The sequence below is a fragment of the Papaver somniferum genome, chromosome 9 (assembly GCF_003573695.1).
Source record: "Papaver somniferum cultivar HN1 chromosome 9, ASM357369v1, whole genome shotgun sequence".
In the NCBI taxonomy this organism is placed as follows: Eukaryota; Viridiplantae; Streptophyta; class Magnoliopsida; order Ranunculales; family Papaveraceae; genus Papaver; species Papaver somniferum.
Genome location: NC_039366.1, coordinates 127302297 through 127374385, shown reverse-complemented (window position 1 = coordinate 127374385; position 72089 = coordinate 127302297). Strand labels below are relative to the sequence as shown.

The window sequence follows — 72089 nt, the reverse complement described above, 5'->3', positions numbered from 1 at the left end:
GCACTTGAGCTGTGATGCAGGGATTAATTAACTTGAGTTAGAAGAAGCTGTTGCAGGTTAAGGACTGAAGTTGTGTGTGAAGTGTTTCAGTTGAGGTTGTAGCTGCTATTGCTGTGACTGAGAAATTGCAGGTGAAGTGCAGTTGGAGGTAGTTGTAATGGTCTTGAGCCAGAGTTGGTTGTGCTGTGAAGGAAGTGAAGTTCTATTTCTGAAGGTTATGAGGCAGTCATGAACTTGACATAGAGTTACAAGGTGATGGTGGTTGTGCTGAAGCATTGTCTTGTTTTAGAGGATGATGGAGATGGCTGGAGTTGAAGCAATGGCTTGTTATGGTATGAATTTGCAGAATGGAGGAAGTTGTGTTGTTCGTGTTGCTTGCAGTTTGAATACAAGACTGAGCCAGAGAATGGGTTGATGCTGCTGAGATGATTGCCTGAGATGAAATGAATTAGCTTTTGGAAACTGAAATGAATGCAGTGAGTGGTCTGATATATTGCAGGTATTGGAGGTTGATGGTACATGAGTTACAAAGAGGGAGTTTGAAGCTGCAATATAATTGTTTGGTTGCAGCTGAGTTGAAGGCATATAACAGGATAATGGTGCTGAGATAATGCAGCTGAGATGAGCGAAGAATTGGCGATGGTTGTGACAATTTGGTGGATGTTTTACAGCTGAAGATAATGCTTGTGTTGATGCAGAAGATTGAACTGAACTTGAAGAGATGTAATGATGCTGTTGCTGTGCCAAGGCCAAGAGGATGCAGTGTAATTGCAGGAAAGATGAGATTATTGCAGCTGAGATTAAGGCGGTGCTGTATGATTGAGCATTGCAGTTGTACAAGCTACAGATGGATGCAGTTGGGCCTGGTATTGAACTTGATTCGCAGGTTGTGGTGATGCTGTATATGAACTTCAGGTGGTGGTCTTGATTGTGACAGGAAATTGGTGGTGCTGTGTTGTTGGTTTAGCCTGGGTGGTTGCAATGGAGTTTTTGAAGTATATCTGAGCTGAGTATGGCAGGTGCAAGCTGGTATGGAATCTGGATGGTGTTGCATCTAGGGGTATTGCAGGGTGGAGAGTTGGCTAGCTGTGTGTTGCAGTGGTGTAAGTGGAATGGAAGCTGTAATAGGCCATCTTGGCGCTACATTGAGTTAGACTGTGCACTGGCTTGTGTCAAGAGTCAAGACCACTCCGTCCAATCAGCTGAGTTAGCTTCTGACTCAGGTCTGACTAAACCTAGATGACATCACTGAGTTAACTCGATGACTCATCCTGACTCGGCTGAGCCTTGCCGAGTTGACTAAGTATGACCGGTGACCGGGTGGAGTTTGCCGGTCAACTGAGATATTTTCCCGGCTTGTCTCCGGCCAACTTCCGGCGGTGAACTCAGTTTTCTGGCGATACTTTTTGGCAAGAATTTTATTGGGTTATTTCTACACATTGTTTTATGGGCTTGGTGGACTTTTTGGTAATGGCCTTTTGGAGGATTGACCTAGTTTTGGAAAGAGGAAAGGCTACAAAAAAAAGAAAGTTTTTACTTCTTGGATCACGTATTTTTCTACTTGGAGTATTGGAGAGCGGCGATTCTACTAGGGTTTGCTTTCGTATATTTTTCATTTCTTTATTTTATGAAAATGATTATGATGAACTCAATTAATATGAGTAGCTAAACACATAATATTTGTCATGGGATAAAGTTGATTTCTCAAATATGTTATTAGCATCTATGATTTAGTTGTCTCAATAATTTATTGTTTATGATTCACAATTAATAGTGTTATATGATTTGATTGTTTGTTTGGTTGAGTCCGGAATCAATCCGATTTGCATTCATTTCTAAAGCTATATTAGGGTTTTCAATACGAAAAAGTTGTTTATCCCTGATTCTAAGTAGCATAATTGTGGGTAGTGCTTGTAGTGATATATCCTACTAGTCACAAGTGAATTATAACCTTGGTTAAATCGAATTAGTGCTTTTACACGTTTGGTTGTCTTAATTAGTCTTATTCCATAAAACTTAAAGCTTTTAGAGCAACCACAGCCATGAGACGGACCAAATACCAAAAGTAAGACTAAAAACCAAAAAAATTTGGTATTCTGGGTGTTCAAGCGCAGTGGTAGAACACCAAATTTGGTGAAGCGTAACTTATACACACGCCCGATGTCAGACGGAAATTATATTCACGTTTGTTGATTAGGCGGCTTTATATTATGCGTTTGAGTGAAACGTAGGTATAATGCGCGTTTGATTGAGGCGTAGGTATAATTAACGCCGGATATGGGACGGGATGGAAAGTGCGTCTACAGGGACGGGGATTAAAAGTGCGTCCCATTCATACGGAGATATAAAGTGCGTATGTTTCGGGCGTTAATGGCTTATGCGTCTGGGTGAGACGTTTATACAAGATGCGTTTGATTGGGGCGTTTATAGAAGGAGCGTCTGAATGGGGCGTGCATTGAAGAAGCGTCTGTGTGGGGCGTGCATGGAAGAGGCGTCTGGTTGGGACGTTTTTAATAAGTGCGTCTGGTTAGGACGTTGTTAATAAGTGCGTCTAGTTGGGACGTTGTTAATAAGTGCGTTTCGATGGGGCGTGCACAGAAATAGCGTTTGTGTGGGGCGCTTTTAGAAAGAGCGTCTGAATATATACTTCTTTTATCCTCTTCTCCTCCTCTTTTTACATAACCTACGTTTTTACAGAAGAAAAAAAAACGACGAAACCTAAGTAAAAATCTAGGGCAATACCTAAATCTCATGTGACGGCCATTTGATTGGGTGCGGAGAAACGAGTTCTTGTGAAAGAAACGACTAATCTTATTCGTTAATCGGGTGCGGGCAAATTTGATTGAAGATTAAAGGTATGGTTTGTTTTGGGGTAATCTGTTTTTGGTTGGATAATTTGATTAAAGATTAAAGTTACGATTAATTAGGCTGTGTTTGGGTGGAATCGGTGGATTGCATGTTGATTTCATTAAGCATACCGTGAGGTTACTGTTTGTTTGATTATGTACTGTTTATTTGATTACTGTTTGTTTGATTACTGTTTGTTTGATTAGTTTGTTTGTTTGATTAGTTATATACTTCCGCATCATCATCTAATAGCGAAATAACACACTGTAACATGATTGATAGAATACAATAATTCTAATTTATCACCTGTAGTAGTTCACTCAAATCCATTAAACATGTATTGTTGTTGCTCACACAAGGGGAGATACAAAATTTTAAACAGTTATGTGATATAGACGGTGTATGTAGTGAGATTCAAACTCGTTTAATGTAATTTTCGTATTTATTTACTTTAAAAAATTTTGATCTTCTATACTGTAAGTAAATAAAAAATAATCTTTACTGTAAATTTTTTTGATCTTCTATAATATAGAATAGAACTTCTTATGGATGCTGTAAACTCAGAAAAAACAATTACTAACTTGTATTTATATCGTGCTCAGATGTTGAGCAGAATAACGTCGAGATTTGCACAAGGAAAAAAGATGAATAATAAGAAACGCAAAGGTAAAGGTCCAATGGAGCCTGAAATAGACCCTAATGTTGGAGATTTGGAAGTTCCAGATACCGGGTTCGATGAAGATAGCGAAGATGAAACAACACCGTCCGTGGTATCCCTAGATAACTACAATTGCCTGGAAGATAGTGACAAACACGCTTCTACAGATATTACATATTCAAGCGATCCAAAATTCAGGTACCAACATCGTGGTTCACTCTTTTCGGTCATTGTTTATTATAAGGAGATAACAAAACATAGTCCAAAAATTAAATACATTATCGACAAGGCAGGATGGGGACGTTTATTAGCCATGGAAATAGGAGAAGCATCACACCCAGTGATTGATTATCTTGTTGAACGTTGGTGGGATACAACGCATACTTTTCACTTCCCTTTTGGTGAAATGGGATTCACGCCGCTTGATTGGGTAGTGTTGACAGGATTGAGATGCAATCACAATTAAATTTTTGACTACGTATTTCAAAGAAGATATCTTGGTTGCAGCTAATTTGGATGACAAACTTGCAGAAAAAGTGGCGAGGGCCTTTTTTATGTATGTTTTGGGAAATTTTTTCTTTTCCAATGCAAAGAACTACATTGATGCGGCTTGGTTAGCTGCTTTTGAGGATCTAAATGCAGTTGATATGTATGACTGGGGTGGTCCTGCTTTTGCAAAATTGTATGTGGCACTCAACGCATCTGGTAGGGGACAGAAGTCATTAACTGGGCCGTTCCAAATATTATAGGTAAATTATTATTTATTTTTATTTCATTTAAATGTATATTTTTTGGCAGTTGATTTATTTGGTTGGTTATGATGGAGTAGTTTTGGGGATATGAATATCTGGGCATATGTAGACCGTGCGACCCAACTAGTGAAGAAAAATGGCCAAGAACTTCCCGGTGGAAAGCGAAGAAAAAGACTATCGATATTGTTCACTGTAGGAATGCGCTTAATCAGTTGACTGCAGACATCGTGACATGGAGACCGTGGGAATCCGCCATTGGTGTTCTTGACTCTGATGTTGGTCGCAGGGCTGTGGAGCTTTCAAACAAAAGGGTTATATTTACTTGGATTGGCAAGGTCAGTTATTACTTTGTTTTTATATGAACATTATTACTTCAAAGTTATCATTTTATCCTAAGTTGAAGAACTTATTTTCTCTGATTACTGGTAATTTGACAGAATATGTGGTACCTAGGAGAACGATCTTGGAGGCAAAATCATCCTACTTTTGGAATTCCTAGAAATCCACCATTTAAAATTGGCGAGGTCAGTCATGAGAAAGCAAAACTTGTGAAAGAAGCTGGATGGGTAGATGCAAATATCTTTTAGAATTTCGTAGCACTCTTCGTGCTTAAATTTTTTGTTACCATTACTTTCTTTGAATCGCTTTCTTATCTCTTCAACCTGTTATTATTTTCAATACTCATCAGTTCCAATTACATGTATATAATTATTAAGGGTGCAAAAATTGACGATTACTTACCCTCAAGACTTCATTCCATCCGCTATGATATTCACCATCAACTTCCAACACTTTTGCAGAATAAAGTGAAACCTGTCTACTTATTCCCTGAAATCGACTCTGGATAGAAGTCCAAGTACGTTTTGGTTTACAAGGCAAGGCTTCTTCCAACTTATCTTTGATCCGACTCCATAATACTCTTTCTGGTTGATCGGTTCCGGTAGCAGAATCTTGAGATATGGCTAAATGGATTCTACATATCATTGTATCTTCTTCTGTTGTAAAATTGGGACCGCGTGGTGCCATATTTCTATATTTCTTGAAATAGAAATTATAAATGATAAGATTATGCAGAAATAAATTTGTCAAATGCTATATATAGATATACGAAAGAACCGTTGCAATCTATCAAACGGTCGGAAAATCAGAAAATCAATTGCAAAATCAGAATTCCAAAATATAACCGTTATCAATTGCAAAATCAGAATTCCAAAATATAACCGTTGGCGCACGTCTGGTTCTACGCCTGGTAAGAGACGCCCGTAATACATGCGCTGCGAACAAACGCTCATAATACGTGCGTCCATCCCAGACGCTCATAAAACATGCGTCTCATACAGACGATCATTCTACGTGCGCCCAATACAGACGGTCGTCATACATGCGCCTAGATCATACGCTCGTAAAACATGCGTCTCTGTGAGACGTTCATAATACATGCGTCTTCGACAGACGGTCATAATACATCCGCCCAGACCGGGCGTTTTTAATAACTGCGCCCAACCCAGGCGTGTTTAATAACTGCGCCTGCTATGGGGCGTAGGTTTTATCTACGTATAGCCCGACGGTGTTTATAATAACGCTTAACTAATACGCCCACTATACTTCCGTCCCAATATCATACGTTATTTATACGTACGCCCCATGTGAAGCGCTCATTATACTTCCGTCTGAAATCATACGCCCACTATACTTCCGTCCCACTATTGATGTTTTTAGTCTGGGTTGGCGACCACATTTGGTCGCAAACCCTAATAAACCAGACTAAATATGGTTTTAGTCCGTTACATTACGGATGAATTAGGGACCAAATTTGGGTATAGTCCCCAAATTTGGTCACCACTGTGGTTGCTCTTAGGGAGTTAAACTTAATTGTGCTTTTACACTTTAGGTTGTTTTCCAGGAAGAATTCACATTTGCATCTTTTAATGTGGTTGCGATGAAATTAGGGAATTAGCGGGATATACTTGCGATCAAGGTATCCTAGGACTTTTAGTAAATGAGAGATTAAAATACCAATTCTAGTCATTGATGAAAATACATGTTCGTGAATGATACTATCCCGTAACCAATATCTTCCTCTTATTGATTATTTTCATATTTTATTGCTTTCAATTATTTTTATTGTTTTGCTAAAACAAAAATCTTCCCCCCTGGTTACTAAGAAACTGAATTTTGTAACAACAAAAACCTCTCTGTGGGAACGAACTCTTTCTTACCACGTACTTCATTTATATTTAGTAGAGTGAGAAAGTGAAATTATTTTTGACGCATACGACAGCGATCAAATTTTGGCGCCGCTGCCGGGGAGGCATACGACTTGTTATTAAGTTTTTAGTTTCTTATCATCATTTCTGCTTTCATATTTGCTTTTTGTTTCTTGTCCTGTTTCTCACTTGTTTGTGAGAATTGTTTTCAGGTACCTAATCCCTGACTTCTAAAGATTGGAACTATCCAAGGTGCGGGATAGCTACTCGAAAAGGCACAATACTCCAACCAAGTCAAGACACAACAGAAGAACAAGAGTTAGAAGTGGGAGAAGAGTTACAACTAAAAGAAGTTCTAGAGCAAGAGGTTCCGGTTGAACAAGAACCACCTTTTGAATAAGAAGAAGAAGCAATGGGTGATCGTACCCTCAAGGACTTGGCTTCTCATATGCTTGATACACAACGATGGTGTATCCAAACAAATTCAACCTTCGAGATCAAGCCGGGGTTGATAAGAGAGCTGCCGAAGTTTCATGGCATGGTGAATGAGGATCCAAACAAGCATCTCATGGATTTCCATACCATAGTCACGACCATGCTACCACCGGAGACTAATATCGATGGTGCAATGTTGAAAGCTTTTCCATTCTCTTTGGCGGACAATGCTAAGGAATGGTTGTATTATTTACCATCTGGAAGTGTCACTACATGGAACGGGTTGAAGAAACTCTTTCTAGAGAGGTATTTTCCTGCGTCAAAGGCTACTCAAATTCGCAAAGACATTTGTGGGATAAAGCAACACGTAGGAGAATCTTTGTATGAATGTTGGGAGCGATACAAGAGATTGGTGGCAAGCTGTCCACACCACCAATTCAGTGACGCTATGATAATCCAATACTTTTATGAATGCCTCCAACCAAGTGATAGATATCTTCTTGATGCAGCGGGTGGTGGAGCTCTAGTGAACAAGACGGTGGCCCAAGCTACCGAGTTGATTGAAAGCATGACTGCAAACTCGCAAAAATTCTACACAAAAGGTGAACCAATGGTTAGGCGAATGCATGAAGTTACGGATTCATCATCACACCGTGATCAAAGGATGGATAATATGGAGCAAATGATGGAAAAGATGGCTGCGGTTATTTTACCTTCATATGGTGAAGAGTTGGAGCAAGCTAGCGCGGTCTTTCCAAATCAGTAAGGACGGTATGATCCCTACTTCAACACTTACAATCCGGGATGGAGAGACCATCCAAATTTTAGCTATGCCAACAAGCAAGGTGCAGTCCAACAACCTACTTTCAACCGTTCAGGTGGATTTCAACCACAACAACAACAATTTCAGCAACCACAAACACAACAAGCAGCTCAAAATCAAGGTTCCGATATTGATGCAAAGCTTCAAACATTTATGCAATGCATTTCTATCATGTTTAAAGAAAGTCAGCAAGAAACTAAGAGTGCTATCAAGGAGTTGCATGGCGATGGACATAAACAAATTAAAGGCACAAAATAGTGGGAAACTCCCTTCTCAACCCATTAACCCAAAAGAGGGTGTCAATGCTATTACGTTGAGAAGTGGTACACAACTTGTGCAACCCGAGGTTACTGATTCGAGCAAGGTGGAAACACCAAAGGAACCTGTTTTGGAGGAGAAGAGTGATGATTCTCCCCAAACTTCTGAGGTATCTATTCCTAACTCTAAAACTCTGGTTTCTACTTATGTTCCTCCTTTACCTTTTCCTCGCAGATTTGCAAACTCCAAGAAGGCGGAACTAGAAAAGGAGATTTTAGACGTTCTAAAGAAGATCCATGTGAACATACCACTCATTGATTCTATCAAGCAAGTTCCCAAGTATGCGAAGGTGTTGAAGGACTTGTGTACCAATAAGCAAAGGCTCAAAGGTAATGAAGTGCTAAGTGTGGGGGAGAATGCTTCGGCAATCTGACAACACAAACTCCCACTGAAATGTAAGGATCCCAGTAGCTTTGACATTCCAGTCACAATTGGTAACACCACATTTAACAAAGCTATGTTGGATTTAGGTGCATCCGTTAATGTTATGCATGCATCTATGTACAATTCACTTGAGTTAGGTCCTCTTAAAAAGTCCAGAATTGTATTGCAATTAGCCGATCGCTCTAATATTTACCCAATGGATATTGTTGAGGATGTTCTTATGCAAGTTAATCAACTTGTATTTCCAGCTGACTTTTACGTGTTAGAGATGAATGAAGGGTCACCGGACTCGTCTCTTCCATTGCTACTTGGGCGTCCCTTCATGAAAACGGCGAAAACCATTATTGATGTGGACAAGGGAACGCTAACTATAGAGTTTGATGGAGAAACAATACGTTTCAACATTTTCGAGACGATGAGATATCCTAGTGATGTCCACTCTTGTTTCTCCATTGATGTTATGGATACATTGGCACAACAAGTGTTTGAATTGAATGGTGATGATGCTTTGGAAACTGTTTTAACTACATCCATGGATAATGGTGTAGAGTGTGGTAATGAAGTCAAGGAAGCCCTTGGTGATCTTAATTCACAACAAGGATGCCCGGAAACTCATAATATATCTTTTATTTCCTTACCATGCAGTGATGAAAAGCTTGTACCTTGCATTGTTAAATCTCCAAAGTTAGAATTGAAACCTATTCCCGATCACCTAAAGTACTTATACTTGGGTGACAAGGAAGATTTACCTGTGATTGTTTGTAACAAGCTTAGTGAATTACAGGAGCAAAAACTTCTAAGGGTGCTAAGGAAGTACAAGACGACCATATGATGGACAATTGCTGATATCAAGGGTATAAGCCCTGCCGTTTGTATGCACAAAATCCGTTTGGAGGACGACGCAAAGCCTACAAGAGAAGCGTAACGTCGTTTGAACCCTCCCATGATGGAAGTTGTGAAAAAGGAGATACTAAAGCTTTTGGACGTGGGTGTTATCTACCACATATCCGATAGTAAGTGGGTGAGCCCGGTACAAGTAGTGCCAAAGAAATCAGGTGTGACGGTGGTGGAGAATGATAAGAATGAACTTGTCCCAACTCGTGTGCAAACCGGTTGGAGGGTTTGTATTGATTACAAGAAATTGAATGCCAACACTAGGAAGGATCATTTTCCATTGCCTTTTATTGATCAAATGCTTGAACGTTTAGCTGGACACTCTTACTATTGCTTCCTTGATGGCTATTCAGGTTACAATCAGATTGTGATAGCACCGGAGGATCAAGAGAAAACCACTTTCACTTGTCCTTTTGGTACTTTGCTTATATAAGGATGCCTTTTGGCTTGTGCAATGCTCCATCTACCTTTCAAAGGTGTATGGTAAGTATTTTTTCAGAATATATTGAAAACATAATCGAAGTGTTTATGGATGACTTTAGTGTCTTTGGTGATTCATTTGACCTTTGCTTGCACAACTTGTCACTAATCCTTGAACGATGTGTTGAAACAAATCTTGTGCTTAATTGGGAGAAGTGTCATTTCATGGTAACTCATGGCATAGTTTTAGGCCATATAATATCTTCTAAAGGCTTGGAAGTCGATAAATCTAAAATAGACCTTATTCTGCTTTAACCCCTCCCACTACGGTGAGGGAGATACGCTCTTTTCTTGGTCATGCAGGTTTTTATCGTAGATTTATCAAGGATTTTTCCAAGATAGCATCACCACTTTGCAACTTATTGCAAAAAGATGTGGTTTTTAACTTTGATGAAAAGTGTATGACGGCATTCAATCGTTTGAAAGAACTTTTGATTTCATCCCCTATTGTTAAACCACCGGATTAGAGCAATCCTTTTGAGCTCATGTGTGATGCAAGTGACTATGCGGTTGGTGCGGTGCTTGGGCAACGTGTGGGGAAGATACCTCATGCTATTTATTATGCTTCTAGAACGTTAAATGAGGCCTAACAAAACTACACAACCACTGAAAAAGAGTTGTTATCTATTGTTTTTTCTTTGGAAAAGTTTCGCTCTTATCTAATTGGTACAAAAGTTGTTGTCTTTTCTGATCATGCGACACTTATGTACTTGCTAATGAAGAAAGAAGCGAAACCGAGGCTTATACGATGGATCTTACTCTTGCAAGAGTTTGATATTGAAATCAAGGACAAAAAAGGAATTGAGAACACCATTGCGGATCATTTGAGCCGTCTTGCTGTGGACAAGGAAGCTATCCCATTGCGTGAAAGTTTCCCGGATGAGCAACTATTCTCAATTGCCTTTGGAGAACCATGGTATTCCGATATTGTCAATTACTGGGTGTCTAAACAAATCCCAAAGAACTTGTCTCGTGATGAGAGGGACAAACTTAAGAGGTTAGGGAACCAATACATATGGGATGATCCATACTTATGGAAATAAGGTAGTGACCAAGTATTACGAAGGTGCGTTCCTGAATCTGAATTTAATTCTATCTTATCTTTTTGTCACTCCTATGCTTGCGGAGGACATTTTGGGAGTAAGAGAACCGATCACAAGGTACTTGAAAGCGGTTTCTATTGGCCAACCTTGTTCAAGGATGCATATATATTTTGTACAACTTGTGATAGGTGCCAAAGAACAGGCAATCTAAGTGCCCGAAATCAAATGCCACAAACTTTTATTCACTTTATTGAAGTTTTTGATGTATGGGGTATTGATTTTATGGGTCCTTTTGTCAACTCTCATGGGAATTTTTATATCTCACTCGCTGTTGATTATGTCTAAAAATGGATGGAAGCTAAGGCCACCCCAACTAATGATTCTAAAGTGGTTTCAGATTTTTGTGCAAGCTAATATCTTTGCAAGGTTTGGAATTCCAAGAGCCATAATTAGCGATGGGGGTTCTCACTTCAAAAATAGGATCTTACAAACCTTGTTGAAGAAGTACAATGTGTCGCACAAGATTGCAACACCTTATCATCCCCAAACAAATGGACAAGCCGAGGTTTCTAACCGGGAGGTGAAATCCATTCTAGAGAAGACGGTGAATCCAACAAGGAAAGATTGGAGCATGCGACTTAATGATGCTTTGTGGGCTTATAGAACCGCATACAAGACGTGTGGGGATTTATTTCAATTCTAGTAGCACACAGACGTGTGGGAATTAGTTTTGCAAAATTCTAGATGTCTCCTTTATATAGCCTTCAAATCAGGGTTTTGCCTTAGTTACAAAGCAATCCTTATTCACCGTTAGATGAAAACCTGATTTAGATTCAAGCTAATATTTCTCAACCGTTAGATCGAAAACTTAGCTTGTCACACACACTTGGGTAGACGTTTACTGGGTTTGTGAAAATCATGCCCAAACGTGTACGTGTATGTTGGTTCAACATAGTAACCCAAAAGGTTAACCATATGAGCATTTCATATTAACCTTGTCCTTCTTCACCATAACTAGTTCAATTGACTCAAATGAACTAGTTAAAGAGTTGTTCAATTGCTATGAGATCTTATGTAACTACACAAGACACAATTGAAACAAAGATGATTCGATTGAATCGACTCATGAAAATTATAGCCACGGTTTGCATAAAACATTCCTTAGTAATTTAATGTTTCATGTTCAAAGCACATCTTTAGATCATAACCTCTTAAGTTCACAAACAAGTTCGCGGACTTAAGTTAATCGGTTGAGTTTTCCAAACTCAGCAGAAATTCTCGGGATGAGAACTTCCGCCAGTTCGCGGATTGAGTTCGCGGACTTAGCACACAAACGAGTTTTGGAAAATCCCAGCAGAAATTCTCGGTCGAGAACTTCCGACAGTTCGCGGACTTGGCAAGCCAATTCCACAATCCTCCTGATTTCTCTTGATCAACAAAGTTCGAACACTTCGGTTCAAGGAATACATGGTTATGTAATCTAAACTCTCATTTCAATCATCAAGCCATTCTCAGAGGACGCTATGTAGCCGTTATTCACAGACTGATTCACGTCAGAGCAATTCTCAAAGTGATTGAAGCTTTTCATGACTTTCGTTACTAGGTGAGGATAAACTTGATCAAAGCGAAACGCTTTACCAACACACGATTTCGAGATAAAAGATAAGCAATGAATGCTCAGCTCGAAATGTCAAATGTGTATGATCCAGTCTATATAGCATACGACTTTTGTCTCATAAGAAGTAAGAGATAGAAGAGATAAACTTTTGAGTGATAGATAAGTTCAAGTCTCCACATACCTTTTTGTTGATGAAGTTCCACGGTTCCTTGTATAAATCTTCGTCGTTGTATGATGAATCGCCATGAAGTCCTTGAGCTAAACTACACTTTTTTTATCCTAGTCCGAGACTTAGCTATGTAGGCTAGAAACCAAGACTTATAGTTTTGATCACTAACATTGACAAACATGCTTGAGATAGCAACGCATGCGAGGTTGACCGAGCTATGCTCTAACATAAACAAGTTGATATGTGCTTTCTTTTGTTCATGAAATGTCTCTTTTGGAAATTTCATTAGGATCACGTTTTCGTACCTTTGCCAATTTTATTGATAAAAAGGGGGAGAATTAATATGTAGTTCACACTACAAATACATATGGTTTTTGGATCATTATGTAAGGGGGAGTGGTTTCCATGTGAGATGGATCATTTACTAAGGGGGAGTGATACATATCACCATAGTATTGTTGTCGAAGTTATGATACAATTGAACTTTGATGTTGTATAATAATACTATGACACTGTATAACAATGATTGAGAATACTTGTTTTCTCAATGTTATAGCTACGGATTTTCAACAACGATGATGCTGAACTTACAACCTTTGGGATCATTGGAGTACTTGGAAGTGACGAAGATTTCGAGTAATGTTGAAGATTAGGAATGTGGAATAGGAGCTACAAAATTTTATCTATTTATTTTTGTATTCTATATGTATTGATGGTTTTGTCACTAAAATTAACAAAGGGGGAGATTGTTAGAGCACTGCTCGGTCGAACTCGCATGCGTTGCTATCTCAAGCATGTTTGTCAATGTTAGTGATCAAAACTATAAGTCTTGATTTCTAGTCTACTATAGCTAAGTCTCGGACTAGGATAGAAAGTGTAGTTGAGCTCAAGAACTCCATGGCGATCATCTACAAGATGAAGAACTACTCGAGGAACTGGTGGAACTTCATCGACTAAAAGGTATGTGGAGACTTGAACTTATCTATCACTCAAAAGTCTATCTACTCTATCTCCTATCTCGAGACAAAAGTCGTTTTGCTATATAGACTTTGATTATAAACATTTGCTATTTCGAGCCGAGTTTATCTCGCTTATTTATTTCTCGAAATATATGTTTGTAATCTTTCGCTTTAGCCAAGTTTATCTTTACCTAGTGACAAAAGTCATGTTATGTTTCAATCATTTTTAAAATGACTTTGATGAAAATGGTTTGTGAATAACAACTATATAACATCCTCGAAGAATGTTTCAATGATTGAAATGAGAGTTTAAATTATATAACCAATGTTGGATATAAGCATTGTGTGGCAACACATATATGTATAAGTCCTTATTCCTTGAACCAAAGTATGCATACTTAGTTGATCAGGAAAACCGGAAGAAGAGTCTGCGAACCCAGTCCGCGAACTGGCGGAGGTTCTCATATCGAGAATATCTGCTGGAGTTTGTAAACTCCTTCCGGGAACTTACGTCCGCGAACTAAGTCCGCGTACTTGAGTTGGTTATATCTAAAGACGATTTTTTGTGAACTTATATTTATATTAACTAAGGAATGCAATTTGCAAACCGTGGCTATAAAGTTCACGAATCGATTCGAGTGAATCAAATCGTTTTTGCTTCGATTGTGTCTTGTATAGTTATATAAGATTTATACAATTGAACAACTCTCTAACTAGTTCATTTGAGTCATTTGAGTCATTTGAACTAGTTATGGAGAAGAAGAATATGGTTGATATGAAAGTTCTCATACGGCTAACCATTTGGTTAACTATTGTTGAACCAACAAATGTACATGTTTGGGTACAGTTACACAAACCTAAAATCGTGCATTTTGATTTGTGTGTAACAAGCTAAGTTTTCGATCCAACGGTTGAAAGATATTATCTTGAATCTAATCAGGTTTTCATCTGACGGTGAATATTGAATGCTTTGTTACTAAGCTAACATTGATTGCAAACCCTGATTTGAAAGATTATATAAGAGAGAACTCTAGCAACTGGGAAACCTAATCCCCACACCTTACGTGTGATACTAGTTGTATTAGCTAGAGTCGATTCTCCTTTAACCTTAAGTTTCTTCTTGAAAACCAAGTTAATGACTTAAAGATTTCATTGGGATTGTGAAGCCAGACATATACTACTTTCTCGTAGTTGTGTGATCTGATCTTGTTGATTCTATCGTGTTGAGCACAATCGTAACGATTGGTTTGAGATTATTATCTCCGATAGGCAAGATATAAAAGTAATCACAAACATCTTCGTCTCATCGTTTGTGAATCCATAATATCTTCTTTCACCGCGTCGATTAAGATTATTGTGAGGTGATTGATAATACTAGGTTGTTCTTCGGGAATATAAGTCCGGGTTATCAATTGGTTCATGTTCACCTTGATTTATCAAAACACGGAACAAAACTTGTGGGTATTTCTGTGGGAGACAGATTTATCTATTATCGTAGACTTTTCTGTGTGATACAGATTTGTTTATTAAAGTCTTCGAGTTTGGGTCGTAACAACTCTTAGTTGTGGGTGAGATCTGCTAAGGGAATCAAGTGCGTAGTATCCTACTGGGATCAGAGACGTAATGAGAGCAACTGTACCTTGGATCAGTGTGAGATTGATTGGGATTCAAATACAGTCCAGACCGAAGTTAATTTGTAGTAGGCTAGTGTTTGTAGCGGCTTAATACAGTGTGTGTTCAATCTGGACTAGGTCCCGGGGTTTTTCTGCATTTGCGGTTTCCTCGTTAACAAAATTCTGGAGTCTGTTTTATTTCTTTTCCGCTTATATTTTGTTATATAATAGAAATATCACAGGTTGTGCGTTAAGATCAATCAATTAGAATATCCAACCTTTGGTTGTTGATTTACATTGATTGACACTTGAACATTGGTCTTTGGTACCGTTCAAGTTATTTCACATAATAATCAGGCTCACGGATTTCTATCTGTTCGATTTGTTGATTACATAGTGAAATAGAGATATTAGAACTCTTTGATATACTTTATTAAGATTGAGTCTAGTTGATTCTCTTGAAAGTATATTGGAGTTAGTCCATACATATTGTTAATCGAAATATTGGGTGTGGTTGTTGTACCCCCGCTTTTTCACCTTCTATAAATCCATGACGATCCCTCTCAACAGAAATCATGTTTCTCCTCATCCTAGTGAACTTCATGACCTTATGAAGATCCTCCAATGCAAGCTTGTCAATCAATGCGAGGGCTTGTTCAAGACGGGTCTCACGCCCATATGCAAACTTATAGAGGCTTCTTTCTGGGACGGGTTGTGGTTCCCTAAGAATATCCTCTAAGGTGAGCTCTCGAGTGTAAAACGCTAGGTGTCCGAAGTCCATATCTACATAAAAAAAATCAAGTTAACAATCGCTACATAATTAAACATATGTAATCCGATTCTCAACAACAAAACATACAGGAATGTCAAACATCCACAATCGGTTTATGTGATACATATATAAACACCGATTTTGGAATGGAATCTGAAAAGACAGTCTTAATCGGTAAATTAACAAGCACATAAAACCCGATTATGGATCGCATAGTTTAAAAAAAAATGTACTCAGAATCAGATTATTCTAAAGCACTTATAAACCGATTCTGGTGATGTATTTTCATATTTCGTTTCTAAACCTAGAATCGGTTGATGTTAATCATCATATAAACCGATTACTCTGCATGCTCTTCATGGTCGAAGAACAAAACTCAGAATCGGTTTATTCGATACGTCAACATATACCCATTCTGGGTGTAATCAGAGATTTTGATGGACGAAAATCGAAAATTTAAAAATGTAAATCAATGAAGAAATGCGAATCATAGAATGGGAGATTTACCTTTTTCTTGGTTGGATCGAAGATCTTGGAGCAGAAGATCAAAAAAAAATTGGTTAGGGTTTTGAGAATTTGGAAGATTATGATGAAAATAGAAAGTTTTTTAGGTTTAGATTTTTTATGGCTTTGGATCAACTGAAAATGGAAAGATTAATATTTATACGAGATTGTTTTAGGAATTAATGTGGGAGTAAATTAGGATTTTTGGGAAGTTTGATAGCCCATAGCAATTTAGTAGAGTAGGAAGGAAAATTTGATAGGCCCAATTAAGTGGCATAGGCCCCAATTTAGCCATGAAAAATAGCCTATGTGTATGAAAACAGTTGAGCTTGGCGACAAATCAATTGGCTCCTTGACCATGGTTGACTGGTCAGGGTCATACCTACCCGCCGAGTCATAAGAATCTTTGCTAGTGTGTGTGTGTGTGTCATAGTGGAGTGGATACTGCGATTGCGAGAGAGAAAAAAGAGAGACGAAAATGGACGGAAGAAGAATGGTGACGGTCTCAGCTCTGCAATTCGCTTGCTCAGACGATATCAACACTAACGTTGATAAAGCAGAAAGGTCTGACCTCATTGCAATCGTTTCAATCTCATTTTTAGGTTTTTAGATTATTCGATTTTTTTTTCAGATTCTTATCTGAAAAATGTTCTTAAAATCCAGAGAAAAAAACTTATTGTTGGGAAATCAATCATAAAATGTTCTTATACTTGATTCAATCGGTAATAGTAATGAATTTAATTTTTGTGAGGTGCAGATTGGTTAATGATGCTCACAAAAAGGGAGCAAACATCATTCTTATCCAGGTAATTTTGTTATTATCTCAATTCTCATTTATGGCAAAGAAACTGGTAGTGTTTATATTGGAGGATGGAGGTGGCTATTGATAGTCTAATTCAGAGTATCTTTAGATTTTAAGAATAATCTGTAAAAAGTTGCAAAGAGGAGAATTGAGGAAGGGTTTCAGTTGTTACGTGTTTTTCTTACTAAATAAATTTGATTTAAGTTATGTGATTTGGATCTTATCTTATGCTGGTTGTTTGCAGGAATTATTTGAAGGATATTATTTCTGTCAAGCGCAGAGGGAAGATTTCTTTCTACGAGCAAAGCCTTATAAAGAGCACCCTACAATCATAAGGTAAAAGAGCTGAACTGTGATTTAGGGAAATTCAAGGTGATTATCAAGTGGTATTCATTGCTTACTTGTAAGTGATGGTTTCAGGTTGTTAGTACTGTACATGCTAAAAAGATATTGCTTAATAGCTCTCTTCTAGGAGGTGGGATCTTTAGACATTTCTGATGAATGCTTAAATAGGATAGGATGATAAAACTTGGTCAGTCACGATCATTTTAGGATGAGTGGATCTTTTCCTAGATGCATGTTTTGTGTCGCCCATGCTTTGTTTCTACTCTTGCGTAGTTCAAACTGCTGTATCATCATCATCCTTTCACCAAAACAAGGAGATAGCTTTATTGACTTCAAAAGCTTCGTTTGTACAATACGCAGGATGCAAAAGCTTGCAAAGGAGTTGGGAGTGGTGATTCCTGTAAGCTTTTTTGAGGTGGCAAACAATGCCCATTACAATTCAATTGCTATTATTGATGCTGATGGTACAGATCTTGGATTGTATAGGAAGTCCCATATCCCAGATGGACCAGGCAAGTGTATCACTTTGGATATTAGTCTCTTCTTAACATTTTCCATGACATTTGTGTTGAACTTAAAAATTAGTTCTCTTATGCAGGTTACCAAGAAAAGTTCTACTTCAATCCTGGTGACACTGGCTTCAAGGTGATTATTTTGTTATCTTGATATCAGTGTGATATTTCAATAAATAGTGAATTCAAGTTTCCATGAACAATGTGCTGATCTTAGACCTCTTGACATATTTTCAGGTCTTTCAGACTAAATTTGCCAAAATTGGAGTTGGTAAGTTAATTTGCTCAAAGGAATAATGTTAATATAAGTAGACAAAACTAAAAGTGGCAATTAGATAGGAACACCATCTCCACGGAATTAGTGATTGCGTGTTTTCTACATCACTATATTATTTTGTCCCAATCTTGAGATAATGACCGAAAGACTATTTGGTGTGGTCCCAGGAACTCACTGTTTTAGTATTCCAGAGCCTCTAGTTACTAGTTATATTGTGCTACATCAATAATGAGATTGCTAGTCCCTGCTTTTAACTTTGACTTTGTCTTCAGAATATATATTTTGCTTCTTTGCTCTGCAAGAGAGGTAAGAGAGAGACCTGAGATGTTGTTCTACTTATGATGTAGCTATTTGCTGGGATCAGTGGTTTCCTGAGGCTGCACGAGCTATGGTTCTTCAAGGCGCAGAGATTTTGTTCTACCCTACCGCTATTGGTTCTGAACCACAAGATCAAGGACTTGATTCCTCTGATCATTGGAAACGAGTAATGCAAGGGCATGCTGGGGCTAATGTGGTAAGATACTCTTTTTATCCTAATCTTGGAATTTGCTTCAGAATTACTGTATTGATTCTTGGATGCTTCTTATTTCTGATTACCTTCCAATAGTTCTGTAGATAATTGTTTCTGTTATCTAAATATTAATCGCCACTCCTCCCTATTCCTAAGTCCAACATCCCATCAGTGGTCACTGGTCCATTCATCAATTTAGACCATCTGATCAACCAGATAACTATAGATTGATCAACCAGACAATATAGATTGATCAAGAGCCTGAAGGGAGAAAATGTTGAGCTGGTTGTAGTATCTTCAGTGACCACTAATAGGTGGCCACCCTTAGTAAGAATGTGACCCTTTAAATGGTTAATGTTTTCAAGAATTGTTGGTCCAGCATAGTGAAACTTCTGAATCCTTTCTAATGGTTTTGATGCTCTTGATGAGCAGTATGCAAATATAATGCTGATATATGCAGTGGGCAATATAGGTACCCTTGGTAGCCTCAAATCGCATTGGAAAGGAGATAATAAAGACAGAACATGGAGACAGTGCGATCACGTTTTATGGAAACTCATTCATAGCAGGTAATTTGTTCAGTGTATGCCAACAGGTTCTGATTTACATTTTCTGTATGGATGAAAGATCAACTATGATGCTAATCTGAGTAACAAACTGACTGATGAACAGGACCCACTGGAGAAATTGTTGCTAGTGCCAATGCCGTTGATGAAGACATTCTAGTGGCAGAATTTGATCTCGATAAGATCAAATTGAAGAGACAAACTTGGGGAGTCTTTAGGGATCGCCGTCCAGAGCTTTACAAAGTGCTTCTAACGTTAGATGGTCAGATCCCCCCATCGTGATTTCATCATTCTATTGTACACCTGGATTTACTCTCAGCGGCAGAAGGTAAACAACCGGAATCTATATTTATGGAGAACTCGAAGAGAGCTGCATTAATCTATATTTATGGTGACATTTACTCATCATGCCTTCTTGTCATGTAATCTGATATCTTCATGTATCTCAGAATAAGTATGGAAATAGGGGAGAGCAATATCGGAATATTGTTTTGTTCACCCATGCATGCTTCTTCATCATGTAATATGACACCTTCCTTCAAAATAAGAAATAAGTTCTGCTATGCATCATTGCAGATGCAGTCTATCCAACATTTTTTATGGTCTGTACGGTGTAAATTGCTTTAGAAGGTATTTCCACAGAAGAAACGAAAACCTTGAGATAGGTGTTGACCTTAGTAGGAGACTACTTACTCTACTTCTTTTATAGGCTGCTAATATTAAGATCTGTCTCAGATTTCAGCGTCACTGTTTATACTACTACTTGTTTAGCGAAGAAGAAATTCTTATCTGAAAAGAGGATATAGATCTATTTCTCTCTTTGTGGTTTTATAACCGAAGGTTTCTGAGGGATTTTGATCCTTACGAAAAGTTTCCCAGTACTTATCTCTTTAGGCAGATGTGCAATTTTGGTTTAAGCATGTGTACATGTCCTTAGGCAGATACCCAATTTTGGTGCAGGTGTTTATCAGGTTCCTCTTAAGCTTTTTCGTGTTTGGTTAACCCTCTTGATTGTCATTTTCCAGCATTGAGATCTATGTTCTAGAGCAACATTGTTTCTTAGTTACTCAACCACAAATAGAGATTAGAACTCTGAACACTCCCCATGAACTGCTTAAGAAGTGAACTTGATTTATTTTGAGGGCTCTAATTTTTTAACTTTTTACCTGGCTCTTGTCAGTTCATAGGAGTGCAGAGCAATAACAAAATCGGGTTTCACTGCAGAGTTAGGACGAACTTCCATTGTCTTTTCCTGTTTGATTTTTTTTTTTTTTTTTTTTTTTAAAGATTTTCAGGTCTATGTGGATGAATGTCTTTGAACTGCATTTATGCTTGATTGAGTTCGATTGTCTATACTACAGGAAAGCCAAAGAAAAAGAATCAGATACAAAATTTTACCCTACAGAAGGATTGTCCACAACATTAGGCATCACTTCTGTAGGGAAAGCTAAAACAAAATCGAACTATTCATCTTTTACAGCTTTCGTTTCTTCGTTTTCATCGTCTACGCAACTACTTTCTGTCTCTTCTTCTTCTTGCTCTTCAAGAATTCGTCGCTGCGGATGAACAAAGTTGAGCTTTAAGCGACCATCTTCTCTACTTGCATGAAGAAATTCTTGAGTTGGGATTCTGATCTCTTTGAGAACAAAACGCCCATCTTGCCTGAAAGATCTAAAGCTAACCCCAGGTTTTCCACTTATCCCAATAGAAGAAATCGGAGGAGGGAATTTCCTGGCACCTGTTCTTGATAATCTCCTAAACTCATGTCCCATAATGTGAGATGATGATGATGATTTATGATGACCTAAATTACTCCTCATCATCATTACCTTATTCTTTTCCTGGTTTTCTGAATCATCTTTTTTCTCTTCTTCGATACAATCAAAGCTTTCTACTCCAAGTCCTTCTGTGCACATCTGGAGATTCTTCTTAGATTGATAACCACCAGCGCTGCTAATCTTTGAACCACCATTATCCATGTATTGGCGATGCTTATTAGCAGCACCACCCAGGAAAGAACACGATGGTAACAAGTTATTCTTTTCTTCAAGCTGTTCATTATTAAGATGATCAAAAACCGGATTCAGATTCTTGTTACAAGAAGCAGAAGATGGTGGTGGTGGAAATAACGTAGATGGAGGAGGAGGAGACGAGTTATCTTCAAAGTTAAGCTCGCCAAACATCTCAGAAAAAGATGAAATTTCAGTGGGTTTTCTTATGGGTTTGATCTGATTCCATGATAAAGATTCAATGAGTGTTGGGTTTTTCGGTAATGGGTTTTCAAAGATTTGTTGAAGACTATCACATGAAGCCATTACTGTATTACTGATTCTTTCTTGTGAGGAGGAAAAACAAGAAACTGTTGATATGGTGTTTGTTGGTGTGAGTAGTGAAGAAGAAGATGTATTTAGGGCGGTTTAGTTAGAGAGGAAGGCTGACTTGCCAGAGGGGATATATATACAAGTGGTTGGAAAATAGAGGAGAAAAATGCTAAATTTGGTGATGCAGGTTTTTTTTTTTAGGTCTGACTCAGCCCCTTTGAGCAATCTAAGGGTTGATGATTTTATGTGGTTATGTGACATCAGATAATGAGACCTGGCCACATCTTATTATTATTATTATCTATCTTTAGACGTTTTTCATTTACTCCCTTATGACTCTGTCTAGACCGTGTGGGTGAACAACTGTCTGACAAAGCCAGAAATATGATTTTCTCTGCTGCAAAGGTCACTAACTGAATCTCTGAAGACATGCACAGCACAGGAGGTTACAAAACCAATGTTTATTTGGCATCTGTTAATATCTCCAGACTTCAAAGTGGGAATCACGTTCAAATTCACATGGCATGCTGCAAGCATGTATCTAGTCTTTGTGACTCACAAGTCGAAGAAACCGAGTCACAATACAGTATTAGGATGAGCCATTCAAATTTGCTTGTTCATCACATATGTCAACCAATCTGACTCGGTGCAGTGGTAAAGTCGTTGGGTGATGATATCCGCTGCAGCCTGAGTTCACTCTTGCCGACCTAACAAAAATTGGTGTACTTTATATGTTGCCTTTGTCCAGCTCAAGATATTATCACGAGCTGCTATATAGGGGAGGTTTCTTTCAGGAACTTTTACTTTTTCTGGATAACCTGTGATCCTAATAATACCTACTAACGTGTACATATGGACGGCTCAATGAAATGAAATCAATCTGGATTTGCTAAAGACCTTTTCAATCAATTTGACCCCACACATTTGGAACTACCACCACCAAGAGAAGGCAATAATTTAGCTGTGAAAATTTTCAACGTGCAATAGCAATACTGTGTAACCTGAAAACTACCCTGTCGCTGTAATTTCAATTGAAAGTGATATGTAAATAGTTTGGAAGCTTATGAAGTAAAATGACTGGTTTATATCTAACAGGATCTAGACCAATCTTCATATAACATTTGTGTGGATCAAACACATTATGAAATCAATATCATGATAGTATAATCTTATCTCAAAGCATAATATCATCTGGATATTCCTTCCAGTGCCTGGTAGTGTCTGCGGAGATAATTTCCGATTTTTTACCGGAAAATCGGAAGATTTTTTATAAGTGCATAAGAATAACAGCAGAAGCTGTGGAATGATAATATCAACAAGTAAAACAGTATAGTTGTTTTTTTTTCTTTTTGTATGTTCTGTTTTATCTCACAAGTGAATACAAGAAGGTCTTTTTTGTGAATCAGGAAATGTTAGTGTGAAATGATATAACATGTAAAAGAAAGAGAGGAAGTAAAAAAGATGACATACACAGATGAATACAGGGTTAAGAAACATTAGAGAAAGCGTAAACTATGATACCTTCAAGGTACAAATGCAAACAGTACTCACATTGCCAGCTCTAGTGAGCACATTAGTTAGGTTACTTCATCTGGGACAAGGAGAGAACCTCTTCTTTCCATTTACTGGATTCATCGCCAAGCTTCAACACGTTCCACCCTTGGGTTTATGCGACTAACAATGCTGATTTCCCTGGGTTTCTCATCAGGTCCTGAACCTTGAACCACAGGCTTCTCAATAACCCTTCTTAATTCTTGCCCGAAATTTGATTTAGTTGATTGTGCACTCTTGTCAAAGAAGTTTACCAGAATTGAGGACTTCGGAACACTAATATTACCTGTTTCGTAACCTCGGGCTGACGAGTGTGTTGGAGTTGGAACCCCACAATTGCTGTAGAAATCATCCTCGATGGAGTCAATTCTGTCAGGGATAGCCTTCCCGCGATGTTGAGGACTTTCTACAACAGGATCCTCATCAAAGAAGATATGTTCTCTGTCTTCTTTCTGTCGAGAGGAGCTGGCGTTCCAATAAGGCGGTGAAGGGCTGTGCTGTCCGTTCTCATCTGAAGGTTCTGCATGGGAAACAAAAGGAACTGCTGCAGAATCCTCCCTTTCTTTTAGTATTTTTACAACCAATGTCTTGAGGAAGTTCATGATTTGCACGGCATACATCAATGCAGTTAGTGGATCCACCATCTGCAATTGGAGAAGTCAAGGGATTATTCTTGTAATTCTCTTCTCAAAGCAAGGATGTTGCTTATATAGGAAATTCGATGAAAGATTGGTTCAAACCTGAGTCATGTTTGGTGCAAAAACCATCGCAACGTTGTGAGCATTCATCTTGTTTTGTTGTTCTTCCTGGACAACATCCGCCATCAGGTTTACGGTCCAATCGAGCAAAGCGCCTTCTGTTGGGGGTAGTAGCCTCAAAAGATGAGTGAAGTCTTCTTCAGATTGGCACTGCATTACCTGCTCAGGTTCAAGAGGGTCTAATATTCCACTTGGGAGTTCTCTAAACCAAGCCTGGAATCATGAACACATAAAAACTTAATATACGAACTTGGGATATTCAAATTCCAAACTTCGGAATACAACTTTGTAAAAGGTAATCAATGATTTACCTTTATAAGACCTGCTAAACAATGTATATCAACGTCTTCTGGCACTACTCCGTTGTTTAGTTGCTCTCGGACATATTCTTCTTGGCTGTTTTCGCCGTTGATTCTGAAAATCCCTTCTACCTGCAAAATATTTGACTTAGATCAAACAAAGAAATTGATAGGACGTTCTTTTATTGCTCATCACAACAGTGTATCCAGCTCATTCACTAGAAGGAGGAAAAAATTGAATTATACCCGTAAGGCTCCTAAAGCATACAAGCGTTTCTGCATCAGCAGGAGTATTGTTGGGACGCTGTTTCCTCTGGAGTCATAGGAACACTGCATAGATTCTGTCGAAACTCCAAAAACACTTGCACTGCAAAAGAAGGATATATCCGGATTTAGACAGACTTAGATTGAAAATTATTACATGTTTACTGAATGGAAATTTTCATTTCAGCAACTATATGCAGAACACCTTCCAAAAAACTGTTTCAATTCATTAAACCACCAAGGAGGGATCTCGCATAATAACATTTTTATACAACAAGATGAATAACTAAGAGAAAATTCGGAAACTTCCCAATAGAATGTGGATTCATTTTCAATCTAAAATCAATAATTCCAAGCCAGTTGTTCATGTACACACTAAGGTGTAGCACTAAGCCTCTAAGAAAGACCCAACGCCACCAAATTGTAACTCCTCTACCGCAAATTTGTTAAACAAAGGTATTACATAGTCCTCGTGTCGAAATCCTGCAACAAACGACTCAAAATAGGTCCTAATCCAGTACTAAATCTTGAGAATAAATTCACATATCTCCTCCATTACTCCTACAGTTCCATAACCAAGACTTTCAACATCTTTCCCCAATTATAAGCATATCACAACCAAAATGCCTTAACTATTCAAGATTTATAAATTCAAGTATAAGAAACCCGTTTCAAACCATAACTAAAACTTCCCCAAAAATGCAATAACAACAGCAACAATAAACACCTGAAAGAATAGAGAAGATTTTACCTAGCACTAGGAGCTCTCCTGTGAACTTCATGTTCAAACTCAGCAGGTAAACCACGAAACCCATTAAACCTATCAAAAGTAACATGAGCAACATGTCGAACATTACTTGGCCATCCAATTTCCATGGATGAAGACATTTGTTCTTCTCCTTCCTCCCCTCCTTCACTAATATCACTCCTACAAGAAGCAACCATGGACTTCCTAATTGTTGTAATCAACAATGCTAATAATGATACTTGATCTGCTTCTGATGAAGATGGTCTCTGTGCTTCTTCTTCTTCTTCAACTAAAGAAGTAGAAGAAGAAGAGGAAGAAAATGAATTTGGGGCATTGTTAATAAAAAGAGAGGAATTGGAATTGGGGGTTTGGATATGATGATGAGACTGAGTCTTATTGATTGAGACATTAGTAGTTGTGGGTGGTAAAGAAGAAGGAGAATGGAGTAGGACTTCTGTCATGATTCTGTCAATTCCTTTTCCAAAAAGTAGAATTATAAAAATCAAGAACTCATCAAATTGTAGGGTTTGTTTAGGGAAATTATTTGGAATTGAAGAAATAAGAATGAGAGGAAGAATGGGAGTTGAGTTTGATTCAAGGGTTTAGATTGGTAAGACGTGAGAATCATTAACTTTATCTTATTTCAAGAAATACCACATAAGAGAGATGAAGACGAGTAGATTAATAGTAGTTAGTATTAAAAATGGTTACTATTAAAATAGTAAAACAGAGTAATTATTATTAGAGCTAAATAGAGACAGAGAAAGAAAAAGATACAAGTGGGAGATGGGAATAGGGAAGAAAGGGATATTTATTATTTATTATGGGGATCTTTAGTTTATTTTATTTTATTTTTATTTTTCCCAAAACTAGGAGATTAATAACTGCTTTTAAGAAGATCAACCACCTACTAGTACCAATTGAACTTTTTCATGGCTGGTGAGCCTAAGAGCAAGTGGCCACTCTGTGACAACTGACAAGGAATCATCAATCCAACGCCAATGTGTAGCAATTTTAGAGAAGGTTAATATCGTGTTTGGATGGATACACGTTTAGAAGTAACTTCTTGTCAGTTTGGGTGTAGATTTTTAAAACGACTTCTAGAAACTAGAAAAGTCGACTTTTTGTGAAACAAAATATCTGGACTTCTGACTTCTGTTTCAAATCAGAAGCAAAACTGTATCCAAACGCGCTATTAAGAAGATAGCAAAATAACTAGTATCCTTTTTGGGTTTTCAGTTTGTGGACAGAAAAGCAAACAAAGTAGCTGATTTTTTTGGCAAAGAAAGGAAATTAACACAGTTTTCTGGTTATGTTTTTAATTCTGACAATAGCTTTTGACACTGTTAAAACTTATGATATATGTAATCTTAATTCCAACTCTGTATCAAGTTTCAGAAGACATTAATCATATAGATTCAACCATCAGAAGGACAATTCTGTCTGAGTTTGTTCCAAATGAGACTGGATCTGCTGATTAACTGATTATGCAGTAATATATCTCCTTATTTAAAAAAAAAAATCTATGCAATATGGAGAAGAGCAATTGCTATAGAGTTTCATTTCCCACGTTCTAGTAGATAGCTTAATTTAAGCTTGAGCATGCTACAGCTTTGGCTTAGCCTAAGTTGTCAAAAACATTGTTTTTAACGAATGCAAATGAAGTTTTTGAGTCCATTTTTACACATAAATCAATGTTTTTTTTTCTTTCTTTTGTTGAAGTTGGATAATCAATCCACCGATTTTAAACTGAAACTTAGTTTCCAACCCCACATAGCTAAGTCCCACTGTTGCTGCTTTTCCTCCCACTCTTGACTAAGCTAGAATTCCTAAACCCATTGTAGCTTAGGCCTACTATAGTGCATGCCTGTTTTACATGGATATTGGTACATAAATTAGTAATTTTAAGCATTTTTTTTTCTTTCTTTTTTTCTTTTTTCTTTTTATTTTATGAACATGATTTATCGGCCACTTTGGGAAATTCTGAAAGAATTATTCTTATCACAACTCTTTTGACGACTTTTAACACTCACGAGTTTATAGTTATCCCATATATATACCAATTGAATTATGTTGTTGTGGGAAAATTAGAGGTCCACAAGTCAAGCAAGTCCAAAAAAGATTCTTTTCATGTGAAGATTTCTTTCTAAATGAGTTTACCGACAATGAGATACAAGTATTTTGGTTGATTACTTATAGACAAATTGGATTTTCTAAAAAAGATTCATTTGGTAGGTCTTTCAGGGACCAACAAAGATTTTTATTTTAGAAAACATATGTTCACCTCGACAGGTCCTTCTTAGACTGACTGAATGGATTTTTCAACATTACCAAATTGCAAATCATTTTTATAAATAGCCGACATTTATATTTGTGGATACTCATCAAATTGTGGATTCTTATGAATCCATACCATGAGAATTGCTTGTAGGGGTTTCTCTTTCTGCGCATTTTAAATTGATTAATCGTGGCAGTTTATTTTCTATAATGGGTAGCGATTTCTTCCTAGCGCTTTGGATTGAAGTTCAAAGTATGTTATAGGCTTTCCAAGGACATACTTTGGAAGAAAATATTTTGAAACCCATGAGTTATAAGACTTGTTCAATCCAACCCAATATTTTCACGGAAACTCTAGCTTTTACAATGGTATATCATAATTTTTAAATCTAGAAAAATCAGAAGTCCGCAAGCCCAGCAAATTCAATTTTTTTTGTAGATATGAAGATGTATTCCAGAATAAGTTTACCGACAATCAGATACATGTACCTTGGTAGGTTAGAACGAACAGATTCTCTACAAAATATCATTTTTTTTTGTAGGTTTTTCTGGAATGAATTGATTTCTTTTAAAAAAATATATATATATATATTCAACTCGACTGGTCCTACGGTTACAGATTGAATGCACTTTTCAACTTTACCAAATTCCAAATCATTTACAAGAATAGCCGAGTCTTACATTTTTGGATGCTCCTCTAATTGTGGATCCCTATGAATCTATACCATGAGACTTTCCTTCGGGTTTTGCTCTTTCTGCGAATTTTAAATGGATTAATGGCAACGATTGATTTTTTACAATCGGTAATAATTTCTCCTTACTCTTTGGATTGGAGTTCAAAGTATGTTATAGGATTTTCAGTAACATACTCGGGATAAAAAGAGAATTGAAACCCGTTTTAGAGTTATAAGACTTTTTCAATTTAAACCTTTTGTAGAGAATCAAACTTTTATCCATGAAAAAAATCCTTAAATCAAGTTTCAAATCAAACCCCAAGTTAAAGTTCAAATGAAGGAACAAGTGTAAAGCCACACAAGGAAAATGAAAAAACTGATGATACAAGTACTCTGAATAATCATGTATTAGTGTGGTAAAAGTGATTTATATGTGTTTGATTAGTAATTTTACATACCCACAGTCGGCATAATTGTATCATGAAGAGCCGGTATTTTCTTCATCATATAGTTATGCCGACTTTTGGTATTCCCCCAATTCATCCAGGTACACTCGGTATGATGATAGGGAAGGGACGCTGAAGAAGCATCGATATCCTTTCCTTTCAAAGGTGCAACTTCCTTTGACCATATCTTGGCTTAGTTCTTGGTCATAAATCATAAGACATAAAAATCAAATTCCATTAATGAACTATGCATTTTATAACTTAGGAGTCCGTGTTGTATCATCTTAAGAGTCGGCATTACAACACCAAACTCGACATTGAAAAAGTGTTTTCGAGAATGACGATCGTGCTCAATTTCACAACATAGAAATTTGCGACAATTGACATTGAAATGATGTTTTCAAACAATGCCGACAAAGGTAACTAACAATCGGCATTGATAGAATTTCAACCGACTATGCCGACAAAGAGCAATTTCACAACAAAGATATTGTACCTCTGTCGGCATAGCTATAACTGATACATGCAATACCGATTCCTAACATGCAAAATAAAATAAAAAAAAACAGTGAAGTTACAGTGGACAATACCAACTACTACTATCGTCATTATATTCATCCACAAATCAATGCCGACGACAATTACTCTGTAACCGAAAGTTTGACCTAATTTGTGATGTAAAACCTAGAAAATTTAATCACAACATTATGAAAATTAATAAGAATCGCCTACCTTCTCACAAGAGCCATGTTACTAATAGGTTGATCGACCGAGTCCTCTTGTTGATTTGCAATTGCATGCAATTTATCTTTCAAAACTTGTTGAGGTTTCATTTGATCCGCAACTCCGACTACAAGATCAATGCAAGCCCTTTGACATTGTTCTGTTCGGGGTTTTATTTTCGCAGAAGATATTATCGACGAAGAAATTTTTGAAATCATCGGTTAATTGACGACGAAGCCAAGAAATTGTGGGAGAAAGAAGTGAAGAAGAAGAGAAGTTTTTCCGACAGACAGTCGTCAGTTGGAGAATGAAGGGGATACTAAGTAAAATGATTTAGGTCTTTTTGGTTTTTCTTTTTAATTTTTTTTAGGATAAAGGCTAATATGTCCTTTTCAGCCTCATGTAACGGTTAATATCCCCAAATACGGATTCTTTAAAATCAAAGAAGTAATATTTTTTTAATATATAAACCTTCAAAAATAAAGGTTTAAGTAATACCTCCACATGGAATTTTTAGCGCCCACCATCATAGATGTTCTGACTATTGCCAAAAGTTTAACACTCTAATTTTGACATTTTTCAAACCAGTCTTACATATGTGAACACCGCTGAGTTTACGGATACTTTGGTATTACACAAATTTCAAACTTCTAGCTCCAGCCCTCTGCTGAAGTTATACAAAAAAATTTATTTATATATGTCTCCATGATAAAAGTGAGTCTCCTCTTTTATTTGGTTTGTAAATCTAAAGTTGTTTTTGGGTTTGTAAATCTAAATTTCTAAATCAAGGTTGTGAATATCTAAAACAGATATACACTAATCTAAAGTTGTTTTTGGGTTTAATAAAGTTGTTTCTATTTGATTGTGAAATTTCTAAATCAATTCGGTAATAAATAAATAAAACAGATATACACTAATTCTTGTATATATGTTGTCAGTTGACGGTAGTTGGCATCTGATTCTGATTCTCCTGCGGTGGTTGCAACTTCTTTGTCACAAATCCCTTCTATAAGCTTTAGCTAGGCACAGGCACACTCGGGTTAATCCATATGTTGGTTTGCCAGGGCACCGTTCATTATTACTCCCTCCGTTCTTTTTTAATAGGCCAGTATCTATAAATAAAAGTTTCAAAAAAATAGGCCAGTTTCCTAATTGGGAAAGTCAAATGTTATTTTAATTTTTTGGGACCACTTTTCTCTTAACTTCTTTTGATGACAAGTGTCATGTGGACCACTTCACTTTATTTCTTTTGCTAACAAGTGTCATGGGGACCATTTTACTTCACTTCTTTTATTGATAAGTGTCATGAGGACCACTTTCAATGATTAGTTCTCTTAATTTCCTTAAATTTCGCTAAAAACAAAACTGGTTTATTAAAAAAGAACGGATGGAGTACTTTTTTCCTTAATCTAGCGAGCTATAACCCTGTTTAGCAAGTTCACAAGCTTAGCAAAATAAAATAAATAATCAGCGACAAATATTTCATGGGTCCCACAATGTACACCCCACCAATAAACAGGTCCCACTACTTTCTGATCTGATCAAAATCTAGTGCAGAGTAGACTTGTGGAATGGTGACTGCTCAGTAGATAGAATATTGTATGAATATCAGATATTTTTTGATTCAAAGATTTTTAGATAATAAAAATTGTGGTGGGTGGTGGTCATCCACTAATTCACTTAAGAAGACAAAGTCCAAGTCGAAAGACATGGTCAAGACTTATGGATGATGGATTTCTGTATGTGCACGTAATTTACCACCAAGTGTCAAAATCAAGCGAGATGAACAACAAAAGTTTCTTTGCGTGAACTGGCATTTCATGGGAGTTGACAGCTTGCTATAAATCTAGTTTTCTACTCTACCAATTTGCTGACGGTAACTAATTAACTAAACTATTTAATCCATCCACTGCTTATCATTTTATATAGCAATAGATTGTAGTAAATGGACCAAGTTGAATGAACCTTCAGCGCTAAGAGCAACTGCAGTGGTGCGATCAAAACCAAAGATCAAAAATCAAAAAAAAGACCAAATTTTAGGTTTAGTCCGTGTTGTGACGCAACTGTAGATGATTAAAATTTCGTCAGGCGGACTTTAAAAGTCCGCCCCATTTTTTTTTCGTAAAATTTCATCAGGCGGACTTTAGAAGTCCGCCCCATTTTTTGTAACTTTCATCAGGCGGACTTTAAAAGTCCGCCTCATTCTTTTTTTTTTTTATTTAATTTGAATTTTCATCGGGCGTAATTTAAATCTCCGCCCGTTAACAAGCGTACTTTAAATTTACGCCCAGCAACAAGCGTACTTTAAATTTACGCCCGACTATATTAGAATTTGGGATTTGGTCGCGACCATATTTGGTCTGGAATTTGATCTTTGGTTGGGATTTGATCTTTACTCCGTCCCACTGTGTTACGATCTCATCCCAAATTTTTGGTTATACTCGCCCACTGTGGATGCTCTAAGGTGATGGACCATATCAACTCAGGGACTAAAAAGAGGTTGGAGAGCCAGAGGCATTGGGCGCTTTTCTTCCTCTAAGGCCGGACAGCCCTGTGCGGCAGTGCCTAGGCATAGGAAATTCAAGAGTAGTCCAAATCTTGGGGTCTCATGCATGTTGATGGAAACTCAAGAATGGAAATTGGTCCAAGAAAATGACTTAACAAAGACATGGTGCCCAACGCAAATAAACCCACCACCAAACGGTCCAAACCCATACAAATCACAATGTTACGTCTCACAAGCCATGCATACCGATTTTCAGGAGCAAGCATTTTAATCTTATGGTTTCCCGTCCCTTTATGCAATTTACTCAAGGTATAAGACTTTTGGATTTACCCGTTGGTAGACCTTGAAGCTTCAACATTGTTACTATCTATACCTTATCTAAGATCCTGGCTACCTAACGATGGCCCGAAAGCCCAAAATATAGGCCGGATTTGATAAGCATTCTCTTGGGAGTATTAGTTCTACATTATCTGAGTTATGCGGCTTATAATCTGTAAAGTCACTCCACTGATTGTCAATTGGTTTTGAGTTAGATACCCATATTCTAACACATTCTTTTATTTTTTATTTATTTATTCATTTTAGGGAGCATTTTTTTATTTAAGAAAGCACAAATGAATTTAGCATTAAGAGCAAGGGCTATGGGGGTTGAGATTCTCTTTCAAAACGAAAGACTTGATAAAAATTTGATCAAATTTGGTCCTACTATGGGTAGAGGGAAACCCCCTATCACCCCAAACTCAATCACCTTATCTTTCAGTTGAAGGAGTGAGTGAAAGTCTTCACTACACGTCAAACAATTTGCCTTATGAAACTAAAATGAAACAAACGGCAAATGGTTTGCCTTATGTAACTAAAATGAGAAAGAACGGCAGACAGTTTGCCTTATGAAACTAAAATGAAAAAAATATAGGCGAACAATTTGCCTTATGAAACAAAAATGAAAAACAAAAAGCAAACAGTTTGCCTTATGAAACTTAAATGAAAAACAAAAGGCAAACAGTTTGCCATGTGGTCTGTTATCACTCTATCCCATGATAGATTTTACACTCTTTCAAGTTTCAACTAGATTATCTTTCATTTTGAATGGGATAGACCTTGCTCTGACAAATTTCTAACTCGGGTACTTTCCCTTTACAAACAACTATACTGCCACGCCTTGCCCACAAGCGACTGGTTAAGGACCCATGAAATCTTAGATTAGATGATTTGACAAAATAAGACTAAACCTCTCTCCACAACCGTCGTCTGCATAATATGACAGGTTTTTCTGTTACATAGATCTTGTCGCATTTACGTGAACAAATATGTAAAATCCTGAGATCGTGTCTAACAACTTATTAGAAACCTTCTAATTCTGCCTGCCGTCTCAACCAGTAACGCGTTCTTTGACGAATTCCTAGCTAGTGAAGTGCAATATATAGACACTACGTTTGTTCCAGTAGCGATAGCTTCTCAAATTTTGGATTAGCTGAATTTGGTTATTTATATGTTGACCGAACTACATTTCCGCGTAGTTGGAAAAAGAACCCATAGGATGAGATGAATTAAGACCCCGAGAATCTTATCTTCACTAGATTGTTGGGCAAGCGTAGTCTATGCTGAAATTGTCAATTCTTTGTAGATCATTGTAAAGAATCGAAATGAGGAATTAGCTTCCTAGACATGTTAAATTTAGTGTTACTTTGGAGACAGGAAGTAACTAAAATTAATGTGTAAATAAATTACTATTGCACTTTGCACTCTCTATAAGCCCAGTTCCTATGCGCTAGTTGAATGGCGAAGTTTGTCATTTTTGCACTCATTATGGGTATGACAAAGTGGCAAATGTAACTACCTAGACACCACATAGGCATATGCGATAGAAAATTCCATCGTTTGATGATCTCTTAGATCGCTCAGTGGTCATTATAGTGCCCAACAAAAGTCTTTATATCGCTCGATAATTTATCATCTAATGGTCATGAATCCACTTCCTATAAATACTCAACTTCAAACTCATTTCAACGCACACCATAATTTCTAAATATGTAAAAGATTTTTCAATCTCTCACTGTTCTTCTAATCTAAAACAATATAAACTAATCACACCTTTTCTACACTTCATAATTTCCTAATTTTCTGTAATATGGCTTCTCAATCTCAATTAGAACTTCAATCTTAGGGAAAAGGTAACAAAAGTAACAAAATTCTGGGTTTAAAATTCATTGTTGCTGAAAATGAATGTATTTGTCGTAATTGTCTTTGTTTTACCAAAGATTGTATCGATGGTGCACAACAACATGATAATACCATGTGGGTATTAGGATAATATATTCAAGAATAAACCATCAACATCAATGATCGTGATGCAAATGGGTTGTCGCAACACTTCATTACAATCAATAAGGAAGCGCCTTATATGTTTCTATGATAATACAAGCCCAGAGAAGTCGGGGAGTGGTGTTGTTGTTGATGTTGATGTGGAGAAAAAGTCTCGTGCATATTGGCAATGCCAAAAACGTAAAAAAATTCCAATTCAAAAATTGTTACCATATTTTAAAGTGGTGAACAAATAGAATACACATTTGTTAGGAACTATGCAACAACTACCTGACAGATCACCAAAAAAATCTTCTCCTTCAACACCAAATTCTTCACCATTTTCATCGGGTACATCAAATACAACTTCTTCACCAGATACCACAACAAATCCAAATTCCAACTTAGTTATCAATGATGATACTAAGAGAAATTTTCCATGGAGAAACAATGCAACATTGGATAGAAAATTAGCTCAAGAAGAAGAAAGCTCCGACTGCTCTAACATGGCGGAGTTCATGGAACATTAGAGGACATTAGAAGACCGTCGAGAAGCAAAGAACGGTTGATCGAAATTTCAAAACAGGGAAATGAAAAAAAAAAGTCGGCATTCTCAAGACAAATTTGTCAATAACTATGACAGGCATAAGATTCTTAACGCGAACACTTCAATTATGAACAACCAACACAAACATGTATGGTAACTGGAATCTAATAACCTACAAATATAGATCGAACAACAATCAGGATTTGATAGCAACCTCGATGGTGATAATTATGACGATGATAATGAGTTCGAGGGTTACCTGTGTCATTGCAGAAGGTATCATAAACTTTACCTCAATAACTCTGACTGACTAAACCGTTTTTGCGTCGTTCATTACCCCTTCTTCGGATAATGTATTTCATAGTTTCTTCAAAGACATAAATCTTCATCTAGCGTAAAGTTAAGATTAACCGTATTTATGAACATTAGGGAGTGAGAAGGTGGGAATTAGAAATGTGGATGAGTGGTGGTGTATATAGGCGATATTTTGAAATCCATTGAGGAAGAATAACCGTTGGCGATGGAATACTCGTCACTCAATCAACTGAAAACCGCTAAGTGACCATTGAATATTTATATATAAATCAATACTGAATAACAAACTACAAATAAATTTATAATTAGGTATTTAAACTAATTATGAAATAAAACTTAAAAATTACATCGTCGGCTCTTCCAAACGATGCCCAAAGAATGACTCTCAGATCTTCTATTAACCAGTCATACAAATTCTGGTTATGAATGTAATTAGTCATTTGTGCAGAGTTCTTTACATAGAGGCCTCTTTCTGGTTGAATTAATGGCCTCAAATCTTTATCTTCATGGTTAGTCCAACCCTTGTTACGACAGGTTTTCCGAATTACCATATTATGCATAATTATGCAAGTGAGCATATTCTTGTGCATTTCACAAGCACTTAAACCACCATATGGACAATAGTGACTACGAACTTCTACTTCAGAATTTCAAAAGCTTGTTCAACATCATTCCTCAAATCCATTTGCTTACTGTAAAAATACCGGTTTGAACGACCCAATGCGCCGTCAGGGGGCTGATGGTGAAATTGAACCAAGATTGATCATTTTGATAGATCTCGTCCACAAGCTATTACCCCATGAGTATGCTAATGGTCGTTGATTGCGAAATGGACTTAGGGACAAATTTCGTGCTTTAGATCTTTAAACAGAGGTGATTTGTAAAAAACATTAAGATAATTTTGTGAACCCGAAACACTAGAAAAAGTGTGCCAAATCCAACAATCATAAGAAGCTGCAACTTCAAACATAACCGTTGGTTTTGGATAGTGACCCTTATATTGACCAGCCCAATAAGTAGGCATCCCATCAATACCCAATGCATACATTCAAGACTCCCTAGCATTTACGGAAATTTCTTATCCTCGTTATGCTTTAATATTTCTCTAACATCTTCCTCGGTTGGTTTTTGTAAATACGTTGGACCAAAATGATTAATTATTACTTTCAAACTAATAAAAGATACTTGAATGAAGTTGTTTTGCCTATATGAACGTACTCATCATTTGAAACCGCGGGTTTGCCAAAATCTATAATCCTTATGGCGGAAGCAATCTTTTGTTCAGGACTATGACCTCTAATATTCAGTGAATCAAACGAATAATTAAATCGAGGGGTTACCCAATAAAGCTCATTAACAAGATTTATCACCAAGTGTCGGGTACGCAGAATCGACGTTGGAGATCTTGATACGAGAACACACAATGGGGAAGAAAATAATTCTGCATCAATTTTTGGTGGAACCGTTCCCTCCCTCAATATGTATATCTTATTGTGAATACTTCTTTTGGCTCTGGAACTCGACGTATTTATCCCAAATGTATGGGCATCACAGTGTTTTTTAGTCCTATATCTTTGGCTTCCTCATCATCAAGTTATTATAACATCCGAAGACGCATTTCTTGTTGTAATTTATACTAGTCAATATGAATTCGCTTTTTTCATCGGAATTCATATTAACTATGAGATTTGAGTAAGTAAATTGAGAATACAGGTAAAAAAAAAGGTAAATTGTGTAAAAAAATATACTCCCTTCTTTCCATTTTAGATAATGATTTGAGAGTTTTCATGCATATTTAAAAATGAAAAGAGATATGAGAATTTTCATTTATGGCCTTAGAAAAAGTGTTTAAACATTACTCCCTCCGTCTCCAATATATAGGCGGAGAAGGGGTATACTATTAGAATAAGAAAAAGTTTAGTTTTCATAAATTTCCTCTTACTTTTCTAATTTACCCTCGTCTTTTCCCAATACTAATATTATATATTAATAAATCTACATCAAATATTTAACTAAAGTGTATGATAACCAAGCATCATAGATAGGGGCATATGAGGAAAAAACGACTTTGAAATTAGAATTTCGCTTATCTAACTACAAAATTTACAAACTCCGTCTTTATAATAGGACGGAGGGAGTAATCGTAATTAGTGCATTCAAAAATAAACTTATACTTCCAAGAAAAAATGTTACCATATTATTGGTAGTTTTGTGGGAAAATATAAAAATTATCAAGTAACGTGGAAAACAAAGAAAAACTAAACCCCTCATCTAACATGGAACATAGGGAGTAGCATAAATAGGTGTAAGTAATTAAATGAAGTAGAGGGCGTATGTATAGGAATTGAAGTAAGGGTAAATAGTCGTTGATGAATCGACTGCCCGTCTAGCGATGAAATCTACAAATAATTATATCATTGGCGTTGTCTAGGAAATCACTCGATATAATTTCTATCGCGATACACTTGTCCCACAGTGGCACGGGTGATTTTCCATGCCACTTGGTGTGGCAAATAAAGTTTTTTGGCATGCATAGGTACCGGCCTAATGATAAACTCATATAGATTGGATCATTGGGTGCAAATTTGTACACCCTGCTTAAACTGGGAGGCACATTCCTCTCCTCCTGATTAGAGGGGAATGGTCAAAAGAAAAAATCAAGACCAGTTTTCCTTTTATATTTTTTTTTCTTTTAGCATTATTATTGTCTCTTATTGTATAAGAAAAAGTTATAAATGTCTTTTATCACTAAAATTCTTCGTCGGTGACTTGAAATTAATATATATATATAAGATTTTAAGCTTGGATTTCACCATTTTGGATTGATATTGATTCTTTTGCAGAGTTTGACACAATTTGTTATGTCTTCCAAATATTGAATTTTGAAGTAAACAAAACTAAAGAACTACACAAGATTAATATTGGATGACTTCAACCGCTGCTTGAATCATAATTATTAATTTAACCAAAACATGCTGAAATTGAAATCAGTTTATCTTCCAAAATTTTAGGGAGTCTATTATCTGCAATTGTTGTAAAAGATTTAGATATCCAGAGATACATGTGAAGATTGTATGATATGGCATAATTTCCATCAAGACTTCAACCTAATTAAAAATGGTGTAAACACGAGAGCCACATATATACATTACAAGAAGATAGTAAAATTGTGACCGTACTAGATGAAATTGAAAACGTGGGTTACCAATATACACCACCAACTTTTTCTTAGACAACCTGTATGGACCAAACTCAAATACAATTCCAAGAGTTCAATTTAGTGAATCTCAATCAAGAAATTATAAGAAGAGCTTATATCTATTTCTCTCACAATCAGAATGTTCACAGAAGCAAGTCCATGAACCTTGATTATTCCGTGAGAGTACTTGGACGATTCCAAAAATCAATATCCAAGAATCAATCAAGTCGTATCCAACAAACAATGATGGATATATCTACTTTGATTGGTTAACGTACAACCTGTGATATTTCAACTATAAAGATAAACAATATAATACGGAAAAACAAATAACACAAACACAAGAAATTTTGTTAACGAGGAAACGACATGTGCAAAAAAAACCCGGGACCTTGTCCAGATTTGAACACCAAACTGTATTAAAACCACTACAGACACTAGCCTATAATCAGAACTTCAAACTGGAATGTAGTTGAGACCGAATTAAATCGTCACATCAATTCAGCTACAGACGCGCTCCTTATGCCTCTTGAATCCCAGCAGGACTCTGCGCAATTGATTCCCTTAGATGGCGTCCTTTACAGCCTAAGAGTTGCTTCAACTCAATTGAAGAATTTAAACCAATCTGTCTCCCACAGATAAGCCTATTTGTGATTTCCGTTCTGATCAAAGATCAAGGTTGAAAACACGGGGGTAGCAAAATACACCACCACTTTTTCCTTAGGCAATCTAGATGAACAAACTCAATACAACTCCGAAAGTAAAACCCAATAAAGGAATGATATTACTAGTTATATCTTTATCTCTTGTTCTTAGAACGTTTACAGAACCGATTCCGTAAACCTAATCACAAAGAGATAACTTGGGTGATACCAAATAGCAATGTCCAAGAATCAATCAAGTCGTATCCAACAAACTAGGTCGGACGTCTCTATTATGATTGATCATTGCACAACCTGTGATATTTCAATTATAAAGATAAACAATATAATGTGGAAAAGAAATAACATAGACACCAGAAGTTTTGTTAACGAGAAAACCGCAAATGCATAAATATCCCGGGACCTAGTCCAGATTGAACACCAAACTGTATTAAGCCGCTACAGACACTAGCCTACTACCAATTAACTTCGGACTGGAAAGTAGTTGAGTCCTAAAAGGTATCCCACCGATTATGGTACAGTCGCGCTCTTTACGCCTCTTTAATCCCAGCAAGACTCTGCGCACTTGATTCCCTTAGATGACGTCACACAAACTAAGAGTTTCTTCAACTCAATTGAAGACTTTAAACAAAATCTGTCTCCCACATATTAAGCCTATAAAATTGATTTCCTGATTACAATCGAAACGTATGATCAAGGTGATGAAAATCGATAGCAATTTGACAGAAGTCTAGATATCTTCGAAATTCGGACTTATGCAACTCGAAGTGCAGCCTAGATTGTTATTCACCTCAAAAGTATAAAACTTGTGGAATTAACAAAGTATGAGACAAAGAGAACTTTGATGATCACTATCTATCTTGATTGTTGGAGCAAGCTCTACAAACAATCAAGATATGGAAACCCGAGTTATCAAGGAAAGATAACTGGACCAGACTTCACGGATCCCAATGAAGACCCGAGTTATCAAGGAAAGATAACTGGACCAGACTTCACGGATCCCAATGAAGTCTTTATAGTCGCAAAACCCTAAAAGGGTTTATGGAGAGGACGACTCTAGATACAACTAGGACACACCAAAAAGTAGTGTCAGGATTCAAAGATCCCCTTTTATATACATTCAAAGTATAAGTTGTTATAAGTTTAAACTAAGATAGTTTTGGAACCAAGCAAACAATATCCACCGTTAGATGAATCATTTATATATGATTAATTACATAAACAAGATATACATTCTGTTTAGGTGAGAACGTAATCGAACCGTTTACAAAGACTATGTTCAACATGGTTAGCCGAAACTGGCCGGTTTGAATTTAAAAGCTTAATCTTCATTTTCATGATAACATAAGACATTAACTCTGAGTCACAAATATGTGATCAATTAAGTCTGGTGTTTATAGAAAATTAATCAAATGTTAATTATCTCGAAGAAATAATTTAAACACACTTGAAAGTATAATCGACATGATTAGTAAATGTACGAATACAAATACATAGTAGTTCGTTAGTCGGTTCAGTCATAGTCCGCAAACCGATTTGGAAACTTTATACCAAAACCGAGTTCCGGAGTTCACAGAACTTTTTAGGTTTGCGTACCAGTTTGCAAACTTTCTACCAAACCTAAATTCCGGAGTTCACAAAACTTTTAAGGTTTGCGTACCGATTTGGAAACTCAAACACTGTCGTCGATTCCGGAGTTCACAGAACTGAATCGGTTTGCGTACTGATTTGTAAACACTACCGAGTTCTAGAACAAATAACTGTTTTAGCTTGCGTACTGGTTTATATACTCACCCTCGGTCCCATAACCACAATTTAAGAATGCTTTACATACGAGTATGAATAACAATTTTAGTTAAACCAAGTAATATATCTCAAGGACGGTACAGTCCAACCTCGATAAACGAATGTTCGATAAATGAATAACCTCGACAAATGAATAATTTTTTCCGGTCCCGACTTAGGCCAATGTGATAAATGAATAACCTCGCTTAATGTATTAATAAATAAAACAAATTGAATCCTTCAAGGCCCTATGGAAATATAAACGAATAATCACTAAATTATATATACAAAATATATATATGAATAAACTAAAATAGATAATCAGTAAATTTTACATAAAAATATATGTAGAAATAAACTGAAACAATTTATTTATGGTTGATTGCAAGAAGCGAAAGATAAAATGCAAAGTCTGTCATTTTCTTCCACCCAAACCAAAATGCACCGCATCCTTAATTTTATGCAATGCTTGCACAATTTCTTGAATATTTTGCTCGTGTTGTAGCAAGTAATTTTTTAAATTGACCATCGCTTGAAAGGCATCTTTAGATGACACGTTTGATACGATACTACTATTATCTGGTTCAGGATCATTTTTATTATTAATTACTGACTCAATAATTTCTTCGTATATTGGAGATTCCATAAATGCATCATTCTCGTTAGGATCGTTTAAAAAATGTTCGACGTCCATCACATTTCTATAACATAAATTAGAAATGACGCTAGTTAATCCTTGAATATATTCTTCAACTTGACCATTTTCTGGTTCGGGAACATTTATATCTTCAGACCGAATCTTACAATGACGGAAACAATTTGTAATTGTTTTTTGGGTACATTATTTATATGTCCCTATTTTTGACATCCAATAAATATATCCTTATACAACAATAAAGATTTAGTAGAGATACAAGCTTTTCCTTTGCTCAAATGTATGATAACTGGATAGCAGGGGTGTATGAAAATTCAGAAATTGAAATCATGGCCACCAAATGTTGGTTGATTTGGAAGGAGAGATGTCTAAGAATCTTCCAATCCAAATCGACCACAAGCATTCAACTTTCTCTGGATGTTCAGAGACACCTGGTATTTTGGTCTCCCCTAAGACAAATAAATCAGGGAGTAAACTCTAACTCTTTTGCTGCTTTACGAAATCATACAGACCTACAAATTAGTGGTTGGTCAAAACCTAGGCAAACCATCTTAAAATTAATTTTGATGCATCCTGGATTGATGCTATTTCTCCTGCTGGATATGGTATAATTGTGAGATGTGATACAAAGAATGCAATCCAAACTACAGCTGGGACCTTCAGGGCCCCCACAGCAGAAGAAGCAGAGGCTTTGAGCATGTTAGAGACAGCAATCTGGGCAAAGAGTATGAACTTAAAGGAATTCTGGATGGAAGGTGATTTCCAAAGGATAACCTTCTATGCTCAGGACAAACAAAGTAATATCTTTTGGAGAAATCAGGGTATAGTCTCCGAAGCAGTAAAAATTCTGAAGACATGTGACAATTTTTTGGGCTTTATGTTTACAAATAGGTAAGGTAACGAAGCGGCAAACATTTTGGCAAAAGAAGCGCGCAAACAAGAAATCCACAAACAACAATGGTTGTTGATGCCTCAGTTTTTAAACTCTATTTTAATTTCGGATTTATGTTTTTCTAGTTCAGTTGCTATGTTATGTTAAGTTTACAGAATAGGGATAACATCATGTTGGTAGACACCAATATCTCTAATTAGGTAGAAGAGATAAGGGTAACCAACATTTTAGATAATTATGTGTAATCCTTTTCTCGTATCAATATAAGTAATGTTCAAAAAAAAATACAACAATAAATGTATCCCTACTTTTTAATAATCTTATCCATTTAAAATTAGATTACCTTAATACCCTCGCCCATATAATATTTTTCTTCCTCTACCATTTCACCACCACCACCACTAGCACCACCACCAACATTCAACTACCATCCCACCACCACCACATACCAACCGCCACCACCACCACCACCACTACTATTCCATCACCACTCCTACACCACCACCATTACACCACCACCACTAGTCTGTCGCCGCCATCACCACTAGTCCGCCGCCGCCGCCATCACTACTGGTTCAGATATTTTTGTATCAACAACAGTAGTTGATCCAAATAAAAATAGAACCAACAGTAGAAGTTGATCCAATTTAGGGGATCAACAATGGTAGTTGATCAAAAAAAAAAGGACCAACAGTAGAAGTTTATCCAATTTAGGGGATCAACAATGGTAGTTGATCCCCTAAATTGGATCAACAATGAAAGTTGATCCATGTAAATGGAATGAACTTGGCGTGAGTCGAACACGCATCATCTGACATGGAGTCAGTCATGCTACCATTGCACCACATGCTCAACATTGGAAGAAATTTACATGATTTAAACTACAAGCATGATTTAAACTACAAGCATGATTATACTTATCCAAGGAGATACTGTCAACAATAAGAGTTGAAAGGGTCAACAACGGGAGTTGATCCCATAAATGGATCAACAACCGTAGTTGATCCCATAAAAAATTGGGTCAACAACAAGAATTGATCCCTTAAATGGGATCAACAAGAGGAGTTGCTCCATAAGTTTGATCTTATTCTGCAGTTTAATATCACATTAAAGCAACAACGACACATATTGAAAACTATATTTCTGCAACAGTAGATGACTATACATTTTTTTGGTTATAAACTTGTAAAATAACATACATGATAAGGTGGACTTAGTAAGACCCGAAAAGAAGACTATGTGCCTAATCTATTGAGAGTGCAATGTTTTGAAAATAAAACAATAAATATTATTTTCTTCGTTCCTTTTTAATAGGCTGGTTTTGTTTTTAGAGAAATTTAAGGAAATTAAGAGAACTAATCATTGAAAGTGGTCCTCATGACACTTGTCAATAAAAAAAGTGAAGTGAAATGGTCCCCATGACACTTGTCAGCAAAAGAAGGTAAAGTGAAATGGTCCACATGACACTTGTCATCAAAAGAAGTTAAGAGAAAAATGGTCCCAGAAAATTAAAGTAATATTTGACTTTCCCAATTAATAAACCAGCCTATTTTTTTGAAACATTTTTTATAGAAACCAGCCTATTAAAAAAGAACGAAGGGAGTAAATAACAACTATGAGCATCATCTGTGTATTAAGTTCGGGCAAAACTGATGAAGTAATTCAGTTAGTGTAATTATATGTGAACTTAGTGTAGTTATGTGAACTGTGAGAATTCCAAATACACAATTCTACCGTTACCAAACAATTCAAAAAAAACAAGGTTGGTCTTTGAGACTGCAAATGTGTCAACACAGAAAATAACATCCATCCTCACAGGAAAATTTGGATTTATATAAGCTAATATGAACTTAAATGTACAGTAGTAATCATTTGGTTCTCTTCTCGGTATTGATTGGAAACGTCAAATTATGTGACATTTGGTTCTCTTTTGTCAGTAATATAGTATGAACCAAACTTTCAATGCTCCTGTGCACCTCAACTAATTCAAGCTTTTGAAAATGCTTCCAAGCAAAGCTCTTAAAAAAAATAGAAAAACATTTCTACATACTAAATAAGTTGTTTACACTAGACCTTAAAGATTATTGTTTTAACTGTGTTTCACGGCCGAAACATTACTATAACTAAGCAATTCAAACAAATTGAAACATGCATCATCTTGACAAATCACAGCACGGTATGCACAATCTCGACAAAACAATCTCGACAAACTACAACAACCAGAACCACCATTCTACTACTATTTCCATGACTAATTTCTCATTCAAACCTCTCCACCATTACCGCCACCAACAATCACACATCTCCACCACCACCACCGTCACCAACAATCACACATCTCCAAAACAACCCGAACCAAATTCATAATTAAGAAATATGAAATTGATACCTCTTCCGCCGCCTTCAACAGAAGCCAACTTCTCTGTTCAACCAGAACTGTGCCATATCTCAAAACAAAAACGTAAAATAGATTCAAATACATACCTCATCCGTCATCGCCGCCACACTACCACCATCACCATTATTACTTCTCTGTTCAATAATTCAAAGAAGTTTTACTCTAAAATTACCATAAATCGTAACCTAAATCAGATATGGATCTATAACTGCGACCTAAAATCAGATCTCAATCTATTTGAATCTGATTTTAAATTTAGTTTTTAGAAAAAGAAGAAGTAGGTATCATTTGTTGAAGATAGTTCGATTAAATCTTGAATCCATTAGCGGCGGAGAAAGTGGTGGTGGTGGGATGACTGGATTCAAAAGAGAGGAAAAAAATGGATAGGAAATGAACAACAAATTGATATCTTAAACTAATGTAGGGGTATTTGTGGGATCACGGTTAAATGGATTCTCTTCTAGAAAATGTAGGGATATAATTATTGTTGATAGGGATATTTACGAAGGTCATCAAAAGGAGGGACATATATTTAATTACCACTTGTTTTTTCCATCACATTAATGTCCAAGCCATAATAGCAAAATTAATATAAAGTAAAATGAATGGTTTGGTGAACCCATTTGTAGAATTCTTATAACGACTCTCTTTCATCACGAAAGAGAGTGAGTCGTACAAGTCCCAAAAACCCCCATAATTCATCCGTCAAACCGCTCTTCTTTGGTCAAAACCACTAAATCTCTTAGAATACCACCATTAATCCTCTGAACCATTCTTATCAGATCTATCTTTTCTCTTGATTCCTCATCTATTTTTCTTCTCTATTTCATTCTTCTCTCTACTTTCTCATAGTTTTGTGTCTTTGTAAGGTTTATCATCTTTATCTCAGTGAAAAGTCTCTGTTTTCATAATCTCTTGCTTTTTTATCATCTTTTTCTCAGTGAAAACCCCTCGATTTCTCATGGAGGAAGAGTTGATGTGCCAGTTGCTTAATCAATTGGAGCAAAATCTTAGTTCTCGAGAACCCTTTGGCAATCAGCTTCTTAAGATCAATGCTCTTTGTGATCACGCAGAAGGATTTGTTGCCTCAAGTAAACTGATTCACGAGTTAGATAACCTTGCCGATGATAGTCATGTTTCTCTTTCTACTTGTGTTGTTGAAGATTCAGATTCAGAGTGTTGTAGAACTATTCCGGTGACTGAAATCTATCCTACATACAATCTACATCAAACGTACCCGATTAATCTTATTTCTGTTGGTGAGAAGAATCAAGTCAAGTATTGGGCTGGAAAGGTGAAGGGCTGGGTCAAGACAATCTACCTATTTCTCCAAGCTTTTTTCCTCTTCTGTTTCATGGAGGTAGAGTTGTTTTCTCATATGCTAGAAGACTCAGAGAGTTATAATAATCTTCCAGGCTCTGAAATTAATATCTCCAGTGACCTACATCAAGTTCCAGGAGATAGAAAGCAGTTTATCTCCGATAAGACTATCTTATCTAGCGTCTCTTCTAAACCGGCGTTCTATAAAAGTTTTCAGGCAGAAGTGGATGGTGATTCAAGTGACCTAGTCATGAGTCAAGTCTCCGCTTTTGACTATAAATGTATCGGTCAAGTCAACTTTTGGGTTGTTTCAGTCAAGGATTGGGTCAAGTCAACAGCTGGAATAGCTAACGGTCTCCAGTATGCCCTAATTGAACTCTATCGGTACTTACCCCCTATCTTTTACTATGGAATATGTATACTTTCTCATTTGTATACAATGCTGCTTCATTCCATTTAATCCTGAGACAAGCTCAAGATTACTACCCTTATGAGATTGATAAAAAAGATTTTTGTTGTGATCGGTTTATGACTTCTCTGAAGCTTAGTGAATTAGTATATTCTCGAGGTGATGATATGATAAGTTATCTGGCTGATATGGATTATGATTGTCTAGGAGGAAATCTTAAGGATGGTTATTTTCATAAGGATAACTTTAGAGCTTATCTGGATCTTGTTGTTGGGATAACTACTGTCTTTAGACAAATAAGAATGGATGCTTACATGTTCTCTCGTGATTGGAATTGTTCCTATATTTTTGTCCTTAGAAAGAATGATATGACTTGTATGCATACTTTGGATGTAGAGTTTGTCTTGCGTACTTCTTATTCAGGATGGCACTTGAGTCTTTACTTTAAAATGGACGATCTTCTATGGCTAGTATTGTTATGAAAATTGGTTTTTTACCCTACTCATGTGGGGTTGAGAAGAAAACAAAGTTGAATGATGAGATTTGTCGAGGAGTTGATTATAATCATAAAGATGGTCTTGTTCATGATTGGACCTATAAAATCTTCTATAAATTTTTAACCATCAGAATTATTGCTTCTCGACAGATAGAACTAGATCTCTATTTATTCTCTCGTGCGTGGATTGGTCTAGTTTTTATGACCCTTCGTGAGTATGATATGAGCCTAATGTTTATCTTGGAGGATGAGGTGGTGTGTGATGAGGTTGTTGGGTTGTCTTCTTATAACAATGGATGTCTAGGAGTTTGTTCAGACTCTGCTGGTAGTTCCTTGAGTTTTCAGGATGATTTGTTGATTTTCAATCTACTCTTATACCGTGCATATTTTGTTGTCATACCTTTAAGCCAGTTATCACCTTCGGGGGGCTTGGGATGTTAGTTCGTATAATTGGTACAAGTGTAAGGAGAATATGGGCAATGATCATGAGTGGTTTGTTCGGAGTTTTCAGTGGTTTGGATCTTCTTGTTGGCAGATTTATGAGGAGTTTTTCATCTTGTTCTTTTTTCCATTCAGTCTAATACAGTTATTCAGTTTGGAGGAAACATGTCTTGGTTCACCTTTGTTAGTCATCTTTCTTTTTGGAGAAGTGATGCACCTTTGTATGTCACGCGTGGCTCATTTATGAGAATTAAACGTCAACATACTCACGTGTTGAAAGAGGCTCCAATAGTGGTTTATTGTAATCATGGTCGAAGTGGCGCTGATAAAGTATTAGCGAATTTGAAGATTTCTTCATTAGATCTGGACCGATTGAGGATGTATACTTTACTTCCTGGATGCAGCAACTCTTGTCTCGACACATATCTGCAATTTCCTTTGTTTCATTTTCCTCTCTGTTGTTGTAGCTTACTTTTCTTGTCTTGTGTTATTTCTTGTAATGGTTCGGCCTCCAGTTTAGTGTCTACTATGTGTGATGGCTAATTTTGTAATCATTTGCTTATAAAAAATAAATAAAAATGAATGGTTTGGTACAACCATCGTTTTGCTCTGGACGGACACGAAGAAGACCCATTTGACCCTCCATCTCCGTGTTTCCTATCATGCTTTACAAAAGGTTTTACCTAAATACCACCCACATTTTTCCTAAATACCACCCATTGTAAAAAATAAATAAAACTTTTACCCAAATTAAAGTGGGTGATACAAACTCACGTTCTTCCCTAGCTTTTTTTTATTTTAATCACGATTTTATTTTTTGAATTTTGATCATTAGGTTTTAATTTTCTGATAGAAACAAATTGAATTTATGATTTTAATCATATTCTGATCACAATTTCGATATCGGAGATCCCAATTTCGATCACAATTGAGTTTCAGATTTTAATTCCATAAAATCTGTTCGACTCAAGTTGATGAAATATATATAACTTGGAAACTTCGTAATAAGATTTATGGGAGGACAAACTTTGAACAAGCAGATTCAGTTCAAAATTATCCATGGAACCCCCTTGAAGTCCCACCTGGTCAAAGATCTCATCTGCTTCTTTAATTCCTCCACTCCTGCAACACCCATCAATCAAAGTGTTATACGTTATTAGATTCCAGGCAAAAAAAAAGAAGAAGGAAACCCATGGAGGAGGGATATGACATGCAAACTGTAATACCATGAAGAGGGGCGGCGATGATAGTGAAAATGGTTAGTTTTCATTACCCACTCTAGAATCTAGATTAGGTGTATATTTATTGTGTTTTTTTTTACTGTGAGTGGTGTTTAGGAAAAATGTAGGTGGTATTTAGGTAAAACCTTACAAAACAACCGTAATTCCTAACAATACAAGGCGCAAAGCCGAGTTTTAAACCTTCAAATGACGCGATTGCCCCTCCGTGTTTTTGTTTCTCTTTTAGTTTTCACTCCTTCAGTCTTCTTCAGCATTGGATCACTTTCAGAGAAACAATTCTCTCCTCCATCTTTTCTCAGTTCCTTCTTCACCATCGAAATCTCTCTCTTCTTCCTTCATCTTCATCACCATTAACACCCCCACTACCGTACAACACCATCACCACCACTGTCATTCTTTGAGTTCAGTTGGATTTGAAATCGAGATTAGATGTTGCATCTCTCCCGATTAAATTGGATTTTGAAAAAAAATCCAATTTCGACTTCAGACCCAATTGTTATTGTTACGCAGGAGAAACGATGATTAGTTTGCGATTTCTATTTGAAACACAAAATCTCCTCCAGATTTCATGACGCGCTCCAGGTGAGTTTGACTCTCTGCATGTATGAAATATGAAATGAATGATTAAAGTTTAATTGTTAGTTGTATCATATACGAGATTGGGTATGCATCTGACAATTTCAGGGCTTGGGTAATTTTATTTTATTACATGTTGGAATTAGGTTTACACTTAAGTCTTTGTAGAAATGCCCAACAGAAATGAGACAAAGGTCGAACCTCTTATAGTACTGTTCAATGATGTGAATTGATAGTTAGAAATGTCGACCCTCAACATTAACGTTACATTAAACTCTAAAGATCTATGAAACCCTCAAGTATAATCAAGATCGACGAATCGTCGCATGTGAAATGTGTAATCTATGACTATTTTTTGTTTACTGTTACAAACTAGGGACAAACTATTTTTTTTCCAGGCACTTCAATTGGTACTTGCATAGGATAATGTTCAATGCTGGGTGTTTATATTCTATCCCATTGCACATAATTCACAATTCTGACTGGACATACATGACACAAAGTTTCGACACTTTCACACACTTTAGTGGATAGTTGGCCTGAAAGATCACATGTTCCTGCATTTGCACCTGCGCCAATCAATCAAAAACCAAGAATTTGGCGCAGGTGTTCTTGCAGAAACATGGTATCTTTGGCAGTTTTTGTAATGACATATTTGTTACTTGAAGTTGTGATCATAATGAGGTTAGGGAAAGTAATGTTTGTTCATTGAAATCATTGTGGGGGTCTTTATTTATCAATGTGATAGTTTTAGTCACTCGCTCATTGGCATGTATATACTATGTTAGGCATGTATATACTATGTTAGGCATCATCTTCTCTGGGGCGCCTTTTGCAACATAACATATCTCATGTAGAACAGTAGCATGGAGGTCATATTATATGAACTTAGACTTGACTGTCACAGAAAATGTCCTCAGTTTTTAAGTTTCCACAAATTTGGTTGATTCTCTCTCAAATTTCTCCTCCAGTTTCAATACTAAATCTCTTCAGTTGCAACAAATTTGAGAAATATAACCGGAAATCGAAGAATCTTGAGTCTAAATTTTTTTATAGTGTTTTCGGGTTCTTCTGGATGGAGAAGACGACGGGGTGGGACTCGGGCCCACCTCAACCAGACATAAATTTAGAGAATTCTAATTTGCCTGGACTTTCTTGTATTTTGAATATCAGCCTCTTTTGCTTCTGCAATTCTCAACCTTTTTCCCTGCGATCACTTTTTTTTTTCTTCCGAATAAGCTGCTGCTATGACTTTCATCATGGGAATTTTGATTTGGTATGTACATAGAAGATTGAAACCACCTATTATTTTATTTTTCTTGCTTTCCATAATTTGATTGATTAGGTCAGTAAAAGTAAAGATTAAGAATGTATGTATCATGTTGTTCTTCTCAGCTCCTAATTGTCTCGCATTTCTGTTTTCTTTCTTTCTTCTGGCTTTTTATCTCCTGTCACGATTTTCTGATTGATCTTATGTGTCCAAAAAAAAAAAAACAGTATTGGTTAATTACTATTTGATAAAATGCCTCAAAAAACTATTTGTCATGTGCCTGAAATTTGATTGTAGTTTTAGGATTTTAAAGAAGTCTTGATTAGTGGGTTTTTTTATATACGGTTTTAGAGTAATGGGTCCTCTTAGTAATTGTTTTGTTTGATTATAGTCTTTAGATTAATCATGTGGTTTTGTGAGATTTCAAATTAGTTGGTAGATGGTTTTTTCTTAGGTTTATAATGTGTGAAACTTGAGACCGAGCAAGAGGGTTTTGTATGAAGAAAACCATCAAGAGATTCACTGAGCTAGTTTACATTTGGCTGACCAACTTGGAACTGTACTCTCTACGTTGGATCAGCAATTGGTTACATTTGGGAATCGCTTAAGTTTTCGTACTCACAGTACATTGACAATGGAGTAGAGAAGGGAACCAGAGTACGATTTCTTACGCGGACATTTTAATACCGACTCAAATTAGGAACACATCACCATGCAGGATAGGACTATAAGATCAGAATGAGTCTGGAACTTGACAAGACGCAAACATTTACTAGATTTCAAGTGCTTCATTTTGGCATTTTAACTTATCCAGGTTTTACTATAGCTTGATTTGTTATTTTTATTCATAAATGTGAACTGGAATTAGATTCTCGGTACTAACACCAAAAGATGTAGTTCATGCCTTACGCATATTACATTATTGAATTTGTGATAGGATAAGAGCTTCTTGCTCTATTAGGTTAAAGCAGTTTAGAGGTTCGCATCAAGAGGTAAGAATTATAGCATCTTTTGATATGTAGACACCAAGTCACCAACCCCTGGTCCTAGCATAATATGTTTGTATTATCAAACGCTAGCACCATCTAATTGTTCCTTACAAAACTCATAATCCATTTGTCGACTTGGAGGGTGAAGTATTAGTATATGTTTTGTCCCACTTTCGAACAGTTTTAGACTGCTAAATGAGACTGCACTGCAGCTCTGTCCTGTCTAGCTTGCCACTCAATCCTGGAGTTTCTTTCGGGTTTCACTGAATATATTTACACAGAACAATGGTGTGTTTAATACACCAAACTCACATCTGTTTTTTCTCTCTGGTTAATTTTGATATCGTGCTTGCCCTAATTGATTTGATCTTTCACTAAGGGTTCTGAATTATGTATTACGGATACTTTATCCCGTTAGATCCATTGAAAGCCACGTATCTACAACAGCATTGAAGAATTGCTCAACAAAAGCACATTTAGACTGCCTAATTCCTGTTATCAGAGTTGGAGGGAAATTTGTCACCTGCTGTGTCTCTTGATTCTGTTGTAGTCGCAGAAAGAGGTCCGAAGAATTAGAAATGTTCAAGTGTCTCCCCTGTCAATTCATCTTAGTGCTTTGAGGCTGATCAGGTAAAGTAGTTATTTGGAATTACTGTTCATTACTGACAAGTAGAATTATTGGGTAACATGTTGTGCCGAGAGGTTCATATCGTTCCTCAAGGCTTCACACAAGGCTTCACAGGATCTGGCATCAGAAACGAAAAACTACACAATCAACGGAAGCTAATGCACATAGAACACACAAGACACGGAGATTTACGTGGTTCGGCAATGTGCCTACGTCCACTGGCAGAAATTCACTTACTTCATATATCAGAGAATACACAATGCACATGACACTCAACACCCCTTCTTCTTCTTCACATTCTCAACTCACCTTCAACTCTCTCAGCCCTAGAGCTATGAGAGGATCTACATCTCTCTAATGAAGAGATTACTTCTTTTCTTTGTGAGGAGATGTCTACAACCTAAGGGTTTAGACAATATTGATGTAGATGATGTAGATGCCTATAACCTAAAGGTTATGCCTTTATTTATAGGCTTAAAATACTTCGATTAGGAAACCAAGCTTTACTCTAATCTAGGAAACCTAAACTAGCTAAGATAGGAAACCCTTGTTTAGATAGAAGTCTAAACATAATTCTAAAAATCAGTCAAAACCGATTTAAGAAATCACACTGATGTTTCCTAAAATCTAGCCAATATCCAACATAACATTGACCCTTTTAAAATGATTATGATAAAATAGTCAAATAAATGTTTCACCAATGTGTTCATTCTTGAAAAACGGAAGTTTGGTTGATAGTGAGTTCATGACGTCATGTATGTATAAGAAAACCGACACAATATCGTACAGAATGTCAAGATGAGAATATGTCCATCCGATATCATCCCCAACTGAGGAGTTGCTTAAGAAGGATGCCAAATGGATGTTAGTAGATCCAGGCTTCTCTGTATCTGGCCGATAATAAGAATAAGCTATGGCTTTATTTGTCTGGAAAGTCTGCACAGCAAAATAAAACACCCTGAAACAGTCTTTTTAGTTTTTTCTTGGTCGGCCCTCACCCTGTAAGCACTAAGCAGTCAATCTAGTTATGAGGTTAGGGGAAACAATGTTGGTTTAGTGGTCACTGATGCGATTTGTATTGTTTATTTTATCTTAGCTAATCGGTCTGACCTTATATTTTTGGTCATTGCTGTGTGTATACTACGTTAGGCCTGATCTTCTCTAGGATGCCTTTTGCTACAATACTCATGGTGTAAGCTCAACATCACATGTAACCAGTAGGTAGGGTGGAGGTCATATTATATCAACTTAACCAGTCTTATTTGGGGATTTTGTAAGATTATGTGTTACTTGATTGATGTTGTGTAATGGGTTATAGAGTCGCATAATCCCTGTGTGCTGTAGGGTTTTGTAGTGCCAAGGTATATCAACTTTATAAATCTTATCAAGAGATTGTATACGATTATGCGTTTTGTTATTGATAATTCTTGTTTGGATCTCTGTTATTGTTCTGCTATATCCTTGCGTATATGATTTTTCATGAGATTCATAGACTAGTAAGTTATAAAAGTTCTCATCAAATTCGTTAGTACATAATTGTTTCTAATGTAAGTTTTATTTCCAGATTCAGGGAAGTTTGTTGTTTATTGGTAAAGCACCTTGTTTCAAATTCGTTAGTACATAATTGTTTCCAATGTAAGTTTTATTTCCAGATTCAGGGAAGTTTGTTGTTTATTGGTAAAGCACCTTGTTTTTACGAGACAATGCTTCTGAAACGTTTGGTTTCAAACTTCTTTCCATCCTTAAGCTTCGCTACTTCTTCTACAGCGATTTGTGTTCTTAAAGTGGGAGATGTTCTGAGACAATCAAGAAAATTCTCTGAACAAGATGTTACTGAGTACTCAAAACTACCCATGACTTGAGTCCGCTGCACTTTGATTCAAAATTTGCTCGATCTTGTGGTTTTGAAGATCGAATCATTCATGGGATGCTTGTTGCTAGCCTATTCCCTCGGATAATTGCTTCTCATTTTGTAATTCTTTCTCTCCCTCTCTCAAGTTATATTGTCTTTTATTGAGTTTGTCTTATACTTTTTGCTTTAGCGGTGTACATGCTGAAATCAGTCGGCTCTTTGAGTTCTCTCTTTTTTTTTTTTTTTCTGAATAGATGGTATAGTTTCATACTTTTTGTGGAAGACAAACCTGCCTTTACCTTTTACTGCCAGTTGCTGTCTAAAAAATCAAATATGCTCAGTGAAGTTCTTTATTTTATTTTTGCAGCCAGGAGCTATATATGTTTCTCAAAGTTTGCAATTCAAATTGCCTGTCTACGTTGATGAAGAAGTAGAAGCTCAAATACTGGCTCTTAATATAAGGGGAAATAGAAACAAAAACATGTGGGTTTGGCTGTCCCTGTCATGAGATGCATAACTATTTGTGTCGGCTTGCTGATGTTTTGATCAATTTTAATTTTGATATGCCGTCTCATATTTTTAGAGTGAAATTCTCAACTAAATGCTTTAAAGATGGGGAGCTCCTTGCTATTGGAGGTGAGGCTCTTGCATTATTACCCGCTCCTTGTTAAAGAATTAGACGTCTCTACTGGCAAGGTGAAGACTCTGCTGAAGGATACAACTACAGTTTCGGTACTGTCTTTAAACGTTGTGACTTTTCCAGCCTAAAATTTACCATTTAATTTGTTTTTTTTGGCATGTGTTTTTAGACTTAAGTTGTAAATTCAATGTTTTTAGGAGTTTTTTCTCTTATAACAATTTAGCTAGTTTAAAAATCAAAGTTTCTGAAGTCTTGTGTTCAAGTTCAACAAATGAATTTGGGCAAGCTTAAAGAGTGCAAGGCTTTTCACCTTCTCCTTGCGTCCCCTGGAAGTTGAATCAGGTAAAGTCTAAAACCTATTGAAAAGACATCTGCCCGTCTAGTTCAGTTGGTAGAGCGCAAGGCTCTTAACCTTGTGGTTGTGGGTTCGAGCCCCACGGTGGGCGTGGTTTTGGTCCATTTTTTTCCTTCCATTTCCAAAAAAGGACCCATAGAATAATGATCCTTTTGCAGAAACATGCAGCAAGAGATACTACTCTAGTAGTTCAGCTACAGATGCTTGTATGTCTATTTTTAGTTTTTTACTTCTTCTGTTGGCATTCTATGCAAATGAATAACCTGTAGGGCTTGCGCTCTTCTGATATTTGTTCACATGTTATGTAGGGTATCAAGTCCCCATCGGATGCAGCGGGTGACGCGAATTTTCACCTACAAAGCATTGCCAATTGGTGATGGATCATGCAGAAATCCTTCTTTTGCCCTCATCTGCAATGTCAGATGCTGGTCATATATTTTGGTTGTAGATTTTGTGCATACATGTTGGTGATTAACCATATCTGACACGATGCTTTAGATTGCGCATATTTTTCTGCATACTTATTTGTAACTAAACTATTTGACCTGATACCTCGCCATTCTATGGCTTCAGCGAATTTTTGCATGTAATAACTTTAGATGTTGATTGTGTATACTCTGGGTTATGTATGCTTGCACATGATTGTGCTTGAGCTTAACATAATATATTGGTTAATGAATGCATTCACATTATGCACCGAAATAGAGGTGTTCAATGGTCAATATTTATGGTTTTGTCATTATTGATTCACAAATGGGCCTGTGTTCTAAGCTTGGCGCAAAATCTGTATATTAAAATTGCAATAACTGTTTGTAACTTTGTATGCCACTGAACAGTCAATTGACAGAAATTGGGTTGATGTTGCTTCCTGAATGGCAGAAACAAGATAGCAGTAGTGCTAGCATGAATTTACTGTTGTCACAGTTGTTGTACTTTTCATACAACTTATTTTTCAAACTACTTGCATTTGTGCTGCTAATGAATTTTGGGCCAACATGTAAAACAATATGGTGGACTTATAATTTCACATTTTTAGGGGCTATTCACATTTCTATAAAGGAGGAAAGCATCAGATCAAAGGTAGGTTATCCAATGGTATGAGCATACTTTCCAACTACTCAGCTGAAATGTTGACAGCTGAGACTGTCTTCACTACAAAAGTTCACTTTGCCATCACCACTTCAAAGAGCAAGCAATTGCCGTGAATAAGCCCTATGGAAAATGTTGGGCACATTTTTTCTTATAGACCTTTCATGCAAGTGTAAAAGTCCTTATTAAGCCTGATTATGGTTTATGCGCAAAATGGTTTTGGAAACAAAATTTGGATTCCAATGTAATGTAGTTTCATAAAAAAAAATTAATTAATGAAATTCTTCTTCTAAAAGGGATTACATTAAGCTTTGAATATTAATAATTTGTTTTATTCCTAAAGTCCTCCGTGCCATCAGGGCGGTAAACATAAAAAAAAAAAAAGTTGATTCCCTTGAAGGTTCGGCTGTGAACATCAAAGACAGTAAACAGAAGACTAGTTAAACTAAGTAATCTATCTATAAACATAAAAAAAGAAAGTCCGTTCACTTGAAGGCTCGGCTGTGACCATCAATGACAGAGTAAGTTGAAGGCTCGGCTGTGACCATCATTCATTAAGAACCCAGAAAGTTGATTCACTTGAAGGTTCGGCTCACGGTGGGTTACAACTTCTTCTGAACAGGCAGAAGGCTTTCTACGAAGGTTGAGACACATTCAGTCCTGCTATATTCCGAAAAGAAGGAAATCCCATCGACCTCAAACTTCTTGAACGTCTTCTGTTTAAGATCATAAAAATAAAATTTGGCAAGCTTTGCATTCCTCCTGAACCCAAACGGGCCAGGATCTCTATAGGTTTCTAAGATTATCTGATCTGTTCCGGCAACAGAATAAAAATAAACAAACCACCAATCTTCCCGGTTATTAGAAGGAAGTGTGATAGTCAGTTGAGTCCAATCTTTTTCACTACTGCTACTAGTAGATGATCCATTCTCTTTATTATGATCATGCAATATCCACATATTGACTATTTGTTCATCTTGACATACGATGGCTAGACACCCATCCACTTCTGAGAATCTCTGGAACCCTAACTCATTCTCTACTGTGAATTTGGGAGCTCGGATCACCCTAAACTTCTCACTTCCTATATCAAATGCCATTACCCAAGGACGCTGTATAAGCCAATATATGGAACCATTTGCATACTGAGTGATATTTCCTAAGATACTGTATGGCAGTGCCTCGTCGATTATTCTCCATGTATTATTCCCTACTGTCAAGACCTCACAAACTGGAAAATTTCGGAATTTACCTCTACACCACACAAAAATAGCTTTATGTTTCTTGGTAGTAGGATCGAAACCAAAATAACATGTCGGTTCCTCTAAAATGTTCACAATGCAACCATCTTTCTCTAGATTCATGCGCACTTTTGACTTGATCCATGGTGTTGATTCCATTGTGCTGACATTGTGTATTTGAACAGCGCAGCTGTCAACGAAACAGACCAAACCAGTAATGGGTCCCAGAATTTGACGATACGACAACTTTGTTTTCCATATGGTGTGAACATTTGCTGCTCTGCCACTGAAGTGCAAATCAGCTGAAATGAAAGACTCATAATCCCTTGCGCAACCCCCTTCCCATGAAGTACTCTTTGGAAGGAGTACAAAGAGACCAGGACGTGTTTCTGAATGGGTAAGGTGTGAATGGATAAAGTGTGGATCTTCGATAATCAATTTCCAACGCTTACAGACACACTTGAAACGCAAAAGTAATTTCACCGGGAGTCTGCTCAGTAAAACCACCACCACATCATCAGCAATTAATCTAGTGGTGGGGTTATCTGGATTATTATCGACCCTGATATGCCTCCTCTTCTTCAATGTCTTACTAATCATCTTCTTATTCCTCCTCCTACTTCCCCTTTTGTTGTTTTTCTTCTTCACCCTCAACTCCTTATCCTTGTTCCTTCTTTTTTGCCGGCTCGCCTTTTGCTTACTGTGCTCGTTCAACATTGTAGATACACCCCGGTTGTTTTTAAGAGCTACCTCCACCATCAATACAAAAGTAAAACGGAAATACTCGATCTCAAACTCAGTGAATCCTAGATACCAAAAATCAACTCTCTTATTAAAACTGAACTAATGCTCTGTGAATAATCCAAAGCAAGAAAGCACGATGAATAAACTTAATAATTCTTCACGGCTGCAGAAATTCTTTATATATTAGGTATCCAACACAAACAAGGAAACAAAAACCCCTTCTGAATTTGGAATTCTAACCAATGAGGAAACCAACACAAACACCACCGACTAAAAACAAAAATCGGAAATTTCTTTGCATATAAAACAAATCGTTTCTCTTTTCCATTACATAAAAAAACCTAAACCATTCAGTTTTGGTTAAGAAATTGATTCCAGAAAAGATTTACAGTATCAAAAAAGAAAGCCACTAAACGAAAATTCGGAGGATACATACCGAACCAGGACGGAAATTACCCGCCATTCTTCCCTCAATGTATCGAGAAATAATAATTACTCTTGGCTGGAAGGGTCAAGGGAGGAGGTATAAGGAACCCTAATTAGGGTTACAGAGAGAGTCAATTTTCATGACGTGTGTAGGATTCAAAATCTGTAAGGACAGAGATCAGTGAGGGAGAAGAGTAGAATTCAGAGGATTAGAAGAAGGATTAGACATGGATAGAAGTTGAATTGGTTTTTATCTACGATGCAACGATACTGATATTAGGATTTATCAATTTTCATAAAATGAGGATACGGGACGGTTGGATACGTGTATTTATTAAAAAAAATTAATATAATAATAATTCATTCTACTAAAAGATCATAAAATGAAAAAAAATCTGATAGATACTATTTTGAATATTAAAGCGATCAAACATTCAATTTTAAGCATTTTGGGTTTCGGTCTTATATTAATTGAATGGATAAAATCATATATACTCTGATTTATTTTTAAACAACATGACGAACATGACAGCCCAATAAGTCTTAAAGCTAGATTTTTCTAACATCTTTTTTTTTTTTTTTTGAAGCACCATAAAAATAAATACCAAGTCTTTTTTCTTTATAGTCAATAAGGTATTGGGTTTAGATATAATTATTCGATATGTTCATGAGTACAAATATCTATCAGATTTATGTATAAATTTATAAATATATAGATTTTGTATAAAAAAAATAAATGTTAGATTACAGGAGGTATCCCCTAATAGGGTATCTGAGAGGTATCCCAAAGTATCCCCTACCCTTTTTGTAATTAAAAAAAGGTGACACTTTAAATGGAGTATCTGATACGTATCCCCAGATATCCCCAAGTCTCTGATACTGATACGGCGTCGATACGGATACGTCACCGATTTTGAAGTATCTGTGCTTCATAGGTTTTGATAAATGTCGAATACAATTTCACATAGCATAAATGCTACTCATAAAAGGAGTACCCAGATTACCCTCCAATAATAAGGAACTACCCTAACTACCCCTCTTCACATCCAAGCACTCACTGGTACCAGACCCGGATCCGGACCCATTGAACCTTTATTCCGGCATATAACAAAGGTTGTAAGATGTAAAGTATGTGATTTAAGCTCGACTACGGGAATGAATGTGAATGTGACCAGCCTCTCTTGATTAGCAGTCTCGGTCATGTCTTCATCACCGGAAACCCTCTCCTCATAAGAAATCGATGGTAACCCACCGAAAGTTTGACTATTCAAGTATTCATCAGCATCTATAACCATAGATGAGGACCACTTTTCTCTGGCTTTCTTGGTCCTTTATAGCACCTCTATCTTTAACTGAAGAACTGCTACATCCATACCCAGAGTGACCCTGGACTGATTCTTCCTGGAACATGAAAGATACATTAGGAAAAGACTGTTGCAGCAAGCATGTTTTCCTCTCTTCCACAGGAAGAATCAGTCCAGGGTCACTCTGGGTATGGATGTAGCAGTCTGATAATTAACACCAACATTTTCCCACATCAGGAGTTGTGTTCCCCAAAAGAGCAAGGGTCGATGTCCTGGTCTCTAAAGGAAGCTACAAGTTTCCTCTTTCTTGCAACCCAAGCTCTTATGCAATCTGATAATTAACACCAACATTTTCCCGTTTTTCAGAAATCATATTTTGATCTAGAAGACCTTTAGGAACTAAGTATTCTGCCACAAGCCGACCAGCTTCCACGAAAATGTCAATTTTTCGAGATGGCTGAGGTGGGTGGGATAGGCTTGGGCGAACCGCAGCCAAAACCCAGGTTGAAGTTCTGGTTGTTATACATGCCATGGACCTTTCCTGAACCTTCCATTCTCATAGCATTAGATCTAACCCGATTGTCTGGATTACAGTGACGAGCATGCATTTTCGCTTTTCAGAATTATAACCTAGCTCAGCTGAAATTGCCAATAAACTAATCTGTCTACTACCTCAAGCGCACTAGTTTAAAAATTACAAACCATTATCCACGGATAACAATACCGAAATGTCAAACTGCCTGTACACAAGAGATTATAAACGAGAGGAACCAGAAGAAAAAGATTAACAACCTGAAAAAAATATACGAGTTAAGCTACCATTACGTCCTAGACTAGTTCAAAATAAAGAAAAAGAGACCTTAGACATTCAACTCGGGGTACATTATTTATATGTCCCTACTTTTGACACCCAATAAATATATCCTTATACAACAATAAATATGTTCATACTTTTTAATAACCTTATCCATTTAAAATTAGATTACCTTAATACCCTCACCCATATAATATTTTTCATTATTTCAAAATGGAACAAATTTTTTCCACTACCACTTCACCACCACCACTAGAACCACCACCACCAACATTCAACTACCATTCCACCACCACCGTTCAACAACCACCACCTACCAACCACCACCACCACTAATATTCCACCATCACTCCTTCACCACCACCATTACACCACCAACAGTCCTCCACTACCACTAGTCCGCCGCCTCCACCACCACTAGTTCGCCGCCGCCGCCACCACTAGTTCAGATATTTTTGTATCGACAACAGTTGATCCAATTTTGGGGATCAACAACGATAGTTGACCAAAAAAAAAGGATAAACAGTGGAAGTTGATCCAATTTAGTGGATCAATAATGGTAGTTGATCCACTAAATTGGATCAACAATGAAAGTTGATCCATGTAAATGTAGTGAACTTGGCGTGAGTCGAACACGCATCATCTGACATGGAGTCATTCATGCTACCATTGCACCACAAGTTCAACATTGGAAGAAATTTACATGATTTAAACTACAAAGCATGATTTAAGCTACAAGCATGATTATACTTATCCAAGGAAATATTGTCAACAATATGAGTTGAAAGGATCAACAACAGTAGTTGATCCCATTAAAAATTGGGTCAACAACAGGAGTTGATCCCATAGATGGATCAACAACCATAGTTGATCCCATAAAAAATTGGGTCAACAACAGGAGTTGATCCCATAAAATGGATCAACAACAACAATGAATCCCATAAAAACATAAACACCATTCAAAGCAACATTTATCACTGCCCTAACATCCACCACCACTGCCGCAAAACTTAAACAACCACCACCACAACTATACCTTCCACCACCATCAAAAACATCCAACACAAATACAATTATAATACAGTCATTACCACCAACCTAAAAAAAGGCGTCAACAACAGTAGTTGATCCAATAAAAATTGGATCAACAATAGGAGTTGATCCAATAAACGGGATCAACAACAGTAGTTGATCCGATAAAAACTGAAGTAAGTAGGTTAATGAAAGGACAATTGCTATACCTGGAACACCATCAACATATTTAACTCGATCTCGAACACATATTCAAACCTCCATTAAAAATAGCACCAATAGTTCCCATCACCAAATGTGACCCAAATCAAACAGAAACTTCATCTTCTTTGCTAATCTAACTCGATCCCAATCTTAATTTCATCTTAGGAACCCTAATTACATATTTCGTTCTTCAATCTCTCAGTTTAGATTTCACAACAACAAAACTTATTAACTTTAATAGATCTGTTGATAGCGGTTGCGGAGGTAACAGAGGTGATGGTGCTGGTTTTGGTGGAGGAACTCGAGATGATGATGATTCTTTAATAATCTAACTCGATCCCAATCTTAATTTCATCTCAGGAACCCTAATTTCACCTTTCGTTCTTCAATCTCTCAGTTTAAATTTAACAGCAGCAAAATATATTGACCTTAATAGATCTGTTGATAGCGGTGGCAGAAGTAACGGAGGTGGTGGTGCTGGTTGTGGTGGAGGCGATCGAGATGGTGGTGGTGATGGGAACGATGAGGATAGTGGTGGCGACGGAGATGAAGATGGTGAGGACGAGATGAAGATGCTGGTTCGTGTTTTGCTGAGAAGTAAAGAAGGAAGGACGTGGAATTGATACATAAAGGATAAATATGGAAACCATGAAAATAACTTTTTATGATAAAATTTTAATTATGCCAAAGGCCATATATAAAATCTATTAGGGATATTTGTGAAGTCCCATCAAAAGGAGGGACAATAATTCAATTTCCAATTCAACCACAGTCGTAAGAGGACCAAATTAATAGAAAAACCATAAAATTCACATGTAACATCAAAAAATTTAGATCAACTAACTTAAAGATGTACTCGGTGAATAAGTAACCTTGAGTAGCAAAATGTCGAATTGGAAAAACATACCATAAATTTATTGGATAAACCTAGTAAGCAATTCTAGTAATTTCCCTCCTTACTACCTGCTCTTAACATTGAAGCTCAACTGAATTTGAAAACTTGTTCAAGAATCAATGCAAACATTAAAGACAAACCCAGAGATTGAATAAATTTTCTTGATCCAGAAAATGAAAAAACTAGGAGTTGTCCTAACAAATGAAACCCTAAGAAGAATAAACCTAACAAGAAAGGGAAGCTAAAAAAATGCATCATTTTATATCAATAATTAGCTGATGGGATCAAATTAGATTAGATTAGGTATTAGGTTATCCAAAGATTATTATGAATAACTAAATGAATAACCAAGTAACGGAGGGAGTAATTAATATGAAGATGACGAACCTAATTGCGCTTCTGCAATTCCATGTTAGTTTTACAGCGAAGGAAAGATGAAAGGGAAACTTTTTATGATACAGGTGTGTGTGGGCCAGGGGTAGTAAAAGAAGGAGAGAGGAAATGATGATTACTTTCCTCTGTCTTTTGATTTTACCGTTTCAATAAGACACGCGTCATTTTTTGATTCGCGGAAAACAGGCCACTGAGGTTCTGGAGCCCACCAGTCGAAAAAACGGAAGCGGGAATGTTTTCAAGAAAATTCAGAAACAACTGTACTCGTTCTCTCTGTCAAACTCAGAAACAAGTACTCGATTTTCTCAACATTCGATTGTCTAAAAAAAAGAACCCTAATTCCTTTGTTGATATCAGAAGCAGAAATTGTATCAAACTTGTTGATGTCAGAAGCAGAAATAGAAATTCTCAACATTTGATTATCTGAAACAAAAACCCTAATTCCTTTGTTATATCAGAAGAAGCATAAACAGAAATTCTCAACATTTGATTGTCTGAAACAAAAACCCTAATTCATTTGTTGATACCCGAAGCAGAAACATAAAATTTCTATTTGATTACCCTGAGAAACCCTAATTATACAATGCGTACTCGATTTCTCAACGTCGATTACTTCTCTTTCTCTTCAGAAAAAACCCTAATCAATTTCTTTTCAATACCAGTCCCTAAAATATCTAATACCCTCTTTGATACAAAATCACAAGCAGAAGCAGAAAATTTCTGTTTCGATTCTGTTTTAGATATCGATTTTGAAATTGAACCATTTCAAATCGATAAACCTCTTTCTTTGTTCTTAAATGAAGTTCTTCCTCACAATATTGATGATGTTCCAGACAGGGATGTTATTAGTAGTAACTCAAATTCTTATTTCGACGAACAAAGAAATTCTCAATCTCAAGATCTAAATCGATTTCAACAGGTAATAATACACATAAAAGTAACTTCTTTATTTTAACAACTTTTCTGTTTTCAAATTCGGATTAGCTAGGTTTAAGATTAGATATGGATACTTCGGATCTTAAGAAACAACTAGTAGTGTTTGCAGATTTAGGTTATTTCTTACAGATTTTAATGTGTTTGTTTACTTTAGGTCTCTGTTGAAGAAAAGGATAAAGGAAACTTTAAAGTCATTCCGTTTGAGACTCCGGAGTTGGATATTGTTGCTGTTTTGAAACATGGGGATGATTTAGTTCTCCCTGATCGTGTCCTAGAGACGGAAATGACTCTGGTAAGGCTTTTTCATTAATACCTAAAACACATGTTGGTTAAAACAATAGAAATGTTTCATTGCTCTAACTTTGTTGTTTTCATTTGTTTGTTTGTATGTTATTGTTAGTATCTGAAACCAATACCCACAACAAACAGCACTTTCTCTGGTTTTATTTGCCCTTATTTGAAAGTATGAGAAAAAATAAGTTACCATGTCTTCACAGCAATGCCTTCACATTATAGATCAATTCATTAATTGTGGTGTGGGGTAATTTGTGCAGGACCTTAGCCCCGTGATTCCATACCCTTCCACTCTATCAGAGTCTACCTATTTGGTCGAAGACATAACCTTAGACATCAACAGCTCGTCTTGCATTTTGTTTCATTTGCCACTATTTTATTTTGGTGTTTGTGGAACCGGAAGTTGATTGTGGAGAAGACTGCAGTTTTCACCTGCAGTGCTTTTGTTACATATACTGAAACCTACTCTTATTTAGCATTCTATTAAAATTGTTTTGAAACAGATTAGAGAATTCACAGAATGATGATATAGAACAGGCAAAGATAGTTTAGTGACCCTGACTGAGATAAGAGGGTCTTTTCAGAAAATTTTCGTAATTAGTCATCTCCTCTTCCACAAATTGAAGTTTAAGCCTTTAAGCTCTCTTTCTAATCAGTTTTAGTATAAAATGTATATGCTTTCTCAGGTTATAGATCAATTCATTAATTGTGGTGTGGGGTAATTTGTGCAGGACCTTAGCCCCGTGATTCCATACCCTTGCACCCTGTCAGAGTCCATCAATTTGGTGGAAGACATAACCCTAGACTTCCAAATAGATGAGAAAAGGTCTTATGTTGTTGAAGATGTTCAGGACAGAAATGATCCCTGTACCAGGAATTTACCGGTTCAGGAAGTGAATGATTGCGAATTGAAAGTTCACTCAAATCTGCTAGAAAGCTTTGGATTCCAACAGCGGACCGTAAGAGATGAACAGGTATACTCAACAAAATATGATGATATAATAAACAAAATAACGTGATTTCAAAATCAGATTAAATCAACAGAAAATCATGATTTTTGTTCATGCTTTCTTCCCATTTATAACTAGATATGTACTGGTAAAGTTCAGAGATGATGCTAAGCTGCCTAAGCAGGCACATTCAAGTTTTAATTTTTCCAGTGGCATCATCCTAATGTTCTGGCATATCATAACCAGGTTTCGCTTCCAATAGTATTGTATAATTGCTTTCAAGGAAACTGATACTGTTTAAGGAATGAAACAGTTGCTGGTTAGTGATGGTAAACTTGAACATGGGACTACTATTATATGCATGCGTCAACCTACGGAAGTCTCTATGGGTGGTGACTCGCGCCGAACTTGCAAGCATTCAATCAGTAAGCATTATTCTTATAATATTTTGGGCAACTTGTTTTACTTTTTTCTAGCCGTTACTAGTTGGCGCAAATATATAGGTAATTGTAACACTACCAAAGTCCATAAGATTGGGAAGAGTGTCCTGTATGGAGATAGTGGATTGTGCTCACTAATAGATAGCATCAGAATAGAGCTGACGCAGTTTATAGCTTCTAGAGAGCTAGTTGATGGTCGAATATTGCTAGAAGATGTGGCCCGTGAAGCAAGCATGATCTATTGCAGAACTGGGAGCAAAGAGGGTTATAGTGCAATTATAGGAGGGTTTGAAGGCAACCTTACACCTGGTTTTATATGGAGGGTTAATACATCACATTATTGGCGGGAGTCAAATGAATGGGCCTGTATAGGAAGTGGAAGGATGTATGCAGAAATGTATACATCAACTTTCAATCCATCATTGCATAAGGTTTTAGTAGATGAAACATTTGACAAATCTATGTTCACGGCGACGGTGAATGATTTTTGTACTGGTGGGATGATGACAGGTTAGCATTTATTTGAGTATAGTTGCCTATAGCTCTTAACTTGTATCAAAATATAAATTTTTTATCTTGTCTCAATTTTCTATAAAAAGAGAGAAAAAAGTTGTTTACTTATTAACTCTTACTTTGCAGTGGCCTCAATATCTGAGACAAATGACATTCAAAAAGTCATTTACAGAACGCGGACAATAGCACAACTGATGGATAAATACGGTATTCACTTTGATGAAGCTTCGTGGGAGTGGATTCAGACTACTTGCTCACCTCGTCTCAAACCTGTAAGTAATTATTAGCATTTAAGATTATGTACTCGAATTCCAAGTGCATGTTTATATACACATTGCGTATTGAAGAGTTGAAAAGTGAACTTTAGGAGTTTTCGGTTTGTGATATTGACTTTTTCTGCCTTTACTTACAATAGATAATGTATCAGCATTATTTGTAGTATATAAACTTTAGTTCTTAACTGTATTTTTTTCGATTTTCGATTTTTCATGCAGATATATCTGAATGGACTTGGAGTTAGTTCGAGTATACGCTCGTGTGTTATGATTGGATTGCGGCTAGATGAAGCTGTACTTCTCTTCAGAGATGAGGGGTTAAGGGTTGGCTGCCATGCACGTACGATATAAGATTTCAGATTATATGTTATAGGAGTATAAATTTATTTATTAACTATATAGATTAACTTCAACTAATAATTTTTGCAGGTTATGCAGATGGATATCAAATTATGTTGATAGTCAACTATTTAGGCCTTGCTGGCTTTGGGCCTGATTATTTATTTTCTGAAATTGTCAACTACATCAAGCTGCTAATAGCCGAGCAGAAAACTGATAAGAAAAGACGATATTTAGAGTTTTATGCTAGTAAGATAGTCAGCTTGTTGGAATCGCACCGCTTTGACCGAGATACTCATCCTGTATATCTCGTCGGTGGTTTTGATCAACCATGGCAATACTTACCTTCCAAATCATCTCTTTGGTGTGTAACAAAAGCTGGCTGTTACCCTGTTGACAGATGGAGCCATGGCTGTCCCTATGCAGAATACACTGTAGCGACGAAATTTAGTTCCAGTCTTTCGACTAGGGATGCGGAAGATGTGGGATACCTTGCGTTGAATAATATTTATGCGAATTGTAAGAAAACCATGCTTGTTTTATTGAATAGCTAATATGTATTCGTAATGAAAAGAAAAGAAGTTAATTTGTTTTATCTTAGCAGGTATTACCATTGTGGTACCACAAGCAGCTAACAGAAAACGCAAGAACTCTCAGGTGCAACAGAATTTTAAGAAGGCCAGAATCAGCCAAAAGGACGTCACAAAGGAACAGAAAACTAACATATCGGTTGCTCGAAAGTGGGATACCCAAAATACTGGTTCAACTGGGAATTCAAATACTGTTGCTTCTGCACAAGGTGATATGATCGAAGATGCTGCTGTTGCAAGTGTCTCACAGGATACACTCCTCAGCAAACACCATATGAAAGAAGACAGAAGTATGTCAAAGCATCTATTGCCACCTCTGCATAGGTCAGCTAACGCCCCACATTTCTTTTATTTCTCCTCTTCCATTTATGCATCGAGTAGAAGACAGGATAGATGTTTATTCATAAGAAAAGTGGCTGAAGCATAACAAAAAGGTTTTATGTTGCAACCTACTTTTAGACATATAATTTTTTATAGCTAAGTATACTTTTAGACATATAAACAGAATTGAACCTGGTAACCAAATATTCAACTGGACTTACAATCATAATGTGTTCCGAGAAGGATGTCTGGAAGGCATGCGTTAACTATCAGTTCTATATTTATAGATCTTCTGAGGCGGTGAAACTTAAATTTAAGTGAATCGAACCCCACCAGTCTATCATGAGGAATTAAACAGAAATAAAATATATTGAGGCCCCACCAAGCAGATGGCATGTCCTCCTCGCCAGTGTTAGATATGGGTGATATAATATAATCTTTGCTGAGCTTAGCTTACTGTGTCAACAAATTACTCATCATTTGCTCATGTATTTTTAAATTTACATGTGGGGTGAGATTATCTTATCTTATCTTTGCTGCGCTTAGCTTGCTGTTTTAACATTTTTGTTATCATTTGCTTATGCCAATGAATGATGACTGATGCAGTGACCTCAAAGTTCATAAGCCTACTCAAGTGAAAGAAAAGGGTGTTGGGCATATTCACTTGAAGCCTCTCAGCAAATCAGATGGAACTGGCGATCAAGCAAATACAGCAGTAGCTCCAGGAAAAAGTTGTTGTTCCCCTGTCAGCAAAAGCACCGAAACCCAGAGTTCATATCCTGTGCATGAAAGGAGGTAGTAAATTGTTTCAGTAACCCCTTCTGGAATTGATGTTGTGTAGTCTTTGCATGACGCATGATACATCTTTTGCTGTTAACTCATATGCAGGCTGCATATTGGTAACGAGAACACTAAAGTTGTGAATCAGAGGGCTAGAGCTTCTTGTTCATCTGACACAAGAAAAAAAGCTCTACCTATTGCACCAGAAAGTTTTAGGAACGATATTCAACATAATATATCTGGGTAATGCTTGCCTTGAGTTTTGATTTTTCCATTTATGCAAGCGACCATGAAAATGGAATATATCTGTAACTCGTGAGAGTTATGATTCTGACATGAGCTTCTTGCAGTTCCCAAGATCATCCCTCCAGCTTACTCCAGCAGAAATTTAAATCTAGCTCTCTAAAATGCGTAAATCCTAGACTTCCAGTATCAAGCATTGCACCTATTAGAAGCAACAAAAGCATTACTTCTACAAAAAATGATAAATCTCCTTCAAATATTCTGAAGAGGACACCTGATAATCCTTGCTTGAAAGTTTCTGGGTATGCCTTTTAGCTTACCTTTCATCGTCCTTTCCTTCTTGTCTTTTCGAGTTATTATAAAGTAAATTCCCTTTCTAAATCTTCTTTTAGGCCTATGATATCCAGGAAGGATCCACCACATTCCAATGTTCCAAGAGAAATAAAGTCATTAAGTCCCAGAGTAGGAAACCCAAGAGTGAGCATAAATGCAACCTCTGAGATCGTTCATTCTTTTGGTCTACAGAAGTATGGGTTGTCAAGCCCATCTTTGAAGCGAAAGAACATTGAGGTACAACTATCTAGTATTTATTATTATTTTGCTCCTTTGGGACGTGAACGAGTCATTTGAAAAAGGAGAACCTATAATTATTTTTTTCTTGTTTAGTAGCTTGTGGTGCTCAAACAGATAAACAGTCAATAAATTTTGAATCTTTATCGCTTTTTCCTGATCTAATTGACCCTCATAGTATGTATTTTAGTTTAAGATTTCTGAGGATCTTGCAGGGATCCGATGCAGATCCAGCGATTTCATATCCGTTTAAACGTTTTGCTGAGTCATCTAATGAGAGCAGGTTGCTTGTCAACTTTTAGAATAACTCTTAAGGTTCAATTATTGTCTAACATGATCCATAAAATGCTAAACAACCTTTCTTGATATTTGCAGGAAACCTACCGAGGCTTCTGAAAGTCATAGAAATTCTGAACCAGAAAGTCATAGAAATACTATTTACTGAATCAGTGTGTGGTGAATGATATCAAATCTATCTTCCTTGTTTCTTTGACTTACTTGGCTATGTTACCAATGCTCAGACTCTAGAGAGAAGTGGTTACCACTCGACCTCCACAGTTGAATTCACTCTGGATTCAAGGTTATCAGCATTCAAAGTCCCTTTGACAATGGCGAATGATAGAATCGCTGAAAAGGCTGAAGCTTATACGAAAGTGTTTGAAGATGTGAGTCAACCCTAGTCATTTTACCCTATAATTATTTGTTCTTTGATTAAATTTTAAAACATTTTCAAACAACACACTCATCGATCACCTATGTTTATCATAAGTCTCATAATATGTTATTTTATGGACTCGATAAGTCTACAACAATTATAGGGTGATGCATCTCCTGACAAAATCATGTGATTGGGGTTCATAGTACTCCAGTTACGAGGTTTAATGAGCTGCTTTATTCCATTCAGATTTGCAACATGCTGAAAAAGAAGCATGAGGAAGCCAAAGAGATACTGGTTCGTGCTACTGTCAACAACAATAATCTGTTGATGCTGAACCATCCAGTCTAGGAAGAGAAGATATCCTCTGAGCTTATTGTTTTCATGAATACTAATCTGGACTTGTTGCAGCGGGATCTTCAAGTTTGATCTGTTGATAGAACAAATGATCTGTTTCTGCTTCACCTTTCAAACATATACAAGGTCTAATTCACCTTTTTATACACTAACATACTCGAGAAAAACTGCAGGATGTGGCCATACTTCTGTTCATAGACTGTTGTTGTTAATCTACTTGCAGCAGCTGTTACTTTCTGGCACAATCATATTGCTACTTGAATCCAGAAGCGACTCCAATCTGAAATAATTTTCAAGACAGAACTTGCCTATAATTTTAATAGGAATTCATATATAGACGTCTTATTGCTTATTTCTTTGGTTTATGGAGGAGTCACTCGCTCCCACTAACCACTTTTGATTCCACTAGGTTACATAATTGATATGAGTCGGCAACATTTTGTCCTATAATTTACTTTACATTTTCAACTCATGTCATTCTAGTCCAAAAATCTTATTTCAGTTGATCCAAAGGCTTTACAGAACAAGACCCGTCCATTTGGTATGTTCCTCCCTTTTGGTTTCAGTTAAATCTTGTGGCTTATGCGTTAGAGTTTAGACATAACTCTAGTCTCAGTTAAATCCTGTGGCTTATACGTTAAGAGGACATAACTCTATTTATTGAAGGTCGCGCAGGCATTCTAATTCAGAGCATTTTCAGCTTGAGCAAGTGCAATGTATTGTGCTAGAGTTGGGCATGGAGTGAATTGTCCAACTCTGTGCTCGAAAGTACCTAATGAAGGCTCAGGTTTTGAGGTTCTTTATCAAGTACTGGTTTCATCCCTTACCAGAGGTGTGCTAGGATTAGTAAATTTTCCTAAGTAACCAGATGTCAGATACCTGCACCTTTGCTTTACCCGCTAATTCTTTTATACACAAAATTACCGCGAAGTTTAAATCCAATGTTATTGTTTGAAAAATTCTCGAAATTTCAGATTTTACTTTTAAAAGTCAAAACTGAGACTTTAAAATCGAAATCTCTTCCCATCTCAAGTCCAGTCTCCAGTGTGTTGGGATCCTAGTCCCACATTGGTTAGATGGGGTTTAATTGGTAGTTTATGAACCATTTTTTGGAGACCATGGTTTTTTTGTGGGGACCATGATTCTATTTTAGGCAAGACATTATAAGTAATCCTAAGTCACCCCTTATCTAAATGTTTTTCTTAATACCAAACTTACCCTCCTTAATTAAATGTGTTAGTTTAATGATTAATTAGTTATTAGTTAATGATTAGTATGATTAGTGATTAGTATGATTAGTTACCATTAAGAAGTTCTATTACAAAAAATTGAAAATTTTCTTTGCGAGAAATTTTAATCTTTTTTGCGATTAAGTTCGGTTACCCAAATTTATGACCAAAAACGAACTTAATTATTAGTGATTAATATGATTAGTAATGATTAGTTACCAGTAAGAAGTTCGGTTACAAAAAATTGAAATTTTTCCTTGCGATATATTTGGTGTGACCATTAAATAGTTCGGTTATAAAAAAATTTAAAACTGTTTACGATCAAACCGAACTTAAAGTTCGGTTAAGAAACATTTTTTGCGTCGGTTGGGAAATGTTTTTTTTGAAACTAACCGAACTATTAGGGTTCGGTTGAGAAATGTTTTTAG

At 36.6% G+C, this 72089-nt stretch overlaps 4 protein-coding genes, 1 non-coding gene and 1 pseudogene across 6 annotated transcripts; 4 read left to right on the top strand and 2 right to left on the bottom strand.

Moving 5' to 3' along the window:
• Positions 1–16892: 16892 nt before the first annotated feature.
• Positions 16893–20082, top strand: LOC113311058 (N-carbamoylputrescine amidase-like). Its single transcript, XM_026559904.1, has 9 exons — positions 16893–17040; positions 17234–17282; positions 17523–17614; positions 17984–18135; positions 18222–18268; positions 18373–18406; positions 18760–18926; positions 19396–19492; positions 19596–20082. Exons 1-9 carry the CDS (start codon positions 16955–16957, stop codon positions 19769–19771), a joined length of 900 nt encoding a protein of 299 aa, XP_026415689.1. The 5' UTR covers positions 16893–16954; the 3' UTR covers positions 19772–20082.
• Positions 20083–23120: 3038 nt separating this feature from the next.
• LOC113311057 (rho GTPase-activating protein 4-like) lies at positions 23121–26092 on the bottom strand. The gene is made up of 5 exons (XM_026559903.1): positions 25434–26092; positions 24665–24785; positions 24431–24550; positions 24102–24332; positions 23121–24005 (listed from the first exon to the last, which is right to left on the bottom strand). Exons 1-5 carry the CDS (start codon positions 25889–25891, stop codon positions 23442–23444), a joined length of 1494 nt encoding a protein of 497 aa, XP_026415688.1. The 5' UTR covers positions 25892–26092; the 3' UTR covers positions 23121–23441.
• Positions 26093–48965: 22873 nt separating this feature from the next.
• Positions 48966–55729, top strand: LOC113307951 (annotated as a pseudogene).
• On the top strand, positions 55046–55118 carry TRNAK-CUU. Its single transcript has one exon. It is a non-coding gene; the product is annotated as a tRNA-Lys (tRNA).
• A 647-nt stretch (positions 55730–56376) lies between the features above and the next one.
• Positions 56377–58872, bottom strand: LOC113313473 (putative F-box protein At1g50870). Its single transcript, XM_026562251.1, has 2 exons — positions 58538–58872; positions 56377–58163 (listed from the first exon to the last, which is right to left on the bottom strand). The coding sequence occupies exon 2, from the start codon at positions 58114–58116 to the stop codon at positions 56719–56721; it is 1398 nt and encodes a 465-aa protein (XP_026418036.1). The 5' UTR covers positions 58117–58163; positions 58538–58872; the 3' UTR covers positions 56377–56718.
• Positions 58873–63458: 4586 nt separating this feature from the next.
• LOC113313589 lies at positions 63459–70939 on the top strand. 2 transcript variants are annotated; one of them, XM_026562381.1, is made up of 17 exons: positions 63459–64088; positions 64260–64397; positions 64660–64713; positions 65131–65373; positions 65663–65774; positions 65853–66299; positions 66429–66574; positions 66797–66917; positions 67007–67435; positions 67521–67830; positions 68434–68622; positions 68716–68850; positions 68958–69152; positions 69243–69420; positions 69649–69703; positions 69796–70085; positions 70325–70939. In XM_026562381.1, the coding sequence occupies exons 1-16, from the start codon at positions 63753–63755 to the stop codon at positions 69882–69884; spliced, it is 3177 nt and encodes a 1058-aa protein (XP_026418166.1). In that variant the 5' UTR covers positions 63459–63752; the 3' UTR covers positions 69885–70085; positions 70325–70939. The 2 variants fall into 2 exon arrangements, with proteins under 2 accessions (XP_026418166.1, XP_026418168.1); XM_026562383.1 differs by having other exon boundaries at positions 65663–66299; positions 69636–69703.
• The last annotated feature ends 1150 nt before the right edge of the window (positions 70940–72089 follow it).

Excerpts from the sequence above, each read along its gene's own strand:
- LOC113311057 (XM_026559903.1), bottom strand. The coding sequence starts at position 25,891 with ATGACAGAAGTCCTACTCCATTCTCCTTCTTCTTTACCACCCACAACT. Across the intron at positions 24,551-24,664 it reads ATGCTTTAGGAGCCTTACGG|GTAGAAGGGATTTTCAGAAT; the intron begins GTATAATTCAAT and ends AATATTTTGCAG. Across the intron at positions 24,006-24,101 it reads TTGCACCAAACATGACTCAG|ATGGTGGATCCACTAACTGC; the intron begins GTTTGAACCAAT and ends CTCCAATTGCAG.
- LOC113313589 (XM_026562383.1), top strand. The coding sequence starts at position 63,753 with ATGCGTACTCGATTTCTCAACGTCGATTACTTCTCTTTCTCTTCAGAA. Across the intron at positions 66,575-66,796 it reads GCTCACCTCGTCTCAAACCT|ATATATCTGAATGGACTTGG; the intron begins GTAAGTAATTAT and ends TTTTTCATGCAG. Across the intron at positions 66,918-67,006 it reads AAGGGTTGGCTGCCATGCAC|GTTATGCAGATGGATATCAA; the intron begins GTACGATATAAG and ends TAATTTTTGCAG.
- LOC113311058 (XM_026559904.1), top strand. The coding sequence starts at position 16,955 with ATGGACGGAAGAAGAATGGTGACGGTCTCAGCTCTGCAATTCGCTTGC. Across the intron at positions 17,283-17,522 it reads CAAACATCATTCTTATCCAG|GAATTATTTGAAGGATATTA; the intron begins GTAATTTTGTTA and ends GGTTGTTTGCAG. Across the intron at positions 18,407-18,759 it reads ATTTGCCAAAATTGGAGTTG|CTATTTGCTGGGATCAGTGG; the intron begins GTAAGTTAATTT and ends CTTATGATGTAG.
- LOC113313473 (XM_026562251.1), bottom strand. The coding sequence starts at position 58,116 with ATGGTGGAGGTAGCTCTTAAAAACAACCGGGGTGTATCTACAATGTTG.